A 71,496-nucleotide genomic window follows, 5' to 3' on the forward strand; every position below is an offset into this window, starting at 1 on the left:
AAGTGAACCAATTTGACACAGAATTAGCACATCAGACACTGTTGGAATTGATTAAACTCTACCAGCCGTGTGAAAGTTAACAAAAAATCCTAGTTCCTTTTAATAATGATATAGCAATAGAGCATAATTGAGTTACAAGTAAAATCACAAACTCAGAGTAGTCACACGTAAGTAGGATAAGTTTCAGAGTTTAGTTAGCTTAAGTGATATACTAGATTAACAAGCTTGCCTCAGCCTGTAACTACTATTGTTTTTTGAATGATTGTATGGGAGTTCCAGTCAAAAGACTCGAAACTTAAACCAGACAAATTAACCAACCAGCTAGGTTGGAGAGGTAAAATCTTACAGTCCCAGCGATACACACGCAAAGAAAAAGATTTCCAACTATAGAGCACATAAAGGATACAGGTCAACCATCATATATACGCACAAGGACTTAAAATAATAGAAATTTCATCAACAAATGTTGGGTTTACGCACTCTATAACCTCAAAGAGCTCATTTAAAAAAAAATCACCAAACTGACAATGCACAAATAAGTAGTTGTCCATCTTATCATTTGTGAGCATTACATGTGAGGAGAAACTATGAAGAGCCCTATCTGGTCTCTAATTCTAAAGTTCAATACTATTACTAAAAAAAGTCCATTTATCCCCAATATTTTTTAGTGTTGGTCATTAGTTGCGATGGTAGGAGCTTTTGGACATTAATTTATTCGTTTGAATTTGAAATTGACTCATTTATTCCCTAACCAATTTTATCCCCTAATCTCTAAAATATATATGTCAGGCTCTCTTAAGTTCCATACCTTTTCCTATTCCTGATTTTTCCAAGTAGTAAGCTAGTAACCACAACTGTAATGTGATGTGACCGACTACACATCCATAAATTAGGTGCTAAGTTTCCATAGAAGCTACTTAGTTGTTGATTTTCACATGGAACATTTATAGGAATTTCCTTGTAGTTTTTTTTGGTAAAGAAATATTAATTAGATTTCCATGTGCTTATTATCATGTTATACTAATGTTGTAAACAGTGACTATGTGTTCACTTCATGTGAATCCATTCCTCTTTAGAAACACTATTAATGGTATGTTTCTCACACATGTTGTAATGGAAGATCAATTGTTAAATTGTGTCATCTTAAAACTCCAAGTTCTGGTGTCATTATTTTCAACACGGACTGAATGAACTATGGCATTTAAGTAGCTTTTACAAACGCTATCCAGAGGGCCTGAGAAATCTCTATGTCCAGTCCCCATGGCCAAACGGTATTTCAATTTCATATTAAGCTGGAAAAATTCAAATGTAAAACCAAAAAATACAGAAATAATGAGGAAGTAAAAGCAAAAGCAAGAGGGTTGCGGTAGTAAACTAACCCTAGTTTACAAGAACTAACCCTAAATTCGAAAATCAAATCAACGACAAACCCTAGATTGCGAAAACTAAAATCGATAACGTAAAAAGGACAAAAACAAGTTTTTACCTCGAAGCTGCTTCAATGGAGGTGAGAAAGCTCGAATACGCTTCAGTGGAGAATTAATAGTACGCGTAGTGGAGGAGTGATATGGACAAAGCTCATAATGCGCTTCAATGGAGAACTACGAGCACGCGTAATGGAGGAGAAATATGGAGAAAGGTGGAACTTCAGAGGTGGTCGAAGCTAAGAGAAGGGCGAAAACGAGAGTTAGGGAAAACCGAAAATGAAAAGCAGGGGGAAAGAAAAGAAGAAGAAGAAGAAGAAATACGAGCGGTTCTTTTTTTAATTAAATGGGCACCAGTTTGAACCGAACCGGTGCCAAATCCCTTTCTCCTCTTTTTTTTAAAAAAAAATATCTTTTTTATTTGGCACTAATTTGAACCGGTGCCAAAAAGATAATTTGCCACCGGTTTGGCTGGAACCGGTGTCAAAAGCTTGTTTTCCAATCCCGCCCGTTTTTTTAACCACCGATTTTCAAAAACCGGTGCCAAAGGTGGGGTGCCTTTGTCATTTTTTCTACTAGTGTTTCCATTAAGCAAATTCGGGGCTCGTCATAGCTTGTTTGTATGTCGCTGGCTCATCTCCATCCATGACTAGGATGTCCTGATCTTCGGTTAAGACAATACCAAGGTATCTGTCTAGTTGAGATCTTGGCCGTTGTGACCTACGAAGGGTAATAGGTTGAGCATTTACATTGTCTGTTTGATTCTGACCAATCTTATCAACTACTTCTAAAGCATTTTGACTGTCAGTTTTATCAGGTTGACATTGTTGCTCGTCCTCTCGAACTTCGTCGAGTTCGATTTTCCTCCGACTTGTCATTTTGGAAAGGTAATCCATCTCCAAAAAGACACCATCACGAGCAACAAACACTTTGTTCTCGGATTTATTGTAGAAGTAATACCCCTTGGTTTCTTTTGGGTAGCCCACAAAGAAACACTTGTCCGATTTTGGGTGAAGTTTGTCAGAAATTAATCTCTTGACATATGCTTCGCAACCCCAAATCTTAAGAAAAGACAACCTTGGAGGTTTCTTAGTCCATAATTCATATGGAGTCTTTTCGACAGCTTTTGACGGAGCACGGGTCAGTGTTAGTGCCGCAGTTAGTAGTGCGTGTCCCCAGAAAGAGATAGGAAGTTCACTAAGACTCATCATTGATCGAACCATGTCTAACAAGGTTCTATTTCTCCTTTCGGATACTCCGTTCCATTGAGGAGTTCCAGGAGGTGTCAACTCTTAAAGAATACCATTTTCTTTTAAGTGATTGTCGAATTCATGGCTCAAATATTCGCCTCCTCGATCCAATCGAAGTGCTTTTATCTTCTTGCCAAGCTGATTCTCAACTTCACTCTGAAATTCTTTGAATTTCTCAAAGGATTCAGATTTATTCGACATAAGGTAGACATAACTATGTCTACTATGAATTGTCTTAGTTTTGTCAGCGGTATCAACATTTGTCTAATTATATGTAAAAACATGCAATTTCCATTGAACATATATAAACAAGACACTTCGAAACAGCTATTGTCAAAGTCTTACGATCGAAATACTTGGTGTCCAACACCATTGATCATAGTATTTTCAAAATCATGATGAAACTAAGATTAGTTTAATTAGATGTCATAGACAAAATAAATGTGCCTACAAGCACAACCAAAAGACCATCTTCGTCGTCCGCTCGTAGTTGCACATCCACTTGTGAAGCCCTCTCACTTGTTTCCTGAAAAAGGCAACGTAAAGTGAGTCATATTCTGCATCCAATACCTAAGAATAGCTTTAAACACAAGTGCTAAGGAAGATACTTGAGGCAGATGCCACATTCCTCTCTTCCTCCTCTTGGAAGAGCTTGCATTCCCTCTTGTAGTGGCCTTGCCCACCACAATAGAAGCATCGCATCTTTGCCTTGACCTTCTTGAACTCCCTTCTCCTTGCTCTTAAGGGCCTCTTGGTCACTCCATAGGCGATGACTCGGCTAAGTAGTTGCACCACCTCCATTAAAGAGCGCGTCTCCTTTCCCGCAGCTATATGCACTCTAAGTGCATCATAGCCCGAGTGGAGCGAAGCAAGCAAGATATGCCCCGCCATCTCATCCTCCAATGAGATTCCGAGAAGCTACATGTGTTTGAAGAGCCTAGTCATTCCAAGCACATGAGGTCGGAGGGGCTACCGCGTCTTAATTTGGCATTGTAGACCATTGTCCAAAGCCGGCGCCTTTCCTTAGCAAGACAACCCACATTCGGTGGCTTTATCTTCATTTTTTAGAGTGACCTAGTCAAATCAAACACGAGTCCATCATAATTGCCATTGTCACTCTTGGTGACTTTCACATTGACAACGTCCTCAAGGCTTTGAGGAACATGTCCGGAAGGTAGGAGGAAAGGCTTTCCTTCCAATCTTCCGGGATGGAATTAGCCATAAGTCATGAGACTTTCTTGCAATTGGAAGATCATTCTTCATGAGCCTCATCGGTCATGATCCCCTTAAAGAAGAAGCTTGGATTGGGAGTGTCAAGAGTGTACTCCAAGGAACAATTCCGAAGAGTTTTCCTGAGTTCCTCCTCCCACTCCTTGAAGTTGACCAAGTTAAGGCAAAAAGCCAACTTATCGGGGAGTTCCGGGCACATAGAATTGTTGTTTGAGTTACTTGCAGACATGGTTCTACAATTGAAAGAATTTGAAATGAAAAACCATTCATAAACCAATAAGTTTGAAATTTTTAAAGCGTTCATGCAAATTTTCAATCTTATTGAGCATTTTATCCACGCATTAATAATTTGTCCCTTTTGGAGAGAATAAAATGATTCCGAGATCCCAAAAATCAAAAAGTGATTAAGCATACTTTGGCTTGTCTTAACACTAGATATTTTAGGGTAAGCAATCCAATTGCTAATAGCTCTAAGCTACTCTCGGTTTGATAAAACGTCGCATCTAATGCTTCCTTGCCATTTTATCTCTTTTGCCATGACATCTAATGACTCCTTACTGATATCGTTGAGCTTAACCAAGATCAACTCGTATACCTAGTATACCTTACGTTCCTAGGGAAAAAGTGATACCTTGCTTTGGCGTAGCCCATCACGTACGCGCATTAGTTCGGTAAGTGTTGTTCTTGGAACGGCAAAATTTTAGCTCAATATTTTTAAGGGACCTAGGGTTTCTATGTTGGTTGATTTAAGTGAACTTAACTAATCATCGCAACTTTTGAAATCCTAGACATGCATCTAACATTCAATTATATAAAGCATAAAATTAGATGCATTTAGAAACTAGCATGACCCCTTAAAATCTTCAAATCTTCAAGGGTCTTCATCTTGGCTCGTCTTCATCAAAACATCGTCTTGTGACAACTTCGCCAAAATAAAACTACTAGCTACTACCACTAGTAGAAAAAATGAATTACGCAGCGCACTTTTCGCACCGATTCTTGAAAACCGGTGGGAAAAGAAATGGGCGGGATTGGGGAAAATATTTTTCCCATTGGTTCCTAATAAACCAGTGTGAAATCATATTTTTCGCACCGGTTCAAACCGGTGCGAATTACGAAATATAAAAAAAAAAACCCGGGCTGCTTTTCTTCTTATTTCTTTCTTTCTTTCCATGTTCTATACTTTTAATTTCCCTCTCGTTTTCGCCTTCGTTCTCTATCCAGAATCCCGAATTGCCCTAGCTTTCTCACTCCATTGAAGCAGCACCTCCGCCTTCTCACTCCATTGAAGCAGCACCTCCGCCTCCATTGAATTGTGCTCTATATTCTCCATTGAAGCCGAATCTGAGCTTTCTCACCTCCATTGAAGCTGCTCCTGGTTTGCTTCGATTTTGCTTCCTTTTGGTTTTGATTTTGTTTTTTTTTTAGTTGTTCTTGATTTTAATATTCTTTGCGATTGATGAATTGTTGGTTGATTTTGTTGTTGTTGTTTTAGGGTTGTCGAATCTGGTTGTGTTATTCATGTATTATTGAGGTTAATTGGAAAAAATTAAGGGTTTTCTAATTTCTCGAGGCTGTTAATTGGAAGAAATTAAGGGTTTTCCAATTAAGGGTTAATTGGAAGAATGTCATGCAATTCAATTTCGTTAGGTCTCTTTAAATTTATGTACATACATTATTGTTGTTAATATATAATTCGTGAACTCTTGTTATTGTATATGTTGAAAATTTTGAAATTTATTTTATTCCATTGAGTTAATTTTATCTGTATTAAGTAGAATGTGATGGCATTGAGTTAGATTTAAAATTTATTTTGCGGAACTAAGTTAAATTCTTGCTATAGTGAATAGAATATTGATGTTTTCTGTATTGGTTGATTTTTTTTTCTAGGTCAATTTGATTCTTTAGAAGTGGGAAATTGGTGTACAACTTATGGTATGAAAACGCAAAAAAATTGATTACTAATAGTCATTTCAACTGAAGATACTTATTATAGTGTAAGACTGTCAATTCTAATTCCATGAACAAATATCGCCACACCAAAATCAATTAGGGAAATATTGGCAAAGCGTGTCCCAATCACAAAGACCACTATTGCAGGAACGAATGACATAGGAAGGTTGTGTGTTGGTCAGGGAGTCTAAATCATACAGTCATTTTTATGTTTTCTATTTGTAAATTATAAAACTGAGTGTAATTCTTTTGTTTCATCACACCAGCAGGAACTCTAAGGGTCTTATTGTTCTAATGAAGACTACTGATAAGGGTAAGTCTGATCAATTTATTACTATTTTTTTTTTTGCCTGGTATCTTTACTAGTTTAGATTCTTCGAATTAAGCTAAGTAGTACTCTGTATTATTGTATTACTCATATTTATAAAAGGGCTACATTTAGTGTTAGTTGGATGCTAAGTTAGTGGGATGCTTCTGATTGGTTTGTTTTCCCTTTATGGCGGTCTTGTTACTAATTGAGCTTTTGACAATCTAAATGTTGGCTATAATGGTTGATGCTAAAGAAAACTTTAGCTGGGTTGGTAAATCTTGTTCCTTGAAAAGCATCCAGTGTCAAACATATATACGAAGTTGAATGTTGCCTGTTGAGCTCTTGGGAGCACTAATTGTCTAGGAGTGTTTATTTGTGTGCATTTACAATTTCGTTTCTATAACTCGCTTTGACAGGTAAAACAACATCAACAGCCAGCACCAGGCAGGCACAGCACCACCAAACAACAGCTAACAGCCAGCAGATAGCCAACAGGAGTGGCAGATGCAGATGGTACTCCTGCCACAACTTCAGACCTGGGACTCGATAATACAGCAGCAGAGGCTGTTAGAGAAATGGCACATGATGAATATCCTGAGTGGTTCCTCATTGAGATGGGAATTGTTGCAATCGATGCTGCTCAATTGGCAAGCGAGCATCAATCAGCAAATAGGAGAGGTCAGAGGATGAAAACTACGGAATTATGTTGAGTACATTTGATAATTCGATTCCATGGAAAGTCGAAAAACCTTTAAACTATTGCCATGCTTCGGTGATTGTAAGTTGTAATTGCTCTGTGTAAATGGATCATTTGGTATAAAAAAAATAAAAAATAAAATAAGTTGTTTGGATGAACTATTTTAATGTTAATTTGTTTTATGGAATGAGCGTTTTACTGTCAAGAGCTTTTATGATTTTTATTTGAGTTACAAATAAATGAAAGGAAATCATATTGTTTTCTATAGAATATGTTCACTTCTAAAGTTGGGGTTGGGAATTTAGGAATGCATTTGATAATTTTGGCAGAAAGATATTGTCTTTGTAGCATGCAAACAGCAACAAACATATTGAGCTAATCTGTTTCTCTCTTACTACTTGCAGCTCTATTCAAACACCCTTTCGGATTTTGATTTTAAGCTTGAAAGGTGTGTAGTTCTAACTTTTGTTTTATTTATCATCTTTCATGAGAATTTAGCGGTGATTCCATAAAATGAATTGTTTGTTTTTACTGTTGTTCTCAGCCTTGCTCAAGGTTTTCGCTGCTTGTCAGATTTTGTGGAACACCTTGCTGCTTCAGTTGATATTGTGTTTCCTGTCATCCATGGTCCTTTTGGTGAAGATGGTACTCTTCAGGTATATAAAAAGGATGCTTTTGTCTAGGAGGAGTTTTTCGCAGAAATCTCTCATGCAATTAGGCATCCAGGAGTTGTTAGAGCAACCAAAGGTTCCTTTTGTTGGTACAAAATCAAATGAATCTTGCAAGGCATTTGACAATGTGAGTTTATTGCTCTAGCTGACCCTCTAATACTTTGAGGACCAGTTCATTGTAAGCATTTAATATTACCGATGATGTGCTATGAATCCATGACTAACTCATATAATAGTGCGCATTATGTCATATCATTCTATCATAGCACTGTTTGGTTTAGCTGGTTCATAGGGAGGCTTCTGTCAGGAGTTTCTTGCTTCTGTCATAAGTTGTCTATGCATGTCACATGCGCATTATGCCCTATAAAGATGGAACAAATTAATATTAAACTGGGAAAACAGCATCTCAGATTAGTTATTTCGGATCTTCCCACTAGAGGGACGGGAATTGAGTCTACTAAGCCAGGTGAACTTCTAAGATTTAATCTGTCGTACATCTCAATTATTTTCCAAAAAAAAAAAAAAAAAAAAGGCTTGACCAGCAATTATACAATTAAACCAGATTAAAGCATATCAATTTTTTTTATAAGATGTCAAAATGCCAAGAAGCTAGTTTCAATTGGAAAGACTCATGCTACTTATGAAGTATGCTTTAGAAAAGAGTAATTTGCTGATAGTTTGTATGCTTTACTTTCCTTGGTCTGATGTAGAAAAAGCGAAAAGCTTTAAAGAATTACTAAATATTTATGCTTACCCACACTCACTTTTTACTCGCTCTTTCTTACTTGATCCTTGTTTCTCTAACAAATTCACCTTTTTCTAACACACCCCCACGTTTTTCTAACTTGCCTTAATTATGAACCTACAGAAAGTGGGTAGAACAAAAGAATAATAGCTGAGGGAGTATATAAATATATAAGCTTATCTACGAAAGGAGATTATATGCAGTTCTTCCTAACATAAACTCTATTATATTTTAACTAATAAGGAATGGGATCTATTATGTGCCTAGAAAGTGGGATTGGTTCTAATTTTCCCTGCTTATCACCAATCTGTTTCTATTCTTTCCTTTGTATTTAATGAACAACTAGCCTTTGTAGGACTTATCTCATCATATCACAAATTTACCTCTGTTGTTGGTTTAATGACTTGAGTAAGAAAAAAAGGTTAGCTATCTCTGGTGCTAATTATTGGGGCGCCTCTTAGTGCATTTATGATTACGAACTCTGTGAGAGAAATTGAGAAACAATGTTGTCAGATATAGCTCTTCCATATGATTTTCAAGACTATTTTAAACTCATAAATTCTGGGGGATCTTTTTTTATGCTTATGAAAGGTTATATGTTTTGACTAAGGGAATATTGAAGAGATTCTGAAGCTGAAGTAAATGCTTTTAAAGTTATAGAAAATCTAGAAAATCGTCAGCAGCTGTGTACAAGGTCATTAAAAGAAAATCTTCAATTCAAGGAGAAAACTCTAAGTATTCACCAATAAGGTATACTAGTTGTAAATTGGGCAAATTTTTGCTCAACTAATGAACTATACGAAATTGAATGAAAAATATCTATCCTTAGAGGTCGTTTCTCCACTTTGTTGGGTCCTTATTAGTTATTATACTATAAACAAAATCAAATATTGTGTCTCAACTCTTGCTCGTTGCTCCTTTTTTAAAAAAAAAAAAAATTGTTTTAAAGAATGTAATCTTAGCTATTTTGCTACTGATAATTTTTTTTATTCATGCTATTAGGAAAACGAGTCAAATGAAACCGATCTACAAAAGTGGTTTGAAACAAATCAATTGGATCTCGGAACAGGAAAAGTTGTGGTAAATAAATTACACATTTGAAAACTCTTTTCATGAAAGTTTGAGGTTATTCCATTCTTGTGATTATTTATTTGTTGTTTCAGGTAAAACCAGCAAGAGGAGGATCAAGCATTGGTGTTACTGTTGCATATGGAGTTGCTAATTCCTTTACAAAGGCTTGCCGAATAATAACAGATGTATGTATTGTACAATTGGTGACATGTCACTAGACAATAGACATTAAACTGTGAAGGTAATCCCCCCTGAATAACGGGTAAAAGAAAGATAAAGGAGAGGAGGGAGAAAGAGGGGGTGGGGTGGTGTTAAATTCTTAGTGATATGTGTCATTATTGAATGACTTACTATACTTGTACTTCATTTATGCCCTAGCTGCCTTGCATGAAGCTCAGTAATTCAGTATGGCCTGGAATGATGAGCGAATTAAGCAACTCTGTTGTGCTGTTGGTATGCTGGTTTTGTCTTAGTTTTTATTCTATTTATCAAAGATGTAGTGCTCTTTAATGGATGTATGACACAAATATGAAGATATATGTGTTTTATGTATAATATGATTATATAAAAGTATTTGTACAATTTAAGTGAAAAAAATGCAAAAAAAAAAGCAAAAAAAAAAAAAAAAAAAAAAAATTGGGGCACTTTTGGCACCGGTTTTGGAAAAGAACCGGTGCTAAAAGTTTATTTAAAAAAATATTTTTGGAGACTTTTGGCACCGGTTCTCGGTTTTCGCACCGATTTTGAACCGGTGCGAAATGTATGGGGTTTTAGCACCCCCCAAATCCCCACCGGTTCAAAACCGGTGCTAAATGGGGGGTTTGAACCGGTGGGGGTTACGTATTTTCGCCTAGTGTACGACTAGGATTAATCTAAATATTAAGGTACAAAAATACTCAACGGTACACAGACCGTATTTAGATTTACAAAAATACGTAACGGAACGCAGTCCGTATTTTCTATCTTAATCGGGCCCCACTAGTTGCCATTTTCACGAAACCTGTGAAACAATATATTTTCCATTCATCCATTCACTATATGTGAATGGCCCATGCATTTTGCGACGAAAAACAAGTAATAATGCACAACACGCGAAGACAAGTAACTAACTTAGGTGGTTAATCCAATTAACTCGCCTAATTAAAACTAGTCAAAGTTGTTTAACATATTATGTTTAGTAAGACGCAATTTGTTCACGATACAATTCATAAGCTCTCACTAAATTCCGCATCCAACTTAATTAATTAAGCCGGTAAACCCAAATTTTGTCAAAAATAAAATTTTGCAAGAGCCGGAAAAATCGAGGTCTAACCTCGTTAAAGTTTTATTTTTTTTTAAATAAAATTAAAACGGCAAAATTTTGCAAAAGACGATAGCCCCAAATCAAGCAAAACAGCCCACCAACAAAAGCGAGGGCTGCGCACCATGGCTGCTAGGCAGCCCCTTACGTTGCGTGTGGTGCTAGCTGCTAGCAAGCTCGCCTAGCGCAACATGCCTTGCTAGCTAGCACCAGCAGCACGCTACGCATGCTAGCTGCTCTCTGGCGCTGGCAGCATTGGGCTGGCTGGCTGGGGCTTGCTGCCTCGCTGCCCAGCAGCACGCACAAGCTCTCCAGCGGCCTAAGGCCCACGCACCCAGCCATAGACAACACGTAACAGCAACCCTTCGCCACACTGCACAGCAACACCTCGAGGCTTAAGCACCATTGTACGCATCAAGGCAGCCACATGCGGGCTGATAGGCAGCCCAGCTAGCCTTGGTGACGCTTGGGTGTTTTTGCCTCGATTTGCGTGTCGTTTCTCGGGATTTTAATCCCGATTTACGTGTGACATAAAATCAATTCTAAATTTATTTTAGAATGAATATAGGGCAAAAATGAAAATAAAATAAGTCCAACTTAATTAAATTCAATTTTAATGGTGCACAAGCCTAAATCATCCAAAATTTCCCTTTGAAATAATTTAGGTCTTTCTTTGATGCTTAAAATTGAAGGCTATACCCAAAATTAATTTGACCAATATGCAAATTAATAATGATTTTGACAAAGTAGGGAGTTGGAAAATAAAATCAATCATCCAATGAAAAATTTCCAACTTTTAACTTATGTAAAATAACAAAATTACATCTTCCAATATGAAGATTAATCAAGATTTAATCTCAAGTACTTGAACTTCCAAGACTTTAATCAACACAATAATGATTGAATCCAAAAATTAGTTCAACCATGGAATTTAGAATCAAAGTTCCAACCATTAAATCCAAAAATTAGTTCAACCATGGAATTAGTTCAACAATAATGATACCACAGTTGGGTTTCGTAGCGTCCAACGCTACGCGGAAGAGAAACCCGCCCAAGACCCGCCCCAATAATTAAAGCAATAAAGCATGCATAAACATAATTAAACAATAATTAAGAAAAGGGATAAAGAAGTAATACCCTTGAAGTATGCTTCGCTCGCAAACCGAGCTCTTACTTCGAAGCTATTAAGCCTCACAAGCGTGACGGCCTCCAACGGCTCGTACCCACGACCCGACCCGAACGATCTTCGCCTCGAGGGTTAGTCGACACTTGACCACGTATAAAACTAGAGTTTTACGAACTTAAAGGTTTTCTCAATAATAGAGATGCCTTTTTGAGTTCCACTCAAGTTGTTTCCCAAATGCCCAATCTTGGGGTATTTATAGGGAATGGCAACTTGCATCCCCATATCATGATCAATGTGAGATAGTTGCATTTTTCACTAATTTATTTAATTCCAAAATAAATTATAAAACAATGCAATTGCAAATCAACAAGTGGCATGAGGAGAAGAGAGGTTCGGTGAGGACCATGACCATGGGGGGAAAATTGCCTTACTCCCCAAGGCTTTGCTCCAAGCATTGGTCCCCACCTCTCACAAACCGGCACCAAGAAAAGGGAGTGAGCTGGCTGCCAGCCTTGCTGGCCAACACGTACTGCCAGCACGCACAACTAGCACGCATCAGCCCCCATCCAGCGCATGCGTGCTGCTAGCAAGCCACGCATGCTGCTGTGCTAGGCGAGGCCCCTTGCTGCTGCTGGGCGAGGCTCCTAGCTCGCAGTGCTTGGTGCTACCATGCGAAGGCACGCACGCAAGCACGCAACTATGTGAAGGCATGCACTCACACGCACACACGCGCACAACGCCTAGTGCTAGCGATGTTGTGTTGTGCGCCTAGCTGTGCGAGGCCTTGCGATAGCACCTAGGCACGCAAGCACGCATTGTTGCGGTGGTGTTGTGCCATGCGAAGGCATGCACACACGCAAGCACGCTGCTGTTGCTTAGTGTTGCCATGCGAGGCATGCACACATGCTAACACCTAGTGCTAGCGATGGTGCGCCTAGCACACATGGTGCGCCTAGGCTTGCGCCTCGCCATGCAAGGTGCATGCTAGCTCGAGCTAGCCTAGCGTCCACATGGCTAGGCCATTGTGATGCTACGGCTACGCTCGAACTTGTTGCTTGTTGATTTTGCGACGCTCGGTCTCGACGCCCTAGGCTCGATATCCGACGTCTGTGTTTGTAATACTCTAGTGACTCATCAAATCCTTCGGATTGATTCGTCTGTTAGAAACAGCAGCTAGCAGCAGCTAGCGAGGCCCAGCATTGCTTGCTAACTGCTCGCCTTACTAGCGTTGCTAGCTTGCTGGCACGCTAGCGATGCTAGCTAGCTGTGCTAGTGAGCTGGCGCTGCTAGTATGCCTACTAGCCTTGCTGGCCTCACCTTGCCCACAAGGCATGCTCAGCCAGCATGCTTGGTCATGCGATGCATGCTGGGCTTGTGGCCGTGCCTGGCCATGCGTTGCACGCTGGGCTTGCAGCAAGGGATTTTGCTAGCCATGCTAGCCCACCTAGCCCACGATTGGCTAGGCCATTTTGAGGCTAGGATTTTCACGCGTGTTGACTTGTTGTTTGATTGATTTTTCCGTCTCGTCGATTCCTAAATTTGACTCGACTTACGACGCTCGGCTTCGACACTCTAAGCTCGAAACCCGACGTCTTAGTTCGTAAAATCTCTATTGACTCATTTAATCCTTTGGATTAATTCGTCCCTTCGGTTCAGTTACACGATTGGGTGTGACCCGAAGGGTTCAGTCAAGATTAAGTTGTAATATTAATTATTCATTAATATTATTGATCGGAAGCGGCCTCCAGCTAGGCACTCCGATCACTTAACCTCACTAAACAGTTAGCTTTCTAATTAATTTTGAACCCTCTATCGGAATAATACACTTGTTCGAAGGACACCATTTCTTTCAACTCCCATTTGTGAAAGGTTAAAAATAGTGTAAAAGCCTTGTCTATTCCCTTTCCTATCTCACATTTTTTTCCAACCCCTATTTCTTCCTTTCTCTTCTTCGGCTCCTCTCCCCCGGTCCCTTTTTCTATCACACTCTCTCTCCTAAGTCCCGACTCTTCTCCTTTCCCGGCATGCTCTCTCCTCTTTTGGACTGCCCTCTTTCTCTTTCGACTTGCCCTTTCTCACTCGCCCGACCTCTCTCTCCATTAGCCTCTTTCTATCTCCTAGGCCTTTATTCTTTCTAGTCCCTTCTCTATCCCAACTCCCTCTCTTTCTCGATGCATAAAAGTTAAATATTTCTAGCTATGAGTATTTATGTGTTAACTAGTAAGGTAAATGTAGAAACCTAATTGTGTCTCCATAAAAACCAAAGCCAGTGATAGGTACCTTTCACATCTTTGATTATCGAGTTAGGTGAAGAGTTGAAGACTCTCGTGAAGTTCTCTTTAGCCTTAACCATTTCTAACCTTTCCTAAAATGTTTTAATCCAAAATCATTCATTTCGTGTCTTTAAACCCAAAATCATTCATTTCGTGTCCCTCAAAATCATCCATTTCGTGTCCTCTTTATAAAAACGTCCAAACCACATTATTTTGGTCCATTATCTTGGTTCAATAATTTTAGAAAAGAGCTTTCCAACGATATATTATAAGCCAAAATCTGACTCAAAACGAATAAGTTATGGCCAAAATACTAGACCAAGCCCAAACCGACTCTAGGTCCACCTTACCTACGACCCAATGATCCCATGAGGGTCCAAATACCTTAATCCTAATCCTAAACCATTTAGGAGTCACTAGGAACTTCTAGAAGTCTCTAGAAGGTTCTAATCTATCCTTTCCGAAAGATAAACATCAAAGAGTTTGAAATTGAATAAAACTCCTCTTTTTTAAAATCCTTGTTCTATTCGAATTCAAAGACATTCAGATATGATTTTTGTGACTCATAATTTTTATCTAAATATTGGATTTTTGGATAGCACTTGAAATTATATTCCCAATGATATATCATAACCCCAATTCCGAACTATAACGAAAAAGATATGAACGAAATACCAAACTCTATCCAAAACTGACATTGTCCCACTATTTCGGACATATATTTTATTCTACAAAAGATATCAATCTAATTTTAAGTGGGTTGGAAATTAGACTTCTAGAGCTTTCCAACGATATATTATTTATCTTATTCTGATTTCTGAATCAAAAGTTATAATAAAAACAAATACCATAAAAACTATTGTCTATGGCGCCGCGTTGGAACCTGTTTTATTCTGATTTAGATTCTGACTCTTTTCTAATTTTTCGACCTCTTTTTTCTTATAAATAGAGGTCGTTTTCCTCCGTTTTCAATCATCAACAAGCTTGATCACCAACAATCATCATCTAATCCTCTCTCTAATACTTTCTCTCTCTTGATTCTTTTCTTAGCCTAGCCTAAACACATCCCAAACACACATCCTTATACTTTCCAACGATATGTTAGGAAGAGATACGAGGCATCAAAGTGAGTAGATCTACTATCCTTATTCCTTGATTTTGATACAGAAATCATGTTAGGATGTTGATTTTGATTCCTAGTATCATGTTTAGCATAAAGCTTTGATTTTTATTAGTGACATGGTAGGGGTTGTTATTAATCCGTTTAGTATCATGCCTAGGATCTTACTAATAATAGTATGGTGATGATTGTTGTGTCAATTAATTATACATTGTTTGATTATTCATGATTTATTGTTATTGCTTGATCACGCCCCTTCTTGCAGGTTTAAAGGGAATTTGTACTTGAAATTACATCTAATAAGATAATTAATAATTTGATTTAGGCCTAATATGATTTTAATTCAAGTAATCACCAATAATAGATTTGATTGTGCATTAATAATCAACCAACATAGATTAAACAGGTTTAGGGCTAACTTGATGTATGTATGTTGATCGGAAAGTGCACATGAACATCATAAGAATTAAGTAGAGGCCGATTTAGGGCGGGTTCAATCTCTTTTAGGTTGGATTCGTACCATCATCCCCGAATATCCGGTCATGGTTACGGACCACTATAGAGTTAGCGATCTCTGTGATCGTGAATGGGGTGTAACATTCACAACCGTGAATGGTTTACAAGTTCCTAAAACTTGTTGGCGACTCTTTTATCTCTAGTTTCTTTCCCTTTGGGCGCCACCATGCTTAAAGGCATGATCGCAGTGGGGCTCAAGGTTGAGTTTGAAAAATTCCCTACAGTAGTACATTTTTTCGGATATTTTGTAACTTCACTTTTGGAAAAAGAAAATGAATAAGATAGCAAATATTTTAAAAAGGTTCTAGTGGTAAAAGATCTTGTAAAATTCTTTGAATATCGTATGATTTTACTTTTTGAAAATGAAAATATAATAGATTGTAAAATTATATAGGTTACACTTGTTCCCTCCCCCCCCCCCTCCCCAGGCCCCTCTATTTCTCCCAGCTTCTCTTTATCTCCTACTTTCTTTCTGACTCTCTCTCTCTCCATTTCTCTCTCGAGCCTTCTCTCTCTCTCTCCTAACCTATATCTCTCTTTATCACTCTATCTATTTATCTATCTTTATCTCTAGCTCATCTCCTCTTTCCCTTTATTTCTCTATTTCTTTCTACATTGACCTTTATCTCTCTCTCGTGGCCCTCTTTCTTATTCTCTCTTTATTTTACTCTCTTTTTCTCCCTTCTCTTCTCTCTCTCTTCTTCCAGCTCCTCACTCCCGGGCCCCTTTTTTCACTCTCTATTTCTCTCTCGACCTCTCTTTATTTCTCTCTCTAATGACCACTCTTTCTTTTTCTCTCTCCTAACCCCTCTTTTCTCCTGACATTGGCCCTTTCCTTACCTGCCCTTTATCCGTTGCCCCTTTTCTCTTTCATGGCCCCCTTTTCCTCTTTCAGCCTCTCTCTCCCCGCCCTTCTCTAACTTCGCTCCTTCTCACTCAACGCATCCCTCTCTCCCCAACCCTCTCTTGCTATCTCTCATGTCCTATCCTTTTTTTTTCTCTCTCTCTCTCCCCCTTTCTCTCCTTCTCCCCCTCCCCCTCTATCTTTCCCTCGCTCTCTCTCTCTCTTTATCTTCCGATCTCCTTCTCCTCTCTGTCTCCCACTCTCTTTCCCCTCTACTCACGATTCTACCTTAAGTTTGAATTGTTTTTCTAAATGTGTTATTAATTAATTTGACTTTCTATGCATATCACATTAATATTGAGTTTTAAGCACATAAGATTGGCAATTAAGTGACCATATCTCTCTTTCTCTCTCCTTTCGTTCATCCCTATCTCCCTCCTTCTTTACTTTATAATTTTGCAAAATTTATAAAGTTAAACTTTACTTGCGTTCTCGATCACTTGCTCTCCTCTAATAAGGTTTCGACGATGTACCCTGGTCATCCTGTTTTAGCACACTTCTTTTCCATCTTCCTCTACATGTTTACACTTATATGGTTTAGTTACTTTTCAATAAGTATTATTTATCACTTCTTTGATTACATTCTAAAAAATAGTCTTCTAATTAAAGTGCTCTTTATCTTTTTCTCCATCCTTTGTAGTTGTTGGGTCTTTTCTACAATTAAGCACTAAGAATTGACTCTTAACGTGTTTTGTTCTCACGTATTCCTTTCCTTATTGTCCCAAATCTCTCCTCTCTTTCTCTGCTTCTTAAGTTAATTGTCTTGATTTGTTAAGTAATTTTCTTAAGTGGTCTCTCTCTATAGCATTTTGAAAGCCTTTATTTTCCCAAGCTAATTGTGTTTTCCTAATCTTTTTTTTTTGGTGCTTTGCGTTTTCCTAATCTAATTACCTATTTTTCTTGAATGGTCTCTATCTCTCTTTTCTTTTTCTTTCGCTCTATCCCTTTCTCTAGCATTTAGTAATTCTTTTTCTAAGCTAATCTCTCTGATTTTCTTAAGTGATATTTCTTAAGTGGTCTCTCTCTTTTATTTAAATAATCTTTCTTAAGTGGTCTCTCTTTCTCAAGTGATCTTTCTTAAGAAATTAGCTTAAGAAAGTGTAATTAGATTAATTGGTCTAGCATTTTTCTAAGCTAACTGCTTTGATTTTCTTAAGTGCTCTTTCTCTCCCTCTCTTGAATATTTTAGTTAGTTTTTTCCTAATCTAATTGCCCTGATTTAAAAGTTATCTTTGTTTGTTTCAAAATAAAAAATAAAAAAAAAAAAAGTTATCTTTGTTAAGTGGTCATTCGCTCTCTTTCTCCTAAGCCTTAAGAAATTAGCTTTAGAAAGTGTAATTAGACTACTTGGTCTAGCATTTTCCTATGTTGATTGCTTTGATTTTCTTAAGTGCTCTTTCTTTTTCTCTTGAACATTTTAGTTAGTCTTCTCCTATTCTAATTGCCCTAATTTTCTTAAGCTATCTTTGTTAAGTGGTCTTTCGCCCTCTTTCTCCTAAGCTTAATTGCCCTGACTCTCTCTCTCTCTCTCTCTCTCCCCTCCCCCCCCCCCCCTTTAAAATATTGCAAACACATAACATGAGTATCATCCAATAGAGAAACATAATAACTACTCCCTTTGTATATAATTACTATTTGCTCCATTTTTCCATGTGCAGAATTTTAGGAGAAATGGTAGAAAGTAATACTACCTTTGTTTCATATTATTTGCAACAATTTGACATAAAGTAGAGAGGAAAAATGTTTAATCGTTGTAAATAATATGAAAATGAGATAGTATAAATTATGAAGAAAGTGGGATTGGTGAAAGAGTAAAATAATATAGCTGGAACGATAGAGGATATAAAAAATATTAAAGTATAGTTGTTCAAGGTCCACTATAAGAAAAGAAATTAGTAAAATATTGTGAAAAGTATCCCAAAAGGAAATAGATCAAGTATTAAAATCCAACCGCAAAAGAAAAGTGGAACAAGTAATAAAATACAAAGGGAGTACATCGTTTCTCATATTAACTAAGAAAAATATTCAACATATCCATTTAAGGTGACATTTATAGGATGGTGTAATAATTATTGTTGTTTAATAATAACTGACTTCCAGAAATTGATCTAAGCAATATGAAGAATATAAAAGTTTACATAGACTATTATATACTACGTATTAGAAACCAACCTTCAAAATCTAAACCCTCTATAGGTATGTAAGTATGAATTTTGATTGCCAAAATCTAAATTGTTGTCCTAAAATAATAATTTCACATCAAACAAATCTATCCATTTCAAATCTTGTGTTTACAACATTACCTTAATAAAGGCAATGTACACAAAAATTCAATATAAAAAGCTAAACTATATAAATAATACCTTAACATAGTTTATATGCAGTATCATAAATCATTGATTTGTCCAACTAAAATATGTTAAAAGCAAACCCATCAAACTATTATTTCATCAATCCATCTCCATAACCTGAAAAATTGGCAAATCTAGAGTGTACTACAATAGAGTGTTTTTCATATTAGTAACAATTAGAAATTGATGAACAAAATTTAAAAAGAAGTTACATAATTTTATTTTTTTTTCATGAGCATTTTGACTTAACCACTATTCAAACACATCTCTTTGACCGTGTTGTGTAAACTTACATTAAAATACACATTTTTGAAGTTTAAAAAAAAGCAAACTACCAAGGAGTATGTACAAGGCAGCATATGTCCATATCAATTGTGCCCATCGCGACTCTTTCCAGAAGAAGACATCAACTCATCAAGTAAGAGGCAAACCAGTAGACAGGTGGGCTAGCAAATAAAAACCGAGTTGCAACCTGCAAAGAATTAAAGCGTTAAAATCAAATCAGGACTCCAAAATGAAGTTTCTAAAGTAGTCATCCTACTCATCCATATAATACAAAAGATTCTATAAGTTAATCCTTAAAATACGACTATGAGGTAATGAGAATAACTATCACCTGAACATGCATAACAAACAAGGCTGTGGCAACCATGAAGCTCAAGTGAATGATGAAAGAATTCACTTGCTGAATAGTATCTGGATTTAACCGAGACCTGATTCTTTTTAGGAAACACATATCTTTCAACTGTCGTTGACTTTTTTGGTCGTCGCCTCAAATTTATAGGCTGCCACACAAAAAACGAAGGATTGTGAAGTGGACTCGATAAAAAAAAATACCGCAGCTAATTATGACATAATTTTCTGACGAGAATTAAGTTTGGAAAACAATGTTTGAAAGAAACTGGAAAATGTTTAAGAAAAAGAAAATTTGAATAACCTGCACTACATAATATTGCAGCCATCAGGATGCAAGAAAATGTCACCACTGTCAAAACCATTTACTATACCCAAAATGGCATAAATAACATTGCAAGCTAAAAGTTCAGAAGAAATCATGAAAAGAGCATTACCTTCCATGAGGCATCGTGAAGAGCCTGATATTTTCCCTGACCTTCCCCTGAAAATCAAGAGGCTCGTATCTTTCACTTCTGCAGCTTTCCGCATTTTTAAAAAAGATATTAGGATATGCTTTGACTTGATTTTTTAAGATTTGGTGGAGAACAATTTGCGTTTACATATATAACTATAGATACGCCTTAATTTTTATCAAATATAATAATTAGTTGTAACTTGTATAACCTTCTTTCAATTAAGGATCATGATAAATAAAAATGGGAAGTAATACAGCAATTGGCATACTTGTTCACCACGAGCATTAAAATTGTGCAGTCTGATGCAAGCTATAAAAAAACTAAGATTTGGTTTAACAGCCATGTCTCATATCTTACCAAACAAATTGTAATAAATTCTTATTCGTGAAACTTAAGGCAAAATTTCTATCATGCCTATTCAACAACCAATGTCTTTGCAAATAATATCCAAATTCCAAAGCTTGCTTTTTGAATGAAGGTATACCTCTGGTGATATATCAAGGTATAAGACCATGTCTGGAGCCAGCAATCCCATCTCTGGTGCCTGAACAAAGAGAAATATGGTCATATTGCAACTTAATAGGCAATATGCGTGAATGGACTGGTTGATTACTAAGAGCTGGAATCTTCAAATCAAGTAGTCAACATAATTCACACTCACTCAATGGCTCAACTGAGGATGGGTTTTCAATAATTGTGTAATTGTATTTTTTCCTTATATCAGCCATTGTCTCTTTACAGAGTGCTTCATAGGATGCCATTGTTACCAAACCAAAACAGTTGAACAATACGTTCAGAAACAATATTTAATCCTTACACTTTCACAAGTTATGGGATGATGAAAACTTGAAAAGTTAGTAACCAATTTTATAGAAGATTTAACAATCACTAAAACAGAGATTGTGGGAACAACATTATACCTTACACCAATCAAAATCAAGGCCTTTGGCAGATGAATGAGCTATGGTGTGTGAGCTCTTCTAGCGTTTTGTTTGACATGCTCAACATTCATTTGACATGCTCTTCCCCCTTCTGTTTTGTTCATCATAGCCAAGACGCATGAACCAGGAAAAAGTTAAATAACAATTTTAAAAAACACAAATACAATAAATAGGAATAAAAGAGGAATGAAATGCAAATAACATAAATATGATGAGAATCAACCAAATCTAGAAATTTGATCCAAGAGATTCCATAGAACAAAAGGCTACTAAACACTTATCATTGATATAATCACCAAACAGAACACTGTAGTACATAGCAAATCAACTACAAGCCTAAAAAAATTCAAACTAAGATAAGGGGCAAAAAAGGCAGAATGAATTACTTTCAAAAATAGTAGCAACTTTTGCCTTCATCATAACAAGCAGAGTTTTACCAGGACAAAAGAGATGGTGGTGAATATTATGTAGCAATCATATCTTTAGACTTTTTATAACCTGAAATATACGACTCATATAACTCCTTTAAGCGGTGGATTACATTTGAAACATAAGATCAACTAATAACTATTACTAACAGATTTTCAAACCATAATTTCAATAAAGTCAATCAGTATAGTTTATATACTTGAAATCCGAAATATTGAATCAATAATCAAAAGCATGTAAAACAGTCAACTCAAATGGCTGATATCAAGTGACCGTATTATAATATTGAGACAATTTGCAGGAGTTGCTTTGTGCAAGGTATTGAAAAATTACAATTGAAACCATGAATGAATCTCAGTCCTCTCAGATTCAATTTTTATCAATTTTTATTAATCTGAGTACTTTTCAGAATTTAAAATCTTGAGGTGAATCCTTAGGCAAAACATAACATGTGTAATCATCCAAGAAAGTCAATTAAATAGCTCTATAAGTTTGAAAAGAGACTGTCTATTATGGCAAAGAGAGTTTTAGCCCTATCTTATCCAATCTTAACAAAGGAGTAGCGACTTTAGCGAAACCCCTTTTAATTGATACCAGTCTAGTGTCTCACCCTTTTGACATCTCAAGTTTCACAAATAGTAGTCAGTTTAACCCAGTAGCCTCACGAGTCTCACTCCAATTAATGGTGGTAATGGAAATAGTCTTGTATATAAATATGCAGAGAAAACCCCATAATAATGCAAATTTATTTTCAATTATCTCCCAAGTATGTGTTTAGCTTTGTAAATTTCCATCAGCACTTGTTACCTTATTAGAGGTGGTTTCGAGTGCTAATGAATGGAAGTTTGTGAAGAGAAAAACATAGAAGTTGAGAATTGTTATCATGATCATTGTCACAAGACTTTACTGACAAATTTACTTATAAACTCATTACCATTATTGTCATTAATTATCACCTATAGATAAGGCCCTATAGAAAATAGCTCATTCACATTCAAACAGATTGTATTATACTGCCTCACTCTACCCTTGCACTCCACTCCCCAAGATGAAACAAACATGCGCTAGTATACTACAAGTATGTTGGTTATTAGTACTGAAACAAGTCTTTAAATTAAACTTCATCCAATTGCAGAGAATCAACAATCCAGTTTGAATACCTCACTTCAATCTAGCATTCAAAACCAATAAATCAAAATATTCTTCTCACTGACATTCTCATCCTTATTCATTTCAACTACAATATTCTGCTGACACATATCGTATCCACAACAGATCAATATTTCTATTAAACTGCAGGAATGTTCTCAAATATCCAATATAAAATCCAAATATCCTATTTAAACTGCAGAAATATACTTAAATATCCAAAATACATACAAACCCCTATTAAATTGCAAGAAATTTAGTATACATCCAAATACTCCTATAAAACAGCAGGAATTTTCTTAATTATTCAAAATACATCCAATATATGCATATTCAAGTATCAAATCTCAATCATTCCACCAATATGTTCCAGTAACTAAACATATACAAATATCTCAGTATATAGAGCAGCAAAATCAGAGAAAAAATTCAAAATAACATATACAAATCGAATAAATCTTTTAGGTCAAAACCAATTCAGACAGATCTCCGCAAAATCGAACATCTAAACCCTAAAATAACAGCAAAAAACAAAAAACAAAAAAAAAATAAAGAAAACACACAAACCTAAGCAACTTTGTAAGCATTCATAGTATCTTCTACAACAGTTTCCTTTCATCACCAGATTTAAAGACAGCCATATAACAATGATATAATCTCCCTTCATCTTCAAGTAGAAGACTCTTGATTCACTAACAGAAACAGTAGGAGTGAGATGAGAATTGAGAAGCTTCAGAATATAATCACAGATATCAGAAAGCTCAGATTCAACATGCTTTCCATGTAGTACTCATTTAGGACTACGACACAGTTCTGACATGGGAGTCCCACAACTACCTAAATGGGAGTTAATAATATCTACGGGTGCCCAAGCACTCAAAAACATAAGCTGAATGAGCTTACCCTCAGTTCATCACAAGACCATAATTTCCACCAGGACCACCAAATGCTTCTTGCCATGAATCCAGAAGTGCCAACATTTTCTATCCTACTTACATGCATGTCAGCCTGAAAGATCATTTTATAAAATCCAGATGTTAGGTAAAATTAAGAAAAGCATTTTAACAGCTTTAACAAAGACGTTAAGAAGATAGAAAAAGAGAGCATTGCAATGCTGCAGAATTTAAGGACCAAAATATAAGCATTAATGCATTTCCTAATATGATACTTGTAAAAATTACAGTATTCATGACAAAATCACGTGTTGATTACTGTTATTTAAGTTTATTTAATACTTAAGGCCTTAAAATAAATGGAATTCTTTTAACTAAATATATGATTACAATAAAACCTCTTCGAACCACAGTATCAATTTCTACATTGATAAAATCACAATCCCAGTCACCCAACAGAAACCCAGAAAATTCAGATAAAAATTAAACAACCCACATAATTCAATTCAAATTAACAAGATTTTACAACCAAAAAGTTCAAGAATTTCACCGAATTTTGCTTTCTTGGCTTCGATTTCCAAGTAGAAGGACGCGGAATTTCAATTACATCAGGGTCTTTGAGCGACAAACTATTGTTGCTACTACTCCGAGCAAACATTCTCTTCCTACAAAACCCCAGGAAAAAAATATATAAAATTAATGCAAAAAGGAAAGAAATTTAAGAAAAAAAATTTAAAAGATAATATAAATAATCAAAACCCAGAAATTTAAAAATAAGAGATGATTACTTGGATTTTCGAGGAGGTTGAATTAGATCCTCCATTGCCGGCGAAGTGCAAATAGATCATAACTTAAGTCATTACAACACATAGATCAAAAATCCACCTAAGAACCCTAAACTATAATGACAATTAAATCAAAGATAGTGTGAAATTAAACCAAACCCCAGATCGTCAAATTGATATTCGTGATTGCAAGAAAGCAAAAGATCATACCTCAGCATTAATGGAAAAAGTCGAAATACGCTTCAATGGAGGAGAGAGAGCGCTAGAAATTGAGGAGTTGAAAGGCAACAAATTCAATGGAGGAGAGAGAGTGCAAGAATTTGAGGAGTTGAAAAGGCAGAATGAGTGAGAATTAGAGTCATACGATACATGGCTGTGAGGGAAAGCAGGGGCAAAGCAGTAAACCCACTGTTCATTTGAACAATGCCCAAGTTCTCATATTTATAGAAAGGGTTTTAGATTTAGATTGACTAATATTTGGGTTCGGGCAATTGCCAACAAAGTCATTACGTAAAATCAACAATTATAAATTTAGTTCATGACTCAATCTTCTTCTCATAATTATTTTTTTCACATATATTATCATTTAATAAATTTTGATCTTTTGTTTGCAAAATGAAATTTGATATGACATAGTGTTGAGACATCAATGTTAGAACTTGAAGTTGTATAAGCTTGCGTTATGTATATACCACATTTACAATAGTACTATACTTCTATAACTTGTATGTATTTTATCTTTGTATGATACAGTGAACAATCTTGCGGGTTTAATGTGTAATTTGATTATCTTAGATTCTTAGGTTGAAGATCATACTGCATTGTCAAACAGATATTATGTGACTAGAGATTAAATGATTTTATTGCTTTGTAAACAATTCATATTTAAGTTCATGTGATTTGGTTTTAAGAATTAAATGAATTTATTATTTGTTTGAACTTAGTTTGGTTTATTTAAGCGCCTTAAATGGTTCCAATATATAAGGAATATTATATTTATTTTAATAAAGTTATTTTTGTACTTTATTTAATATTTCCCGCTGCAGTATTCTAAATAAATCTAAATGTTTTCACACGTAACAATAACAAGTAAGTAATTTGCCTAGGATATTTTTGAAATTTTGTCGAAAACCACCTTTTAAAAACTAGAATTTGTGAGTTACCTTATAAAAACATGTTATAAGGAATCACCTTTAAAAAAAAGAATATTTTACAATTTACCACCTACCGCTTTAATAGGTGACATTGACCAAATTCTCTCCCATTAACTAATAAGCATGTGCGAGGAACGTGACTTCATTAAACCCCCCAAACTTAATTAAGAAAATTTGTTAGAAATCACCCTTCACAAACCCAAATTTGTGAGAAACCACCTTATATAAAATAATGTTGTAAGAAATCACCTTTAAGAAAAAAATTAAAATAAAACATAGCACCCCAAATAAAATAAATATACTTACTCTTGTCCTTTTTGTTTGATTGTTCTTTCTTTTTCGTCTTGCCTGTTCTTTGAAAGTGTAGTGTTCGGGTTGTAAATTTTACAAACTTTAAAATTACTACTAGCAAAATCTACATCCACACTTGGTGTTTGCAAGAGAGTGTTGTACCCGAAATTACAACATAAACACGTTTTTCCCAAAACTCAATTCCATAAACAAATCCTAAGTTACGTTGTTAAAGGAATAAATGGAGAATTTGTCAAAGGAAGAAACAAATATTTTTAAAGTGGTATTTTTACAACATTTTATTTTTTATCAATGGTTTCTCACAAATCTATATCAATATTTATACTTCTAAACTCATATATATAATAAAAAAAGTGTTCCCATCATTCATTGTTCTTCATTTCACTTCATCAACTTGTATTAAAACTTTTTAAATATTGTCCATGCTAGATTCGAAAACATAACCTCCAGTTTTAACACTATAAGTCTTGGCATTAAGTAATGCGATATTTCATGTTCTCTCTTGCAAAGCAAAATTCAAATTAGTGAACACCATTGCAAAAAAAAAAAAAAAAAAAAAAAAAAATCCCTACATTTTAAAAAGTTTGAAATAACTCATATAAATAATGTTTGGACAATTACACCATCTGAAATATTTTTTATTTATTTATTTGCACTCTTTAATGTTAATTGTCTTTTTTTAACTCTTAGCGTGGAAACATTTATACCCTTAAAAGAATATAGATGTTTACATATTATCCTATTATAAGTTCTTTGGACATAGCTAGTTATGGTGCGCGCATATTGCGCAATAGCCACCCTAGTCCTAATAAAAAGATTGAGTCATGGAATAAGAGTAGATTTACAAATTTCAAGTAATGACTCGGGGCATTGCCCGAGGAAATACTTGTTTTGGTTTTCTAAAGGTGTTTTCAAAAAGCAAGTGTGGTTTTAAAAAGTGGTAAAGAAAAAATAGTAAATTTAAACTTTATTGAAAATTAACGAATTTGAAAAAACAAAAGTTATAAAAATTAAGGGATTGTTATCTTCACCTTCAAATAATAAAATAAAACTAATTTAAATTCATTAAAATTAGTTTCATTTCGGTAAAAATAATAATTATAAATCAACAACTTTGAACAAATATAATAGAGAATAAATAAAATTAAGTATTAATTTGTAAAAATAAGTTCAATTTAGCAAAAATAAGATGAAGAGATTACAACCTAATTATGTGTATGAGTGAAGAGAAATATACTACCCCGATCCATACAATTGACACGCCCAAAATTGAAATTTTTGTTTGTTTACTAAACTTAAATCTATTTTTACTAAATATTGTTTGTTTTTTTTTGTTTGATTAAGGCAAGGTAATTATAGACTTAGGCCATTTTTTTTGTTGAATTAAAATAATTTTCGCTGAACTAAGATAATTTTTGCTAAATTCATTTATTTTTATCGATTAAAACTTATTTCTACTGATTCTCTATTATATTTGTTCAAAAATACTGATTTTTACTGATTAAAACTTATTTAACATAACTGAAGTTATCTTTGCCAAATCTAACTTATGTATACTGAATTGAAGTTATATTTTACTGAATACTCTGTATAATACCAAATATTAAAATTTGGTTAAGAGAAACAAAGCATTAATTGTTGTCATGCATGATTTATCAAGGTGTAACACAAACAAACAAACAAAGGGAGGAATAACTTTTTAAAACAGAAAAATGTAATACACTCCATAAAAGAGGGAGTAGGGGTAAGTGCGTAATTACACGTAATGTATATTCTGACTTTAGAGTAGTATTATTGAGTGATCAATAGTACCATTGAATATTCAGTGGTAATATGTATGTATGTATGTAGTGGTACTATATATGCATTCAGTGGTACTAACTACGTGCATATATAGTATCACTAAACAATCAATGGTATTATATAAGCTTTTAATGATACAAATAAAAGTGATCTCACTCACCTTTCTCTCTTTTCTATATAATTTTTAATATTTTAATATTATTATGCATTTGCAAATGCATAACAATACGACATTATTACTTCCTCCTCCATAGAACAACATAAAACGTGAGTTAGGAAACCTCATCGGCCAAGTCGCCCAAAAGAAACAAGTTTTTTTTTTTTGGATGGAGGTTAGTTTCATTTTAACAAAAAAGGAAATTAATTAAATGAAAATTAAATACAAAACGACATTATTAAATAAATTAAAGAAAAAGCAAAAACAAATAGAAATAATAATAATTAAAAAAATAATAAAGAGGTGAGTGTCGTTTTCCTCCTCCTTTCAACACAATCCCATCCTTATATTCATCAGCACACTCACTTTTCTTTCTCTCACCTCTTTCCTTGTCATTCTTCCCATCTTTTCCTAATTTTCGATTCTTCCTTCTTCTTCGATTCAATCTTCTACATTATATTTTAAATAATCAAAAATTTTAAAATAGTTTTTGAATTCCTGTTTTTCTCTCTCCTCTTTCGAAATTCATTCAGTGGTCGGTCAATTTGTTCTAGTTTTTTTTTTTTTTTTTTTAATTTTTTTTATTAAAAAAGAATAAAAATCAATTGTTAATCGTTTTGACTTTGAGTTTTTTTTATTTTGATATAATCTAGGGTTTTGATTTGGGTATTTTGTTGGTTTAATTTGGTTGTTAATCCGATCTTTAATCGTTTCGGTTTTGAGCCGATTCGATTCTGGGGTTTGGGTAGATCGGAGGGGGTGATTCGAAAGGTTGAATTTGAGGTTGATTTTGTGGGTTTCAGAAGGATTGATTCTAGGGTTTTGTAGAAGTTTTGATTAGGGTTAGAGTATTGAATTTGGTTTGGGAATTTTGGTGTCCGGATTTTGGGGGGAAAAACGGAGGTTTTAGTTTGAAAAAGCAGCAGAAAAAAACAATGCTAGGTGCGGGGTTACAGTTTAATCGGAGTCGTAACGATGATCGGTTCTACATTCCGGCGAAAGGCCGAAAGAATTTTAATCAAAATCAGAAGAACCCTCATCTTCAAAGAACTCAAAGTGATGTTGTTAATGGTGGATTACCAGGAGGAAGTCAATGCAGAGAGAAGTCTGTGATTACAGGAAGTAGGGAACCCGAGAACCGGGTTGAACAGACCCCGGTGCCAGCCTCCTTGCCGGCTTTTGAATCCGTGGCGTTGCCTTTGAGTAATGTAGAACGTTTTCTTGAGTCCATTACTCCTTCTGTTAATGCTCAGTATCTCTCCAAGGTTGTTCCAGGAAAAAAAAACATTATCATTTTATGTGATTATTTATATTTATTGATTAAATGTGGGTTTTTTGTTGATGAAAATGGTGGGTTTTTGCAGACTACTGTGAGAGGGTGGAGGACTTGTGATGTGGAATACCAGCCTTACTTCATGCTGAGTGACTTGTGGGAGTCATTCAAAGAATGGAGTGCTTATGGTGCTGGAGTTCCTTTGGTTTTGAATGGCAGTGATTCTGTTGTTCAGTACTATGTACCTTCCTTGTCTGCCATCCAAATTTACGTTAACTCGAGGAGGTATAATACTTTGATTACGCTCTGTTCCGTTTGTTTGTCGTCTTTGTTGTTCAATGAAATATCTTATGTTTTGCTCATTGATGTTTGTATATAATTGTTGTTCCGAGGTCATTCATTTGGCTTGTTTTTGATGGCAACTTTGAAATTCATGGATTCTATTATATTAATGTGGTAGTGGAATATTAATGTTAGGTTGTTGGCTGTGATTTGGATTATGGTACATGTGATTTTCTTTTCTTCTTTTGCTTGAGAGTAGTTATACGTGTATTTTATTGATTTTTTTTAATCGCCTTTTCTTGTATGTTTGTCGGGGTGTATGGTTTGTTTGTCGTGTATGTTATGTAATGTTTCATTCTCGGGGTGTATGGTTTGTTTGTCGTGTATGTTATGTAATTTTTCATTGTCGGGGTGTATGGTTTGTTTGTCGTATATGTTATGTATTGTTTCATTGTCGGGGTGTATGGTTTGTTTGTTGTGTTCACAATCATTAAGCACAGGTTACCCCTTTTATTTTGTATGATTTTCTTTGTTTATTTTTTGTTATATAAGTTTTTATCTAAATTTCGTTTGTGATGAATCTTAAAATCCTGGACACAGTAACTAGTTTCTTTATTCCCTAATCTGTACTCTTAAGAAATATTAAAGTATTTCTGTAGTGCATATATGGTATGTTTTTGGTAAACTAGGGCTTAAGTAAAGAATTGACTGGGTTGCTTCATTCTCAACTACTTTATGTGGAGGGTCCATGCTAGTTCCTTTCTTCTGTAGTTCTGTTATGCTCTTTAGTAAAATGTGTTTTAAGCTTTAATGATTGCTTGAGTTTTGTTTCTAGTAGCCTAGATTACACTCTATCTCCTTCGTGTTACATCAAGCTTTTGTTCTTGAAATTCCTGTAATGTACCCTTAGACTTAACCCTGTGATAAGCCTGGTAGTTGAAGAGTGTATTATTAATGCTCCTAGACATTATATTTTCATTGGTGATAGTTGAAAGGTAGGAGCAGTAAACTCTATGCCTCTGTGGTACTATATGTCACTATGCCGTGCATGTTTATGTAGGCATTATTGAGTCACTTGTGTCACGTGAACAGGAACTTTAGGAAAGTGTGAATAGCTGTCAAGAAAATCTGGCAAAGACATTGGGTTTTGTCTTAGTTTCTTTTACTTGCCAATTAGAATGTATTCAGATTAAGCATCTTTGAGGGATACATCATTCTTGATTACTTTTTTTCTTGGACAATTGTCATTTTCCCCTTCATGTTTCTAGTCTCTTAGTCAATGCATGAAAGTTTAGTACACTGTAGTAATAAAAGGCGAAAGAGTCTGATCTGTTTCAGAATTGTGTAATCTAAAAATAAATGTGTAATTTGATTATAGGAAGCAATTTGGTCAAGGCTCTTGTTCTGCTGCTCACAAATGGTACTCTTCTTAATGGGATGGGGATAAATTTGTACATCTGGTGTTGTTATCGTTTTCTTCATGTAGTTTTCCTCTTTTACGCCCAAGTGCATATGTGGGGGCTTCAGGGGGAATCTGCCAGATTTAATGTGTGCTATATTAAATGATGGTTTTCCTCTTTTGCACGCACGTGCATGCCGTTATTTATTTGGTGAACTTTTATGCTTACTTGACCGTTATGGTAAAGACAGAACTTGATTCTTATACAATTAATATCATTTTGGTGACGTAAACTGTAACTGAAACAAATGCTTGTCTTTTAAGTTCTCTGTGAAATATGTGTAGCTGCGTGGGAAATTCTAATTATTAATAACTTTTTGCGCCTTATTAGTGTAAAAAATATTGGAGTAGTTATATCTGAATTTATTTTTTTGGCTTTTATCTATACGTTTATTTATTTATTAAAAAATTGTGTTTATTTATGACATATACTAAGGTGCTGTGCTACTGAAAAGTGAAAACACAAAAAATAGATTTTTTTTTTCACACTTTTTTTGCATGTATCCATTGTTGAATCAAGGCTTGCTTGTTCCTTCCACCAACCAACTCGTTGTGTTGTGCAAACTATGATTCTACTTATTTGATTACGCTGATTTTGTAAGGAAGAGATGTTTAAGTGTATGTTATTATATTGTTATTACTAGTCCCTCCCATCAACCAACTCGTTGTGTTGTGCAAACTCTTTTTATTAACTTTTTACAGTGTTTCTACTCGCATGTGTTTCCACTCTTTTTTTTTTGGATCCCCCTTGGCCCTCTTTAATAAAGTTTTTTCAAATTTTTTATTTTTATTATATCCTCCTTTTGGGTCACACTGTGCACTTTCCTTTTTATTTTTGTTTTATTTTATTGTGTGTGTGTGTGTGTGTGTGTGTGTGTTGCGGTGGGTTTCCTTATGACAATTCATATTAGCTGAACCAAATATGTTGGGACTAAGGCGTTGTTATTATATTGTTGAGTTAGAACTTAGAAGGGTTCATGTTGCTCTACCGTGCTACTATTTTTCCTTATTTATGTTGACTATGCACATGTTAGCTGCGTTTTTTAATGAAAACTTTCCAGTAATGTCATTTTATTGATGGGGTAATACTAGCAGATGTGGAAATCATAACATGTAATCTTGGCTTTATAACATGCTTATCTTGCTGCATTTACCATTGCATAAAGTTATAATTTTCAGCTCACTTCCAATTTATGTAAAGTTTTGATTTGTCTACTTTTGCATAATCTATGATTCAATTTATGGGAAGAATGTACAGTAGTTAGCTCCACTTCCTTGGCCAATGTGCCTTTTAGCATACATTATGCACTCCACTTCTAATTTATACTACAAGGCAGTATATTTATACTCTTTGCTTTTCTTTCTTTCTTTTTTTTTTTTTTTTTTTTTTTTTTTTCCTTTTTCTTTTTGGCTATATATTTCTAATCTTTTAGGATTGCTAAGTGTTACTTTTTGTCTTATTTTTGTGTTATCTACCTGTCAAATATTTTGGTGCTTCTCCCTTTTGACCTTAATGTAAATATTTGTATAACCCATAGGTTGACGTTATAGGTTTAAAAATGATTGGAATTATTTGTGTGACTGTGATGTTTTGATTCTTTGTGGTCAGGCGCACTAGTGAGGACGGTGATGCAGACTGTTTAAGCAGGGACTCAAGTAGTGATGGAAGCAGTGATTCTGAGCGTGACAAGGGCTTAGCTTGCTCAAGGGGCCAACGGAGTCATTATAACCATCCTAGTGATGTTACTCTTAAAATGGACAGATTGTTATTGAGAGATCAGCATACAGCGATGCAAGAGGGCTTTTCAAGTGATGAGGCTGAAACTGGGACTGCTCAAGGAAGGTTGTTGTTCGAGTTTTATGAACATGATCCACCCTTTTGTCGTGAACCTTTGGCTGATAAGGCTAGTGCTGTTTTACTTTTCTATCATTCAGTGGAGGATGCCTTGTATCTGTTCATTTATTATTTATCCCTGTTACTATTTTTTTTTTGAAACTGTGTTATTTGTTTCGATAGATATCTGATCTGGCATTGCGTTTCTCGGAGCTAAAGTCACTTCGTAGTTGTGACGTACTCTCCTCAAGTTGGTTTTCTGTGGCATGGTACTTACCGCTTCAGTGATCTTGTTCTTTCTTTGCTATATAAAATTGTTTTTACTTATGTGGGCTGTTTTTTAAAATTTTATTTTAGGTACCCAATCTATAGGATACCTATGGGACCGACACTGAAAGATTTAGAAGCTTGTTTTTTGACCTATCACTCTTTGTACACACCAATGGGAGGTAATGCATTATGTCACTTTTGGCTGACTGCAAGAGTTATTAGAACTATTTGAATGCTTTTCAAAGTACCCCACCATTAGTTACTCTCTATTTTTTAAAGTTTAGTAATTTGTATGCTTTAATTATATAAGTTAACCCGCATGGCTGCACAAATTGCCATACATGATTGCCCCTACAAAACGTGTTTAATGTAATTGGGTATATATTAGGAAACCAAGTGGAAGTTGGTTCTCTTCAGCTTAATGGCAGTATAAAAATCGAACTATCATTAATATGTGCAAAACTTTGTAAACATGCAAATCAAAATTTAGGGCCCATTTGGTTGGACCTTTGGAATGAGTTTGAGTGGAATTAGAGCTCATTCCATCCATTTTATTGTTTGGTATGGCTTTTTAGCTATGGAACCTCATACCAAGAGGGTTCTAACTCTTCCCCATTCCCAAGAATCCCATACCCACCTCACCCCCTAAGATTCACATTTCATAACATTAGTAAGATGTAGAAACCATTCCAACTATAAACCAAACAACTTCAAACTAGTATGGGACTTTGAATCATTCCTCCCTAATATGAGATTTCATACCAATACATACTAGTTTAACGAACCAACTGACCCCTTAGATTATTCTTTCATTTGGTCGCTGGTAAATTAAACATATAGCACCCTTTTCATGCTGTTTTTGTTGGGGGGTATTCATATCTGCGGGGGTATACATATCTCTGCTCATTTACCCATTATATAATTATATAATTTGCTGGGATTGGTTGTTTTGTATATTGAATCATTGAAATTTAACTCTTACTTATAAAATAGTTTAATAAACATAATTATAAAACAATTTAAACTTGAATAACATAAAACATTTTTGTATGTAATTCAAATTATAAAATATCAAAACATATAATGATTTGTAAGAATCTATTTTCTTAGATTTTTACCTTGTAAAGGATATAATTCCTATTTCCCCCCCCCCCTTTTTTTTTATAAGTTCTTCCCACTTTATTTATTAGTGGCAATTACCCTTTCTTGCACCCAACAACCCTCAATTTTGCCACCTCTGTAACTTTATCCACTTTTTTTTTCTTCTTACACTCATTCTAGAATTTAGAGTTTATATTGTGTAATTCAGTACATTTTTAAAAAATTTAGGAAAAAAAAACCTGAGGAAGATGACTTTTCAAAAAACTTGTGAAGAACTGATTTTTCTTATCAATAAGAGCACGCGACATAACTGTATGCCAAGTAATTAGCTAGATTGCTGCCTTGCTGGAAGCTTGCGATGGCTTTTTCACATTTAGGTACATAATGACAGTGCGCTATGATCTCAAGTTTGATAGATCTGTTAATTTTATGGACTAAGTTAAGAAATAATCTTGGGTTAACGACAAGGATAATAATTTATCAGTAGGGGTAGGAAGTAACAATGTGAGTTGTGATTTTTTAGCTAAACTACCAGCTGCATACATGTAGATGTAAATTCTTCCTTTAAACTAAAGTTTCCATAAATTGTAGGTTATCTAGTGAGGGAGTGAATGTCAATATAACTAATCAGAGTAAGTGTGAAGCTTGTATTTTATTAATTTTATGTTATGGAAATTGCCATGATAGAATGGTCATTAGATAAGGCACAAAGTAACATAGGCAGCAAAGTAGTCAATATTTTCATATAGTGTATGTAATGAATTTTAGACTAGTGTTTAAAAATGCAAAAAAGAAGTTGGAAGTGTAATCTTATCTTCAAAGAGCTGAAACAAATGGGAAGCTCAAGATATGACTATAACTCATGACTTGATGTATAGCTTGGTGTCTAAGTAACCACCAAACCTGGCAAAACTGACCTATACCTGATTACTTTACCTGAGATCCGATCTGGACCCAAAATGACAACCTGAAACTACCCGATTTGAAACCTGGAGAAACTGACCTGAGATCCGATCTGGACCTGAAGCGACAAGCTGAAAGCCTGAAACCACCCGATTCGAAACCCGACCTCGCTTGAAGTGGAGTTGAGAGTTGACCTGCTTTTGACCTGAAGTGACCCTACTAACCAAAAGTTAGCTGATCTCAGAAATGACTCGAAGCGATGCTAACCCAAATAATTGACCCAAACAAAACCCGACCTGATGCCCAAAGTGACCCAAACCAATATTGCTTGATCCCCAAATTTGAACCTCCCAAAATTTACCTGATAAAAATGGTTTCAATGTGAATCAATTGACCCAAACAATGGTCTAAAATTGTATATCATAAGTATTCTATTTCATTGATCATGAATTCATTGATGAGCTAATGAATTTTTAAATTTATGTTACCTGAATGTTCAAGGTGGATTAAAAATGACCCATTTCGAACTTCACCCGAAGTCTCTACCAGAAACTCAACCTCACCCGTAATGAGTTATGACCCAATTTGAACTTAACCTAAATTGATGTCCCCCCCCCCCCCCCAAAAAAAAAAAAAAAAAAAAAAACTATATCATCTATTGACCTGAAAATGCCCCAATCCCGATTGACCTGGCCGGACCTAATACAACCTAAAGGCAATTGACCCTGAAATGACTTGACCCCATACCTTACCAGAACGACCTGATTGCTTGGTCTAGTAACCACCAAGTAAGAAACATGTTATGAATTGGCAAATATCTAGCTAGTTTGAATAAAATTTAAACCAAAAGGGACTTTTTAAGAAATGATCTTAAAGAGTTCCATACTACTTAAAATGAAACCTTTTTGTTGAAGCAAGTCTATCAACTTGATTAATCAGAAGTATATTGCTTCTATTTTCGACATGGGTACATGTCCAAGCATCCGACTTGGCTGTTTTTTTGGAAAAAAATCCTTGAACTAAAAGTGAAGTGTCTGAGCGTCATGGGTCCGACACGGGTACTTGAGGTGAAATGTAGAATCTGAGTAACATAGCCTTGCTATCTTATTTGTAGTTGATCAGGATTTCGATTATACTCATAGATTTCATAGAACATGTGAGCTTTGATGCCATTATGGCCAAATTTGTGAGTTAAAAATAGGACAGTGGCTCAACTTATGTTACCATTGTTATGTTTGTTCTACAACTTATTATCTATCTCCTTCACTGTTTAGCTTGCTATCTTTTATTTTTCAGTGGCTGTGATAATTCTTCCCTTTGCTAATGTTTAATGGATCTCTTTGGGCTAGTAACTGCGAGGATGCAATAAGCCGTTTCTTGTAGCGTCTGAACTGAATCCTGTTTTTCTTTTGTGTCTTTTTGCAGGAGCTTCTGCCGCCCAAGCTCCAAATGTGATTTATCCCAGTGAGATTGATGGAGTTCCAAGGATCTCTCTACCAGTCTTTGGACTTTCTTCTTACAAATTCAGAGGGCCCTTGTGGATCTCAAACAATGGGAGTGATCGTCAATTAGTGAACTCGCTCTCACAAGCAGCTGATAGTTGGTTGAGACAGCTTCAGGTCAATCACCCTGACTACCTGTTCTTCTGCCGTAGTAGATGATGTTGATAAGTAGACTGTTACTGTACAATGCCTACCATTTTGGAGGAATGTCCAACCGTGGGTCTTCTCTGAAGGACATTGCCATCTGATCAAGGTGTCAGGTGGCTGCTGAGTTTAGAGTCTTTCTCTGACTTGTTCTAGTCATCTGTATATCAGTGAGGTATAAAAAATCAAAAACTCAAAAAAAAAAAAAAAAAAAAAGGAGACGGAGGCTGTTTACTGCCAGTACAGATGAAAGGTTTAGGTCCGGCTGGATTGGGATAGAAACAGGATAGGTTTAGTTAAGCTAAAGCATGGCTGAGGCAGACAAGGGTTGCAATCAGGAGGAGCAGGCTTAGAGTTTAATTTCATTGTTAACTTTTTATTTTTTTTTTATTTTTAGATATCTGCATATGGGAAACAGGCTCTGGTTTTTACTATTTAAATCCCTTGCCCTAGTCAGTTACTTAAATTTAGCTGATCTAATGTTTAGTAGGGGATTTTGATATGTTGTAACAGGAGTATATGAGCTTTTGTGTGGACTTATTGTTGTCATATATATATATATAAAGAGTAGTTTTGGTGTAAAATAGATTGGAGTTATGTTTAGCGTCTCTGCTTCTGCTCTTCTAAGATATAATGATGCTAAACTGTTGGTTGTTTTTGGCGTCAGTTGCATATATATGAGCTGTCTGTTTATTTTTATCTTTTGCAAGGAGAAAGACCTTACTAGTTCTGTCATCACGGCTACACAACTCGCTGTTTGAGAGTTGAAGAGATGTCAATGGAATCCCCCGCTCCCAAGCACAATTATTTGTTACTGAACTTTGTGGCCTGGTGAGTTCCCCACTATCTTCCCAAGCTTGCTTGTTTGTATATAGGTGATTGGTATCGGTATAAAGTACTGCAAGTTATGCTCCTTATGTGTTGGGTTTGATCAAATATCGAGGGTTAAATAGGTGAGGCTTGCAATGTAGGTTTTTTTGTCAAAGAAAAGAACCTGCTGATGTGATATATGAAGACATTAACGACACAAAATACAGTGTTGTTGTCAGAACTGATAGTGATACTAAACAGATTGTTAACAATTCAGTAATCCTGAAAAGCTAATGATACAACTAGTCTTGTTGTCGAAACTGATAGTGATACTAAACAGACTGTTTACCAATCCAGTAAACCTGAAAAAACTAATGATACAATCAGCACCGACGAATCACCAGACGAGTTTGTAAAGCTGCAAAATGTCAAGCCCCACCCGATAAGTTGTAGGCTTATAAGTTATAACTTTGTTCATATGGTTCAATTGTCACATATATCACAAAACTTGAAGTTATAGACCGAAGCTCATTTAACATGAAATGTCAAGTTGTTAATATTATTCACTATACGACTTAAATAATATTTGATATAATTAAATCTACAACATTAGGCCGAAGAAGTGTAATACCATTTTATACTACATAAATTTTGATGAGGAAATAAAATTGAAATGGTGAGTTCTACAATTCAAGACAATCATCCTATATGTTTGTAATTGTATATCCATAGGAGTCGCACCTTTCATGTATTTTCCTCATTTTGTGAGAAGTAATTCATCATAAACCTCTTCAATACCTTCTTTATTCTTCTCAAAAATGTTGTAATTCTCCTATGTAATTTTATGTCTACAGGTGGCCGATTGTGCGGGCTGGGTATGTCAGGGTCGGGTTATGTGGGTTGTTGGTTGGGTTGGTTGTTTAGGCAGGTCGTGGGTTATGTTTGGGTAGGTTAGTGTGTGTTAGATGGGTATTGAGGCTATGTCAGGACGGGTTATGCTGAATTGCTGGCGGATCAAGTGTACCGCTGAATTTTTGCTTATCAAGTTATGATGAACATAATTAGACAAGCATGATATCCAATTTGATATTTTAATATAGTTTTAAATTTTTAATTAATCATTCTATGTTCAAATTCATTGAATCAATAGAGTGGGCCAAGGGGGTGGTCGAGATGGTTTAGTTGGGTTGTGTGTTGTTGGCTAGTCCACTTTAATGGGTCGTGTGTGTTGGGTTCATGTGTTGGATGTGCAGTGTCAGATTGGGTTGTGGCAGCTTATGATAGTTAGGTCGAATTTAGGCCAAACTTAGTGGATCCATCAGCTGTGTGGGTTAGGATATGCGTGATCAATCTGACGCACCGACGTCGTGATCAATCCGACGCACCGACCACCTCTATATGTCAACCAAATGATAAAAAAAAACATGTAAAAATTCATCAAAAAAGGTAAGTGACATTTTTTTCTTCATTTGACTTACCACACCCTCAAGCCCAATTTCATGGTCACCATTGGAGTAACCTCAAAGTGAATAAAAGGGCAATACATATGGCATGTGAAGAAGCCACGTAGCCTACATTCGTACTAATTGAAAGCTGTCACATAAACTAATAGTGGCTACAATTCTCACATGTTCGAAGTTGGATCCTATAATACACCCCATTTGCCATCTTTCATCTTTTTCTCGTGGGCCCGGATCACTCCCACTAGCCCATTTCCAAATCTGTCTAATCAAGATTTTTTTTCTTATTGTATTTTAACAATAATTTGAGTTACTTGTAAAATAAACAAAAGATAATGTCACCTTCTTGCATTATTATTCATTAACTTCCTCTTTTAGCTTCTTTAATTTAATACTCCGAAGCTGCCCTCATTACATCACTGTTACATTAAAAATTAACCAATTTGTACTTGATTAATGATTTACTAAATCCCAAATCATTTACTTTATTCGTTCCTTTTGAACTACAATATTTGAATTTTTACACTATTTATTATACACACTGTTTTTATCTTTCTTTTACAAATAACTTTATTTGTCTCAATATTTACTTTAAAATTATAATTTTAATAATTTATAGTAAATTACAGTACATTGATAAGCATGAAATTACAAGCGTTGCGATTAAAAAGAATGGTTGGAATATATATATAAAAATTCAACGGTCCAAGATATTGTGCTCATCCTGAACATCCCCATCTAGACAAATTCAACTACTACTTCACAATACAATGTTAATAACAATGGTGTCAAATACCCCTTTCAAGTCAAACTCAAAGAGCCTCCTTAAACTTTACATTTCTTGGTTCCTACTAAATAATACACACTTTCTCTTACCCCCTTTTCATCAATCTGCTTCTTCTTCTCCATCATATTATTAATGCTGCTGAATTCATAAACATCTATTTTATTAAAAAATATGAAGAAAAAAAGCTGCTGTTTCTGTAAGTCAAACTTATTCAATCTAACTTTGTTACTTCAGTTTCATCTTCTGCTCTCATTATCAGAAAATCATTATGGTGATTGTGAGCCCAGAAAATGTGGGAATCAAACCATAAAGTATCCTTTTCATATACAAAATGATCAGAAACCATATTGTGGGTATCCTGGTTTTGGGGTATCCTGCAATTTTGACAGTTTTCCTGTGTTTAATATATCAGGAGATGCTTATATTATTAAAAATATTTCGTATGAAACTCAGAAGTTTCAAGTCATAAACTCAGCTCTAGTTGAAGATGTTCCGAGTAGCCGGGGTTGTTTCCATTCGCTTCATAACCTGACTATGCCGCACGATTCGATCAACTTTTCAATGAATAATGATTATTTATACGTGTTTCCTGATTGTCCAGAGAAGGTTTTGAAAGAATACAGGGATAAGAGAGTGAACTGTGGGAGGTTGGCAGTGTATAAGAATGACTCAAACTTGCAGGATTTGGAGAAAAAGTGTAATGGAGTTGTTATTGAAGTGCCTTATTATGTCGAGGATCAGACTAAAGGCAAAGTTATGGATATGCTTGAAAGGGGAGTTTTGTTGAACTGGAAAGCTTATAATTGTACTGTCTGCTTAAAATCTGGAGGGCAGTGTGGGTTTGATGAGCCTAATAGTCAATTCAATTGTTTCTGTCCTGATAGAACTCATGCTCTTCAATGTAAGGAGCCTCCGGTTCACAGTAAGTCTCTCCATTTTTTTTCCCTCTTACTGTCCTCACCCTAGTGTGTCTGTGTGCGTGTGCGTGTGTATGTGTATGTGGTGGAAGTGCAATGTGCAATGTGCTATGAAGAGTTTGAGGCAATGAAGTTAGGATTTTGTTGCAAATTTGATTAGAAGGGAATCTAAGGGGGTAATGATGGTGAGGAATGATGTAGTCTGTCTTTGATTTAAGTTGTATGTATATATATGTGGTGGTTATGCTATTTTTGTCAATTTTTGATGTTTTGTTTGCGGTCTTTGTTATTGGAATTAATATTTCCTAGAAAGGCTACAGCTTATTTAAGAATACTTTGGACTTGTTTTGTTGCTTAGTTATCTCCGGATTTCTTGGACAACTCTGAGTTAATTGCTCATTAAATTCAGTTCAAAGGATTCCCGAATCATAAGGTATTATGTTTGGAGGATACTACTTTGTATGGTCAAGCTAATAGTCATCCTTAACATCTCAAAGGTCAGTAAAATGAAAGCATCATGAGCTGCTGCCTGACTTTTCTGAGCTCCTATGTTAGTCCTTGACTTCGACCTTTCAATTGGCATTATTCAAAAAGCCAGCATTTTATGCACTTTTTTGGCAGTCCCATTATAGTGCCCATTTTCGGCCTCCTCTCTGTCCTTTGCAATCTCACTCAAACCCATCTTTCACGTTTGTGTCTATCTGCAAAGGTTAGCCTAATATTCACCTTTAACTCTACTGTTATGAATTATGTATGCTAAGTAAATGCTGAGAAATGGCTACCCTGATTTATAATTCACTGAAGCAGAAATAATAACAAGACCTTTAGAGTAACTTGTGAATGGTGATGCTACATCATTACAGAAATTGTATGATGAGTGTAAGTCTTTAACTGATCTGCCTTCCTAAAACATGTTCCTTCAGTCCTCAACATTACTCTGACAGCAGGAGATATTATCACTTTGCTACGAAATTTTCACAAAATAAGTAACCACACGACTTCATAGAAAAAGTAAGGAGATTTCAATCATTTCTTGCTTCCATGAGCACCAATATAGGGTAAATTTTATTGCTTACGAGCAGTAAAATAGCGTCCAGAGTTGGGTAGTTGACTCTGTAGATCTGTCCTTATGCAACCGTATTCTTATCTGACTGACCAAAGAGGTAGTTCATCATGCAACATGCAAATCAGAATTTTGATAGGGACCAACTGTCTTATTTTATGCCTTATCTTTGTAATGAAAGGGTAAAAATTTCAGAGTTGCTGAAGTCATTTTGCATAAATAAATTTAAAGTCTTAATCAATCATAAATGATCTTAATTAGGACTTTTTAAAATTTCATAACCAGTTGTTGACCAGATTAATCTTATCATAGCTAATAGTCTCAGTCAGAAAAGTGCTTGTTTATAGAAATTTTCATCCCACATTCTCACTTGTTGTCTTAATAGAACTTGTCTAATCAACTATTAAAGGAGGCTCAATACTTAGCTACCCTGGTAAATTTCCCTAATCCACACACAACAACTTACTTGATGCATCGTTCCAATTTTAGACACGGTACCAGCTGTTTTTTTTTTTTCGCTGAAATGAAAAGAATCAGAGTAGTTATTACTAATAAATTAGCAAAATCAGATTAGTAAGTAGCAGGTTTTGAATGGTTATTAAAAGTCAAATTGAAAAAGAATACCAACTTTAAAGACTTGACTATAAACTCCCATATATTTTGAAGCTCATTCTCTCTTTTTACATTGCACCTTGTCCATTCCTTCTATCCAAGCAGCCCACTCGGATTTATTTCCAAAAATGAATCTATTCTACAAGCTGAGTAGCCTATTCATCTCAATCCTCTCCTTTCTAATGTATCGTTCTTTGGCTTTAGATCATTATTTTAAAGACTGTAAGCCTATAGTTTGTGGAAGCATTACCATCTCTTACCCTTTCTACATTTTAGGCCTACAGAAATCCTACTGTGGCCAACAGGGTTTCGAAGTCACTTGTAATAGCAAGAGTCATTTAATCATTAATCTCTCCAATGATACATATGCTATTCAAGAAATTTCTTATGAATATCAATCCATGAATATTCTAAACACTGCCTTTATTGATGCTTCTTTCAATTGCACTCTCGGTATTCATAGCTTCACCTTGGATGAGAATAGATTCAAGTTTGCTTGTATACATAGTGAGGTATTCTTGTTGCAAGATTGCAACAATAAAGTAAAAAGCAGCATAGGAGAATATAAAGAAGAGTCATGCATATCTAATAATAAAAGTAGTGGAAATCTTATTGGCATATATGCACAAGGTAGAAATTTGAGTCAATTTGCTGGCAAGTGCAAAAAAGTAGTGTCAGTGCCATATGAAGGACGGAATTTAACTGATATTGATGGTGCTATAAGAAACGGGGTTCAGCTGAAATGGAATGCTACTAGTTGTGTAGAGTGTGCTAAAAGCGGAGGTAGATGTGGATATCATTATGAAACTAGTTTACAAATGCAGTGTTTCTGTCCTCATGGTGTTTATCCTCATAAATGTCCGAGTAAGTTTCTATCTTAGTGTCTCTTACTATCTCCAAGTTTTTTCTAACAGAAATATATTACTATGGTCTATGGGTTGAATTTCAGCCTCGTAGCAGAAATTTTAAATTAAGGCAAACTTATGGCATTGGTTGTCCTTGCTCTTATAAATTCATTCCTTAAAATTATTTACAGTTCACTCAAGATCTTGGTCACCCATCATTTTAGATTCTTGATGCTTGATTTGTGTCTCCTGCCTAATTTTTATCACAATATATAGTATGACTATTCATTCTGAAATACATCGGCATTAGGATTAGATTGTATCATTTTCTACAACTTTATGGAAATTTCTTGATAAAGCAAAACTAACTATGCAAATTCCTTACATTATACTAACTCTTTGTCGTTACTCTACCTATGATCATTTAATTGTTATATACAACTCACCTAGATTAGTAGAAAAGTAGAACTTGTGAGATATGAAGGCTACCGACATCAATATAACATATCCCAGTACAAAAACAACGGATTTGTCTGAATCATCAGTTAAGGGAGTGCAGTACACTGTTATGCTAAATCTACATGTTTAACACAAAACAGTATAGAGATAGACACTGCAACTTTCGGAATCATCTACACAGTTAACTTCTCATGCTATGAATCAGGCTTTTTTTGGGTTAGCTTATTTTGTCTGGAAGTACTGTATCTGAAATTATAAATGGAAACTAATACTTAGGTTTGTGATTTTGTTTGAAATTTTTGTGTAAAATAAAAAAGTTACTCATTCTAAACTTATTTTGTCTGAACTTATCCGGATTTATTTTAACCTATATGGACTTATTTTGTCCGAAATAAAGCAAAACAAGTTGAATAAGATAAAACAAGTAGACCCTTACTCTTTTGTATCAGTCATTTTTTTTTATTGAGGTGCAAGTTTTGTTTATTTTATCATCTTTTAATGTCTTGCAAAGCTGTCCCACAGCTAGTGGTGGTTCAAACTCTGTTGATTGTTGCGTAGTGGTTTTCATGTAAGTTGATCATAGAGAAATTTCCTTCTTGGGATATTCTTAGTGATTAGATAGAAAATGTTTTTGTTTTTTTCCTGATCTATATTAATGATTGGATGGTAAATGTTTTGGTTATTATGATATGAAATAAGCTATTCAAAGCTTTTATTTTTACTATTTTTTGCGAAATCTAGCAAAATTAGTACCTTTTCTTTTTGGTACCAAATCCACCACTATTATTAATATGGGAAGCTGCGTAGGAAAATCACTAGAAGCTGGACCATACCAAAGAAGACGAGTCTTCATTGACAGATCATAAAAATTTGACCAAGTCTTTGAATTTGCAAATTGCAAGGAATGTATACAAGTTGAACTTTTATATGTTGAATAGTTGAAGTTAGTGTGTGAATTATTGCTTGAGCTCCTTCAAGTATAAGTTGCAATTGTAAGGAAACTTAAGAATATGTTATTGTTGTTCATATATCAACTTGGCAAGTAAGCCACATGGACCTTACAATGATCCTGGACATACATAGATCCTGTACAGTGTATTTGAGAATGGGATAACAATTTGGTGATTAGAGAGTAGAAAGTATTGAATTATTGATTATGAATTCACTAAGCAGTTTTTTGCATTACAGTGTAGGTAGTTGTTGCTCTCGAAAATATTATAATTTCCTTATTTGGTTTGTGATCGGCATTATTTGAGGAAAACCGTCATGTTATCTTAAAATTCATGACTTTCTAGTTCCTGTATGGGGATATACTGCAGTCACACATCAAAAAATTTACAGCTGTTTGCTTTCATATATACCGTAGATGGTTTGACACAAGATTCATAGTTATGTATGAGATCATACCCTTAGTTGCCTAATTCAAAAGACTTGGCATCTTTTCTGTCATTGTTTCAGATTTCAATGTTTATTGAGCTTACATGTATTTCCATGCTACAGTACTGATAGTTCATGTGTTTTTTTACTTTATTTTTGTAGAGAAGGTTCAGTTGCAACTAATTTTGGGATTAGGTAACTATAATATTCTCTTCTGATCAGATTCACCTGGTAGACTTTCATACATTGTGTACCTTTAATTTGGCTTTTGAATCTTGTAACTTAATTGACTCATGAACTCACCAAACATCAGGCATTGGAGGGGTTGTGCTTGTGTTTCTAGCACTTCTAGCTGTCTGGCACCGTAAGAAGCTGAAATTTGGTCACCCAAAATATGTGAGTCGGAGTGTGTCCCTTGATCGGAGTGCATCAGACCTTGAAAGGGGAAGCGTGTACTTTGGCATTCCACTTTTCACCTACACTGAATTAATAGAAGCCACTGACAATTTCAGTGAGTCTAGAGAGCTTGGTGATGGAGGCTTCGGAATAGTTTATTATGGTAAGCTTTAATTTCTTTGTAATCCCAAAAAATGTAGTCTAAACCTCATTAAGTGAGTAGCTAATAAAAATTTCAACCATAGGAAAGCTAAAAGATGGTAGGGAAGTAGCAGTAAAGCGGCTGTATGAAAAGAGCTTCAGAAGGGTGGAACAGTTCATGAATGAAATTCAGATACTCACGCGTCTGAGACACCAAAACCTTGTAACTCTTTATGGATGCACTTCCCAGCACTGCAGGGAGTTACTGCTTGTGTATGAGTATGTGGAAAATGGGACTGTGGCAGATCATCTGTTTGGTGAAAAGGCAAAACCCGGATCACTCACATGGCCCATCCGCCTCAGAATTGCCATTGAAACAGCAAGTGCACTTTCATACCTTCATGCTTCTGATATCATTCATCGTGATGTCAAAACTAGCAACATTCTCCTTGACAGCAGTTTTAAAGTTAGGGTGGCTGATTTCGGACTTTCTAGACTCTTTCCTACTGATGTAACTCATGTCTCAACAGCACCACAGGGGACTCCTGGGTACCTAGACCCGGAGTATCACCAATGTTATCAGCTAACTGATAGAAGTGATGTTTACAGCTTTGGGGTTGTTCTCATTGAGCTTATTTCTTCTTTGCCTGCAATTGACTTAGAGAGGAATAGAAGTGAGATCAACTTGTCTAACTACGCGATGAACAGGATCCAACGATGTGCATTTGATGAGTTGGTAGACCCGAAACTAGGCTTTGCCTCAGATTTCAAGGTTAAGAGGATGACTACTTTAGTGGCAGAGCTCGCATTCCAGTGCTTACAACATGACAAGGAATTCAGACCATCTATGGATGAGATTTTGGAGTCACTGAATAGGATAGAGAGTTCCGATTATGATGCTTTGCAGGAAGAAGAGATGGCTAATGATACTGGGGAAGTGGTAAAAACACAAAGTAGTTGTCCACCATCTTCATCTATAGATGATGATCATGCACAGTTGTTAAATACTCGTCAGCTGCATCCGCCTTCTCCAATTTCTGTAATGGATAAATGGGACAGTAGATCCACTATACAAAGCAAAGACAAGTAAGTTGATGTTTTACGTTTATTATTTTTTTGGAAAAACACATTGTTAAGCAATTAAAATGATAAAGAGGAACCTTTTGGCACCTCAAGCTCTAGGTAGTTTGAAACCATGAAATCGTGTTTTTACTCGAACAATGGTCCATATCTGACTACGTACTATGCACATATTGGAATTTTTGATGTAAGAAATGTATAGAGGAGATTAATCCATATTCTGCAGTACTGTTTTAAATCTCAGTGAACTGTGTTTAGAGCTCACTGTTATTTGGAGAATGCTTCTTGAAAATTGTCTAACACCTTGCAATATCTTAAACTGATGTATCACAAAATTATCATTATGATTTCTCTGTTTTTTATTTTTTTTTTTCTTCTTAAGAAAGTAAGTAGTCTAAGTACTACAGTATGTAACATATTAGAAATTATATCAGTTTAGATTAGGTGCAAGTTCATATCATATGTTGCAGGTGACTCAGACTACGTCTATGTAAATGACTGAAAGCAGTGTTCTCAGACTGCAAGTAAGTGGTTCAGCAGTCAGGACATAATAGCCTAACGCCAGCAGCTTACAGATAAGATCGATTTTTTGTCAGTTTGGGTAGCGTTGGTGCAGATGCTAACTTGCAGTTCACTAGTAGAGCCATGGAAATTGGCCTCACATATATATGATTTAAGTTACCACAGGTAGTTCATAACTGATTGACTGGTGTTGGTTTCGGCGTTCTGAATGACAGAATTCAAAGCTTCAAAGGGAGTTTTTAAAGTGGTGGAATGAGCACTGATCAAAGAGCAGGTATAAAATAATTGTTCACCATGACTCTCTCCGTCCCTAAAGAATAAACAATAATTTTGTTAAGTTGTCAGATAAGAAGTCATTTTTTTTATATTAAACTAACAAACTTTTACTTTTAAATTTGCCTTAATGATGTTATTAGTAACCTATGATTGGTTGATGTTGGGGATTTTCTAGAAAACAAGGGTCACAAAGAAATGGAAATGAAATTGTTGGAAAAATCTTCGAGGCGTGAACGAGATCACTTTTCCAAAAGTACAATTTCGACCCTATACTACGACCGGGTATCACGGAAATTAATTAGGAGATACGACGAAGAATAATTACTATCACTTGTAGGATGATAGCAATTCAATGTATTAAAGTGTTTATATTTTGTGATAATGAACAATTGATAGTAACTTCCTATGCCAAAGTGATAAGATAGAAATTATATTTCATCTCTCAACCTACAGTCATCATATGAGGAGTTTCTCATATATAATATGTTAATGCATTTTTCAAACGTAACAAACGTAACAATACATTAAGTCATGCATTAAACAATGCTTTAAGTCATGCATTAAACAATGCTTTAAGTCACGAATTAAATAATGCATTTAGTCATCACTTAATACATTAAGTTATAATGCATTAAGTAACTGCCATACTAATGCAAGAGATACCGAAACCAAATCTTATGTAGCGGTTGCAACATAATTAATGATGAATCAGCCACTTTTTTCCTTCTCTTGATTAGTTGTATACTACTAATTTAATCATATATTGTCTAAGCCATGACACTTTAACCAAATGACTTAAACTTAACATAACATGAATAATAATCAACTAAATACTCTAAATTCTCTAACGGTTAAGACATATAGTAAAATTATGAATTAAAAAATAATTACAAATTAGGAGTCTTTACCTGAAAATGATCAACATTTGTCCAAATATAATGTTCCCTAGTGTTGGAATAATCTTCTAACAATGGTGAGTATCATTTTCTTAATAAAAATTCAAGTATTAAAATTGAATTCTGCCTTTGTGGACATGAGGAAAGGGCTGCTCCTAGGAAAAGTATGATTAGTTTTGAGATGTCCATGAAGTCCAAATGAGCGCATGATCATAATAGTGCTACCAGTTTTATGAATGTGTAAGTATATAATAGTAGATATTGTGGCTCAAATGCTTTATGCCGCCATCAATTTTGTTACTACTTTGACGGCTCATTTTTGGTAGCTGGTAATAAATTGTGGTAATGGGAATGAATTTTATCTACTACAATAATTCTAACAGAAACTGTTTCATTGACTGAGAATTTGATCAACTCTTATTTATGACCTAATTTGTATGTTCTAAATAAACATGACAATGCATACTTCAATCTAAATCGAGTGAGCTAATAGTGATATGATCCAAACATGATCTAATCAAAGTATGACACAGACTTAACCTAATCCAATCCGAAAGAGAACTGAACCAAATAATATATAAACTTGATTTAACATGATAATTACCTCTCTTAAACTTTACTTGAACCCAAAATAATCCCATAATAGACCGGTTCTTACCTCAAATAGTCGAACCCAAATGAAAAAACCCAAATCTGACCTAGTTATCTAATTTGATATGTCTATGCCTAACAGCCTAACTAACAAAAGTCCCCCATATAAATTTTTCAATTTTTACTTGGGTAGATCCAAGACACCATGGTCCACCAGAGTTGGTATAGCTTCTTTTTATTAGGCCAACCAGGCAGCCATCTTTTAAGAGAGACAAAGAAAAGTGAGCAACAAAACCAAAGTTTGGAAACTTCACCTGATAATCATAACAAAGCTACAAATTATTTTTAAAAATCTGTCTTTGTGAACACATTAAAAATTAATCATTCTAATTTAATAATTGTAGTTATCAGAAAAGTCATCAATATTATACAATTCTAGAGGATGATTAGTCTTGCTAGAGAATAAACTAAACATCACCCTGGGTCCCACATTCCCTAACAATTACCCGTTTTTTCTTTCTAGTCTTTATCATTATCCACCAAGTCAATACTATGATTTTCAAGTCAAATGCGTGTAATACTAACCTTGGAAAATAAGATTTTATTATTACTCGTATTGAATAATACTCCAACTGTCGACAAATAATCTACATAAAATCTATATTAAGATGTTTATAAAATAATATTTTTTTCATGCAATCCATGTGACAGACTTCCCACTCACTCTTTTTCTCTCAAAATCTCACCCTACTATAGTATTAAATTATGCATGTTCAAAGATTCTTAATAAACCAAATAGGAAGTCGAGAAGATTATTTGAGGACGGATGGAGTTATACAGGAATATAAGTATTTAAAATAATCTCACTTATATTAAACAAAAGGAGGATATTTTTTCATATACTTGTACATTGCTTTAAAAATAGTGGCTTCTGTTGTCTGATAACAGCAATAAGGGTCTTCAGATGGCTTCTGCTTCTGCTTCTGTTGCCCTGTTTTTTTTTCTCTTAAAGTTTGTACAAAATCTCTCAGCTGAAGAACAAAAGAGGCATGTCTGCCCAACTACCTTTCAGTGTGGAACATTTGGTACCTTCGGTTACCCCCTCACGACCGCCTTCAACCCGGGCTGTGGGATTTGTGTGATCAACTGTACTGATACGACTCCGACGATTGGTTTGTCACCCACAGGACCTTGGTATGAAATTATGAAAACCTTTTCAAATAACAGGAGTTTCCTTGTCAGTGATGCGCTCCTCAAATATGTCGTGAACTCTGACACTTGTGATGCCTTTGAAGGCAAAACCATTAGCCTTCCGAAATCTACTGCTGTCATCGTTACAAACTTGTTTTTTGAAACATTGTGGAAGTGCAGGAGGAACTTCAATATGAGTAGCAATGGAAATTTTCGTCGTATACTTGGCTGTCAAAATTACAGTATTTATCATAGTAATAACTCAAAAGATGGCAGCAGATTTGCCAACTGCAGCTCTTTTCAGTATCCGATATTTCTGATAGTAGAATTGTCTGATAAATGTTCACACTGTGTTAGTGAAGGAGGCTATTGTCAGGAAACCATACCTGACAAATTTCAGTGCATCAACAAACGAAAAGGTAATAGAGAATGATCATCATATATATGTACCCTTCAATCATAATATATCGCCTTTTTATGTAATTTATACTAAAGCTTTAAGTACTGATTTGATGTCTAATGAACATCTTTGCAGAAAGGAGCAGATTCAGACTACTTTTGGGATTAGGTAAATTATTGTACAATAATCAACTTTCCTTGAAATTGTAGTGTTATTGAGAAAACTAAAGTACAAATCCTTTCTTTTTCAGGCATTTCAGGAGGAATCATTGTCATTATAATATTTGGGCTGCTATTCTGGTGTCGTAAGAAAATAAAACTCAGATCACTGGAATTGACTTCAGGGAACAATTCTAAGCAAACCATGAGAATGAAAACGAACCTTGAGGGGAGCAAGGTGTATTTTACTGTACCAGTCTTCTCTTACAGCGAGCTTGAAGAAGCGACAAAAAATTTTGATCCAAGTAATGAGCTTGGAGATGGAGGCTTTGGAACTGTTTATTACGGTAAGAAAGATTACGAGTTTAATGGCTGCAGGAAGCTTTTTGTTACCCAGGCTATAATTTTGTGTCATCTGCTGTCATTCTAACATGGTATATGGGCACTTGCATGTGTCTTAACACTTGTAGCAACTTATTCATGAAGTTGTATCAATATAGTTTTGTTTTAAACACCTCCTTCATCTAACAAGCAACATAAACATTTCTATATTTGGTCAGGAAAACTTAAAGACAGGAGGGAAGTTGCTGTGAAACGCTTATATGACAGAAACTGCAGACAGCTCGAACTGTATATGAATGAGATTGAAATCCTTGCCTGCCTGCGCCATCAGAATCTAGTAACCCTTTATGGCTGCACTTCACGGAGAAGCAGAGAACTCCTACTTGTATATGAATATGTTCCCAATGGTACAGTGGCTGATCACTTAGTTGGTGACCAAGCAATGTGTGGAACCCTCATTTGGCCTGTCCGAATGAGGATTGCCATAGAAATAGCTACAGCATTGTCGTACCTCCATGCCTCAGATGTCATTCACCGGGATGTTAAAACTCAAAATATTTTGTTGGACAACAACTTTAGTGTAAAGGTAGCAGATTTTGGGTTATCAAGACTTTTTCCAATGGATGTTACTCATATATCAACTGCTCCACAAGGCACTCCTGGGTATCTTGATCCCGAATACCATCAATGTTACCAGCTGACTGATAAGAGTGATGTATATAGCTTTGGTGTTGTTCTTGTCGAGCTCATTTCATCAATGCCAGCGGTTGATTTAACTAGGAAAGAAGATGAAATCAACTTGTCTTATTATGCAATGAAGAGAATTCAATGTTGTGCATTTGATGATTTAGTAGACAAACGGCTAGGATTTGACTCAAATTACAAGGTGAAGAGGATGATTACCTTGGTGGCAGAGCTTGCTTTTCAGTGTCTGCAACACAAGAAAGAATTCAGGCCCTCCATGGATGAAGTTCTAGAAACGTTAAAAAGAATAGACAGTGCAGATTACGGAGTGCATAAGTCAATAGAAATGGAAGACAGTGCAGATTACGAAGTCCATAAGTCAATAGAAAAGGAAGACAGTGATGCTTGGCTATTGAGTAATGCAGAAAACCTACCTTCACCGAATTCTGTAATGTATAAATGGGGCAGTAGCAAGTCCGCAACACCCACAGCCAGCAGATGAGGCAGCACCGAAACAAATGTATACCATAAACCAGAGTAAGTTCATCTACGCTCTCATATACCTGTTTTCACTGCTATGCATACAGTTACAGAGACCAAGTTGTCTTTAAATTTTGTTATGAAATATGAGATGTTTATACAACTGAGAAATACAGTGGATTTCTCACAGAATTTGTAACAATGAGCCTTGAAACCAATACACTTGCAAGTTGACTCGATATTATTTTCTGTGAGTAATGAGGAATTCTACATAACACACAAAATTTACACTCTTTCCACAGGAAAAAAAATCCGCTCAATGTCCTTGAAAGGGTAATATTAAGATACTTTTACAGTAATTCTGTACTTTGTGCAGCAGCAGACATAGTTGATAATGAAATTGTTTAAATGTCACACAGTTCATCCAATGCCAATGCCTATGGCAATGCTGCTTGATTTGTATTATCTCTTTATAGTTTTTTTTCCCTCCTTACAATACAACTCATTATCAATTATTGCGGTTATATATCTTTTTACTTGCAACACTTTGACTATTTCATTACAGTATTTACATATTTATACTTTGAATTGATTTGTAATTAAAGAAAATTATAGTCACATTAGACCTTGTTAGATTCACCTTAATTTATTCTTTCATATTATCAAATTTTACGATTTTTTACTTATTTCTTACAAAAAAAAAAAAAAACGATTTTTTACTTATTGGTAATATTTGTGAGTATAATATAATAGTGCAAAGGTGCCATGGCAAACATGTAAGGAAATATTGTGGTAAAAAGAAACAAGAAACAGAGGAAGTAGATGGCAACTAAATACTACATCCGTTTCATATTATTTGCAACGATTTGACATAAAATATGAAGGGAAATTATCAATAGTACACCCAAGGTTTGGGCCTTTATCAATAGTATACCTGCTAAACTATTGTTTATCAGCGGTACATTCAAGGTTTTATACCATTATTAGCCGTACACCTACCGTTAGACAAACGTTAAAAAAAGTTAGTTTTGGCTTTTTTAACTTAAAAACTGACATGTGGCGGCCTGTGACTGGTCCAAAAAAATAAAAACAAAATAAAATAAAATAAAATTTTAAAAAAAGTTAGATTAATAAAATAAAATAATTTTAATTTTTAATAATTTTTTTTAAACAACATATATATATTTTTTTTCCGGCAGCCCACCCAGACATCCCAACCCCCTTGCCCCCGATGCTGGCTAGCCAAACCCTCCTCGCCGGCTGCCGCCCCTCCCCTTTCTCGTAGCCACCATCCTCGAAACCACCTGACTCCCCCACAAAACCAACAACACCACCACCCTCCACCAATTCACGAACCCAGCAGCCGCCCTTATCACCGCTGCTCCATTTCAACACCCACCATCAGTGGCCGACAACTGTAGAAGTTGTCCACCATCCGACCACTTTCGACCACAAATAACATACCCAATAGCAACACCAAATCCCGTGCACCCAATCTCCACTTCGCGCCACCACAATTCGCCACCCACCATCACCGTTCAATCCACACTTCGCGCCGAATTTGGTTACTTGTAGCAGGAATTTATGGTGGTGGAAGGGAAGAGGAAAGAGAAAGGAGGGAGGAAAGAGAAGGGGAAGGGTGGTCAGAGGGGGGTGGGATGTCTGGTTGGCTGCTGGAAGTAATGGAGGAGGAGGAAGGATGGAGGAAAGAGAAAGGAAGGAGGTAGGAAAAAAAGGAAAAAAAAAATAAAATAATGTTGTTTATAAAAAATTATCAAAATTAAAAATTAAAAAAAATTATCTTATTTTATTAATCTAACTTTTTAAAAAAATTTATTTTATTTTATTTTTATTTTTTTGGACCAATCACAGGCCGGCACGTGTCAGTTTTTAAGTTAAAAAAGCCAAAACTAACGTTTTTTTAACGTTTATCTAACGGTAGGTATACGGCTGATAATGGTATAAAACCTTGAATGTACCGCTGGTAAACAATAGTTTGGCAGGTGTACTATTGATAAAGGCCCAAACCTTGGGTGTACTATTGATAATTTCCCAAATATGAATAAAAAAATGTCTAATCGTTTATGTCTAATCGTTGCAAATAATCTGAAACGGAAGTAATATTATAAATTACGCTTAGAGGTATATAGGCATTACCGTTAGGGGTATTCAGGTAACTTAAGGTCGCTGTAGATTATTTTCAAGTCCTCTCAAATAAACAAGTATGAGTAGTTGCTAAGCTTGCTGCGAGACATGACTATAGATCGAAAAAGTAGAATGATTGAGCGTGCATAAACTTTTAAGTTTCTTTTTAAGAATGAGATAAACTTTGGTACTTGAAATTGAGACATTAATCCCAAGACACAATCACCATCTTCTCCTCACTCCCATAAATCATGATGAATTTTTACAATCATAGTTAATAAATTCAAATTTGAATTACCTTAGAAAACGTTATTCACGCAGAACTCCATTTATATACGTATAAGTGTATAACCAGTCTCAGTACCCGAATAAACAAACCAAAACACAAGACAGTAGGAGAGAGAGAGCAAAGAAATGGAGATGATCAGAAAATGCGGAATCAGCAGTAGCCCAACTCGAACCCCATTGACGCACCATCATGGGCTCCATCGGATGACTCTAGGGATGCTTCTTCTCAGTCCCATCGAAAGCGACAAGAAGCCACATCCCCGGCAAACCTTGTTAAGGCAAGGGATCACTAGTAACAAGGCAGTAATTGGCAGAAACACATTGAAGAATTTAATGTCATCTACAACAAACCTATTTGAAAATACAAGTACAAAGGCAGATGACCACCATCAACAAGTTTTTGTGTTCCAAGAGCAGAAACCGATTGATGGTGATATTTTGCCTCCACCGAAGAGTGGTGGTAGTAGAAATCATGGCAGCCGAAGAGTTAGACAGGGGACGAATAGACCGGCCACTGCCTCGACAGGTCTCCGCATTCGGTTTTTCAAGCGAACTTGGCGTCCTGTGCTGGGTGCAATCCCAGAAGAAAATTCATTTTATGCACTACCTCATCTGTCTCTGCAGTGAATCTCAATCAAATCATACTTTTTACATGATTTTTCACACATAATTATGTAATGGGGCAACGGCAACTAGCTGGTTGCCCAACCCACGCTACTTATTCTTTGTTTCTTCTTCTCCCTACTCTTTTCATACCTGTAGCCTTATATTAACGATATGAATTGAACATTTAATTTAATGATATGAAAAGAGGCTATGTCACTATGATACATTGTAAGGGGCAAAACATAAACATCCATGACCAATTCCAGATCAAAGAAGAAAAAAAAATATACTGTATAAAAGCTTCGTGGTTGAAAATCAATTAACAGACTTTTTTACTTTCTCCCAGTACAAGTGAATAGTCCAAATAGGTAAACTTTGACCATAAGAATCTAAAAGATGCCATAAGAATCTGAAAGTTGTGTTAATGTGCAATTGTATTGATTGATTTAGTTTCAAAAGCAGCTAATTGTAAATATATGCAATACACAAATTAATTAATTGCGTGAAATTTGTCTATTAACTAACTGATGTGGTTGAATAACATCACAAGTTCACTATCATACGGAGAAGGAGGTAACATCTGCATATAAGATATATAAGTAGAAATAACATTCAGAGGGAATGAAGGAAAAATTAGCAACGAGATGTAGAACAGTTGAAATGGATGCTTTCTTCAGAATTTTCTTTTACAGGTCTTCTAAAATCTGCAAGAATCACACCATCTTTTTTGACTGGCTAGTTAAAATGAGAAGATTAATATGTCATTAACAATTTAGATGTTTTCTGCAACTCACAATTGCACCAGATTCAGAAAAGAAACTTAATCATTTACCATAAGCATCATATATAACATTGAATACATCTCAATTTTCTTGCATCAAGCATCACTTCTTTAAGCAACTCAGCACAATCAGCTCTAATGTGTCTGTCACTAAAGTGCTGAGTTTTTACAAGTTTGAGTTTTTCTCCTTTTTCAATCTATACTGACTACATTAGACTGTAACTAAAAATAATGACTACTTTCCTACACCGCTACACGACCAAACCACAATTGTCAAAGGACTTCACGTTACCAAGATCACTACAGCCAGAGTTACAAGTTCTTCTAGGGAGCACAAATAACCAGCAAGACTATTATGCCAAAAAGCTTTAGATTCTCCCTAGATGGATACAGATGTACTGATATATCATATTAGTTCAACAAAGCACGAAAACAACAAAACAAAAGGAACATATAATACATACAGTGCAATGTTTCCACATGGTATCAGGGGAAGGATAAGGTTGAGTAGAAACAATCCTTGGGTGGAGAGAACAATTGCTTGAAGCTAAGTGACTCTTCAACATCTCTCATACTGTGATCTTCCAATTTGAAGACACGAGGGACATAGTATCTGATTTCAGCATCATAATATCGCAGATGACTAGGTTATTGTGCATCACGCCTTCTAAATGAAGGATTGCGTCTACAGATACCAGTAATGATTTCCCTTGCTGTATTATTGTATCGATATCGAATGAAATCATTGAAAGGCACAGAGTCAATATAATATATGCAATTCCCCTCACAACCAGGGAAATCATTAACCGAAACAGAGAAACAAACATCTTTTCCTAGAAAAAAACTCAATCACTCAACGAAGTAACCTGAACCCACATCCCCAAGCTTTCATCAGCCTTATACACTTTCATATCCAACTTGTCAAAGTCACTTTCAATCCGCTCCGATTCCTGGAAATCAATCGATCTACAACTGTAAGCATCAACCACATACAACTGCCCTTCTGATTAAACTAAGTTCTGTATCTGCCCCAAAGATTTGAGTCCGGGCAAATACTTCAAAACAACATTCATAAACTTATCAATCCAAAACACATTCCCATAAAAATCCAACGCATAATATTCACCCTGACATAATGATATATCCCAAAACCGAAACAAAGGACTAGCACACAAATTGGTCCATTTATCATCCCCAAAACCCTTAAACCCTAATTTCACATAATCATATATAGCAAGAATCCCACAATCATGAAACACAACAGCTTTCTTCACATTCAGTTCACCATATTCAATACTGGAATCAAAATGCAAAACTTTCCCCAATTTCAATTAACCGGCAATCCAACAAATTCAGACCCTTACCCAAAATCAAATCCGGTTTAGGAATAGTTAAAGGGTTCAAACCCTCAAACTTACCCTCGGATGTATAGACGAGCTTAACCAAACAACTATGGTGATTGTGTTCAAGACGGCAGATTGTAACAGGAGTGATGAATGCATGAATACCAGTAGAAGAAGGAGGAGAGAGAAAAATGGTAGACCTCCATGAAGAACAAACAGCTCTGTAACGTAAAACATCGAGTCGAGAATTGAGATAATCTCCGATTTTTTCGAGCAATTCTTTGGGAAGATCTGCCCAGTTTCTAGTGTTGAGGTGGTTGTTCATGGTGTTTTCTGGCATTGATGGTTTTTGCAGTTTTGCATGTGTTCTGTTTTTGGCAACGGTGGGCAATAGGCCGGGCCGTTCCTGGCGGGCCAGCTATGGCGGCGGGCCGGCACGCCAGCACGGTCCCGGTGTGCCATGTTGTGCCGCCATTTTCACCAAGCCAGCCCACGGCACGGCACGACCCATGTGTCGGGCCAGTCCACGTGTGTGGCACGTTCTTCAGTTTTATTTTTATTTTTGTAAATATAAAAAAACAATACATTATTTTTTTATAAAAACTAATTAAGTTTACTTCTTGTTATTATAAATTAATTAATTAATTAAGTTTATTATTATTTTATTTGTTATTATTATAATTTATTTATTTAATTATTATACTTGTTATCATAATTTATTATTTTATACTTGTTATTACTTATTAATATTATAATTTATTTATTTAATTATTATACTTGTTATTATAATTTAATATATATTATTATACTTGTTATTACTTCTTATTATTATAATTTATATTTTGAACTGCTATTCGTCGTTCGCAAATTACTGGGTGACGTTCACATTTTTAATTGAAATGACATTTTTGCCCTTATGGGTATTTTATCTATTTAAGGGTCCACCATGGGTAAATTTAGTTACCGACAACATTAAAAACATTACCGACCCACCACTTGTGTTAAAAAAATCCCAAGCATTAAAAAATCCCGGTTCCACCATTGTACGGTAATCCCGAGGAATTTAAAAATCCCGGGCCAGAAAAGAAAAGTGTACGGAGTGATGTTTTACGATGGACGACGACAACGTTCACATGCCGGAGGGTTCGACGGAAGAATCTGTAAGTATTTCGGATTTTTTTTTTTTTTTTTTTTTTTGTAAATAGGACATCCGCTTGATTTTTCCGGAAATCTGGGGGAGATCCGCCCAAAATTTCCGGATGTCCCCAATAACATCCGGAAATTTCAGGCGGATGTACACATCCGGATGAAATTTCCGGATGTAATTAGGGACATCCGGAAATTTTGGGCGGATCTCCCCCAGATTTCCGGAAAAAACAAGCGGATGTCCTTTTTTTTTTGTTTTTTTTTTTACGTAATTGTTATTGTTATTATTATTATTATTATTATTATGGTTATTAATATTAGTTTTGTTAATTTTGTAAATTTCTGTTATGATTATGATTATTATTAATATTATTACTACTATTATTATTACTACTGTTGTTATTATTATTATATTAGTTATTATTTGTTAATGTTACGTAGTTATTGTTGTTATTATTATTAGTATTATTATTGTTATTGTTATTATCATTAGTATTATTATTGTTATTATTATTATTATTATTATTATTATTATTATTATTATTATTATTACTATTAATACTATTAATATTATTATTGTTATTATTGTTATTTTTATTATTATTATGATTATTTGTATTATTATTGTTATTATTATTGTTAAATTTAAAAAAGTAATCCTTGCGTGTTTTATTTGTTTGTATTGTTATTTTGATAGGATTCGGAGGTTGAAGACGACGGTGACGTTGTGAATTACAGTGCACATTTTGTGACAGACACGGTTTTTCTAACGTTTGACGATGCAGTTACATGGGCGGATGCTGTTGCAATAAATCTGGGATTTATTTTGGTGAAATCGTCTTTCAACAAACAGAGGGATGGTCGACCAGTTCGATATTTAAGATGTGACCGGGGACGCAGGAGTAAGCCGAGAGATCTTGAGAACGCACTTCGGAAGGACACCAAAACCAAGGGCATTGGTTGTCCTTTCTACATCAAGATATGTTACGAGTTCGTCACCAATACTTGGTTTATCCGGGCGAAAGATGATGTAACTGGGACCCACAACCATCCAATGATTGCGTATCCAGAGGGTCATCGTAAAATTAGTGGGTTGAGCCCGAATGCGAAGCAGGTTGTGCGTGACATGACGAAGTCTAAGGTTGCACCGCGTAACATCATGGCGACTATTGCGGAGCAATTTCCTGATGATCATCCAAACATCAGACACATCTACAACTGCCGGAATGACTTCAGAGAGGAGATGTCTGATGGGAGAGGAGTTGTTCAGCAATTTCTACATTTGGCGAGACAGAGTGAGTATGTTTACTGGGTCATGTCCGATGATGAAGGCGTTTTACAGCACGCCTTTATGGCGCATCCAGTCATGGTAGACATCCTACGGACGTACCCCTATGTGATCGGTATGGATTCCACTTACAAGACTAACCGATACGGGATGCCGTTCTTTGAGATAGTTAGCGTGACACCGACAAATCAGAATTTTCTCGTCGCTTACGTGTTCATGCGCAACGAGAGCACGGCAAGCTATCGATGGGTTTTGCAGAGGTTGAGAGACGTGATTGGGTATAATAAGGAGCCGTCGATTTTCTTGACAGACCGTGAGCTTGGGCTATGTGCTGCATTGAGGGAAGTGTTTCCAGGAACCTCACACTTATTTTGTCGATGGCACATTAACAAAGATGTGGAGGCTCGGGTCACTGCTTTGTTCAAAAGCAAGAAAATCGGTGCGTCTTTCAAAAACGGAAAATGGAAACGTATCATGGACGCTGCAACCGAGGAAGATTATGAGGCCGCTGTAGAAAACATGAAAGATAAGTGGGCAAGTTTTCCAGCAGTGATACAATATGTAGAGAACACATGGCTTTGTCATAAAACGAAGTTCGTGACATTTTGGACAAACCAAGTTCTACATTATGGCAACACCAGCACTTGCAGAGTTGAGAGCCAACATTCGGCCGTGAAGATGTGGTTTGATTCCTCGACAGGTTTGGTGTAAGATTATTGAACTTCATGTATGTACTTTATTTTAGGAATTTGAGTTACAAATCATAACGGTTTTTCTTTGTAATGTGCAGGTTCTTTAGATACCGTATGGGCTCGAGTTCATAGCCATATTGGTAATCAAATCATCGCAATTCGTAATGGTTTGGAGGCTTCTAGGTCGAAGATAGGTCAAAAGTACCGACAGTTGCCATTGTCACGTATAAACGGGAAGGTGTCTCAGCATTGTTTGAAGGTTCTCGATGAGGAGACAAGGAGGATGAGGGAGCTGAGTTATCAAGTGCACGAACGATGTGGATGTGCAATGCGTGTGACCCACGGGTTTCCCTGTGCATGCCAGATACATGATTCGCTAGCTGCTGGGACAGGATTGTACATAAGGCAAATTCACCCGTTTTGGAGGACCTAGGTTATTGGTTCTGGAGATGGTGGGACGGTGCCTGGCAATGACTCGACCGAGGATGCCGCACATTTTCGTTCTCTGATGGAGGAGGTGTTTGATAGTGATCTTGCTGTTCTTCAGGCCCACCTGATGGACACGTGACCCCCAAAACTCGGAATAACGGTACCATCCTCAGGCCCACCTGGCATCGGCTCCTGCACCACCCATGACTCTGACGAGCTGGTAGAAGCTTGACCTGGTTCACTACTGCTAACATATCTCCCATGGTCACCCCTATACACAGTACGGTAATCCTGAGGGTCGTACTGTGCATCTCCAGCAGATTGACTTCCTCGATCTTCATCCTCATCCTCATATGATGAAGGCACTCCAGTAGACGAATACATGGGGGCGCTCCCCTGTGACTGGTGCTCCCCCAACCAAGCACCAGCAGTCCCATACTGCTGCTCATGCTGAAACGGTGCATGTGAAGGTCCTGCACCACCTAACTCCCTCCTAACAGACGCATTCAAACGTCTTGATCTTGCATGACGAGGACCAGAACCCTCAATCTGCATTAAAAAAATAAGTACAGAATCATATTTCAATAATAATTCATAATCAAAAAAATCAAATCAAAACTATAATAAATCAAATCAAATAAACAATAATAACAACATTACAAATAATAACAATAATATTATTCTTACAATACTAATACACTACTAACAATAACAACACATTAACACACTACAAATAATTTCAACACAATAACAGACCAAATCAAAACTATAATTAACCACAAATCTGCCAAAATTTAAACGCAACAACGACAACCCAATAAAAAAAACAATTACAATAACAATAACAACAATTTAAGTAAACAACCATAATACATAACAACAACAACAACAAAAACCAATACAAACCAAACCAAACCAAATTTACATAACAATAACAATACATAGCAACAACAAACTTACTTTAATGCTAAACTATAATTATTGTAAAACTATAATTATTGTAAAACTAAATCAACAAAAATTACATATCAATAACTATTGCAAAACTAAATCAAGAAAAAAATTATTTTAATGCCACAAATGAAAGACACAAATTACTTCAAAAAAAAAATGGACACAAATATTTTCAAATTAAAACATGCACCAAATCAACAAAATCGAGGACAAAAAAAAAAAGAAAAACATAAATTAAAAAACAAAGGAAAAACAGAAAACAAAAAAAAAGGTGGAAAAACAGAAAAACACAAAAACCAAAAAAAAGGGAAAAACAGAAAAAAAAATAGGGGGAATAACAGAAGAATAAAAAAAAAACCAGGAAACTGGACTTCCGCCCAGAAATTCCGGAAGTCCAGGGGAACTTCTGGAAATTTCAGGCGGAAACCCCACTTCCGCCTGAAATTTCCGAAAGTTCCCCTGGACTTCCGGAATTTTTGGGCGGAAGTCCCCTTGTCCAGAATTTTTTTTTTTCAAAATTCAAAAATTTAAAACAAAAAAAAAAACTCACCGGCTCGCCGTCGCTAACGCCGCCACCACGACCACCAAACGTCAGCCTAATTCTCCGTCGGTCTGCCATTGTCGGATTCAATGTTTGATTGCAAGATTTGCTTGTGTTTGAGTAGCCTTCAACTATTTTGGTTTTTTTTTTTCTTTTCAAAATTTCTGATTTTTTTTTCTTATCAAAATTTCTGATTTTTTGGAAGGTTTTAGAGAGAGAAAGTGTCAAAGAGTGATTTTGTGAGATGGAAAATGTCTCGTAAAGCCCTAACTTACTTTATCGAGTATTTATATACGGAGGGCAATTTAGGAAATTCATGTAAAAAATGTGAAAGTCACCTAGTAAAATGCGAACGACGTTTAACAACACCCTTTATATTTATTATAATTATAATTATTTTTTTAATAGTTATAATTTATATTTATTATAGTTATTAACTTATTTTGTTTATTATTTTCTTAACGACGAAGATGAAAATTTCAAATCTTAACGGCTAAAAAAAAGAGGAAATCGGACTTTGATTCTTTGAATGTGATTAATGCATACTTCATATTATTATTACTTGAAATATTACAAATAAATACATACTTCTTAACGTTAGAAGATATATTTAAAAAAAAAAAACTCAAGTATAAATGTTTGATATTAATTTAAAAAGTAATTATATAATAATAAAAATCGTACAATGATAATTATTTCGTACGAGGATATTATACAAAAATTGTCTATAATTAGAAGTATGTAATCTATTTATAGTTCTTCATCTATTCTTCTTCTTCTTCGTCTTCGCGTTCAAGGTCATCGGCTAGTTGTATAGATTGGGAACTAGCCGAACCCGAATGGTCGGAAGCGGAGGTTCCTTCATTGTTGTCGTTGTCGTCGTAAGTACGGTCTTGTGAGCGATTTTCAGCATCCAACCAATCTTTGTAACACATGCACATTTCAAGTGTTTCGGGTTTTAGACTTGTTCTTCTATCATCTAAAACCCTCACGGATGCGCTGAAAGCTCGTTCGGAGGCAACAGAGGAGACTTGGATACCAAGAATGTCTCGTGCCATTGCCGCCAAAGTTGGATACTTCGAGATTTGTTGTTTCCACCATGCAAGGAGGTTGAGACTGTTTATCTCATCGTCGTCCATGCCCTTGGTGAAGTCGTAACTCAGGTACATTTGCAACTCCGAGACATTTCTTTGCATTCTCCTTATTGATGAATCACCTGAAAACCTTGAAATCAAGTTAGTAGCTTGTGAAAATAAATGCTTGGCCTTTTTACTTACGTTTTTGGATGGTTGGGAAGGGCCAGAGCGAGGAACAGTGCCATATTTGGTTTCATAAACTCTATATAAAGCAAAAAATTGATCCTTCACATTACTCTTATAGGTTTCTACAATATCGTCAATAAGCATGCATTGAAAATAAATGTCAACTAACATAGATGTATTTTCATACTTTTGCCTAAAATCTAATATGGAAGTAAAAAAATATAAATTAAAGGAATTTCAGTATAATATTTACGCCACTTTGTTTCTATTGCTGGAAGATATTGATCATAATCACTTTGGTTGCGATGATCAGAGAAAAACTGGGCGAGTAAACATGCATTTGAAAGAAAGTTTTGAGCACAAGGATTATAAACAGAAGAAAAATAAAATGTCATGTTATATAATAATTGTAAAAATTCATATATCTTTCACAATTATCCCAATCATCCTCATACAAAGCATTATTTGGAAATTTTCAATTGTAAAAAATTGTTAAAGGATTCTTATATTCAATTGCCTTGGTTCACATGTCTTAGGTGAAATTCCACCTAGTTGGACAATCGGTTTTGATTTTTATTGCTCTTGTTTCGGGGTTTTTTGAGGTGTCATGCGGGAGATTTACGATTCCAAGACTAAGCTGTCGATGCCTGTACCTGCAAGATCACGAAGACTCCGATTGATAGGAGCTTCGCCTCCAACGATCAAATTAGTATACGTACAGGAGGAAAGAATACGGAATAGGTAAAGTTCTTCTCGTTGATTGGGAGAATTTCGCAATTAATATTTGGTCGGTTATAGTGTTTGTATTTATGAATGCCCCATAAATGAGGGTTGTCCCACTATTTATAGTGGGACAGATAAATTACTCATGGAAGACTCCAAGGACACGTGTCAACAGGGGATTGGAGCCCTGTTGACCAATGGCGATATGCCACGTGTCACCAGCCCATTGGGCCATGTGTCTAGGGTATTTTTACCCTAAACATTTGCCCCTCACGGGTGCTGACGTGGCTGTGCCACGTGGCACCTGTGAAGAGGTTTTTTTTTTTTTTTTTTTGAATCTCTTGGGTTCCGGCTGCTTGGGTGAAAAGGCGGGAGAAGTAAAAGGTGAAGAGTCTGGACTCTTCGCCTTCTAAGGAGAAGCCTATAAATAGCCAAGTCCCCTCCCCGAGCCCCCATTTACAAACTTTGCGAATTTTCTGATTTTCGAGAGAAGCCGGTATTGAGAGTATTTCTGAGATAGTTTCTGCGTGAGCATCCGGTTTATTACCGTCTTTGGGGTTTGATAACAAGACAAATTTGCATCTGTACTTCAAACAACACAGCCGGCTCAAGAGACGCCTGTGTCTTCGCAAGCAAACCCAAGAAATTCTCAGCGACTGAGCGGTTTTCTCCTTCTTTCTTTTAGGTACCGCCTCTATTCTTTCAAGCTCTTCCATGTATTTACGCTTGAGTCTTTTGTTTATTTTCTCGTTTATTTGTCCCATAGTTAGATGGACCCCTTATACTCCCATCTGGAACATAATAATGAGACCAGCCGGTCTAATAGTACGACTGAGTCTAGAACTAGAAACACCGACAATAGACTCTGGGATTTGCCTTGTTTGTCTCGCAATCCGACCGTCTCCGTGTCTGTGCAGGACACAATGGCCAAAACCAGGAAGACGGTTGTGGACCCCAATTACGGAGGCGGTGGCTCTGACGAGTTGCCGCCTGATGAGAGGGCCCCTAATGAGGCGGTTGTGGGATCTCTCGAAGGTACTCCTAGTACGCCTAGTGATGGCATTCTAGGCTCTGATAAGGGAGGCGGTGAGGAAGCCGCCTCTGTAGAGAGAAAAAACTCATCCCAGGAGGCTTCCTCCTCCACTTCCGGCTCTGCACTCGGACCTGTGGAGAGCAGCTCTAGCTTTCTAACACCGTCCGTTGATAGTGAGGAGGAGGAGAGACCCTCCTGGAAAACTAAGGGTGATCCTTTGATGATCATCGTCTCTACCAAAGATAGGGCCATGATGCGGAGTAACTTGGCAGATTTCATCCTTAAACGACCCCTTGGGGCGGGATATAAATTGGCGATCCCGCCTGAGAAAGGGACAATTTCTTGGGAGGATGACCAGCGCAACGCAGACGGCTGGTTTGGCTGCTACGAGGCGGCATTCCTGGCAGGGCTCCGCTTCCCTTTTCATGACACGATAAAAGGCCTTACTAAGGGGGTATGGCCTAGGCATCTGGCAACTCACCCCCAACTCTTGGGTGAATATTCTTGGGTACATCGCCGCCTGCGAAATGTAGGATCTGAACCTCGGCTGGGATGCGTTTGCCCATATGCATTACTTGAGTAGGAGCCCAGGCGGCTGGAGAGCCTGGTACACCCTGACCACTTACCCCGAGTACCTCATGACGCTCGACAAACCGTCTAAGTGGTCGGACTGGAAGAGCCGTTTCTACCTGGTCAAGGCTCCAACCAACGAGGAAAACAGAGAGTTCCGGACATACAACCGGAAACCTGAACTCTTGGGGCAGAAATGCCGGATGCCCCTAGTGCCGGAGAGGGATAGGGAAGCAATACTGGACTCCCACTTTTTCGAGCTCGTCCCTTCCACCCTCTCAATCGGAGAGGTAATAAGGGTGCCTAAACATGAGTTAAGGGACGAGGCCTTTTTGTCCGCCTGCGGGTTTAGCAGCATGTTCAAAAAACGTAGGTTAAAAGCCTCATCCGGCTTATTTACACCGGATGTCGATTTTCTTTTAATTACAATGCCTGTTTGCTATTGTCCTGACCTTGACCGGACATATTTGATGTGTGTTTTACAGAAGAAGCAAAGAACATGTTGCCAACAGAGAAAACGCCTGCTAGGAAGGCTTCAGACATTCGTAAGGAGAATCTGGAGAAAAAACTTGCTGCTCAGGCGGCTAAGAAGGTTAGACCATCTGACTTATCTTTGATTTGTTTGCTTTACTCCCGTTTTGCTCGTTTTTCTCCGCCTGACCGTTTGTTACTTCGTTTCAGGATGAGAGCAAAGCTCCTCGCTCCCTACAGAAGCAGATTCGGCCGAGGCCGACTGTAGTGGAGCCTGCATCTAAGGTGCAGAAGACCACATTCGCCGCCCGGCCATCTACTGGCGGTAAATCAATAAAGACCCCCGGCGGGTCTACTGCTGAAGTGGCCTCAAAAGAGGTCACACCAATAAGGATCACAACCGGTCCATCAGGTGACGGAGGCCAGAGAGGTTTTGTATTTGAGGCTTGAAACTTAAACCGTAGTGCATATTCAAATTTATCCCCTTCCGGAGAATGGCAAACAACGCCTGCACCACAGCCGTTTGCTGTAGAACTACCGTCCACAAACAGCTTCCAAACTTGATCAGGATTATCCGGTTGCACCGGCCTAGTCATCTCAACAATGAAGTCAGCAAACGCCTGACCTTTCACTGCCCGCATGGGTTCGAAAGTTATCTCCAGGCTTTGTATTTCAACAACCCATTTGATCATTCTACCGGATGACTCTATGGTGGTCATTGGGCGCTTGAGTGGCTGATCAGTGTATACAATTACCGGATGGGCCAGGAAGTAAGACTTAAACCGCTTGACTGCTTTGTAGAGGGCCAACCCAAAATTTTCAATCATAGGGTACCGGAGCTCAGCATTTCTAAGGACATGACTGATGAAATACACCGAGAGTTAATTGCCGTCTCTCTCAGCAAGGAGAACAACACTAAGGGAGTGATCTGAGACGGCTAGGTACATGTAGAGAACCTCGTGGGGCAGAGGACTCACTAGCCTTGGTAAAGAATGCAGATGCTACTTGAGCTTCTGAAATGCCGCCTCAGCCTCTTCTCCTCATTCAAACCTTGACCTCTTCCTAATTGCTTGGGAGAAATAGAGGCATATGTCGCCAGACCGGTTGAGGAACCTTCCTAATGCCGCTAGGCAACCGGTGAGTTTTTGGACTTCTTTTACAGTGCGGGGTGACTGCATGTCAATTACCGCCTGCACCTTCTCTGGATTAGCCTTAATTCCCCTTTGGTCAATCAAAAATCCGAGAAACTTCCCACACTCAACACCAAAGACACACTTCAAAGGGTTAAGCATGACCTTGTGCCGCCTGAGTGTGGTGAACGTTTCTCGGAGGTCAGCTAGGTGATTCGTCTGTAGCTTGGATTTGACTATCATGTCATCGATATACGCCTCTACATTCTTGCCTATCTGATGGTGGAAAGCTGTGTTTATCATTCGCTGAAATGTAGCAGGCGCATTCTTCAACCCAAACGACATCACTTTGTAACAGAATAACCCCTGATCAGTGATGAATGTCGTCTTTTCTTGATCTTTTTTCTAGAGGGGTATCTGATGGAAGCCTGAGTAGGCGTCCATGAAGCTCATCAGAGCATGACCGGCTGTAGAGTCGACCAGGCTGTCGATCTGTGGGAGCGGGTAACTGTCCTTTGGACATGCCCTGTTTAGATCTGTGTAGTCTACACACATCCGCCAAGTTCCATTCGGCTTTTTAACCAGGACAACGTTTGCTACCCAATCCGGGTAGTAACATTGACGAATGAACCCAGCATCTAACAGCTTCTTGACCTCAGCGGCTGCCGCCTGAGATCTCTCCTCGCCATGATTTCTCTTTTTCTGCCTAACCGGCTTCTTTTTTGGATCCACGACGAGTTTGTGGACAGCTAGATCCGGGCTTACGCCTGGCATCTCTTTTACTTCAAAGGAAAAAATGTCTTTTAATTCCTTCAGCAGTTGGAGAAAATCTACCCCCAACACCTTAAAAGCAACCGTCCCAACCTTGACAGTTCTGTCGGGCCGGTTGTCATCCAGGATGACATCAATGTTCTCACCTGCCGGTTGAGGTCAAAAGTCATCCGACCTTTCTCCGGCAAGTGATTGCTATTGCTTTTCTTTTTTGACGGGTGCCAGCTGGTCCGCCTTTCTTTTATTACTGGCTTCCCTTGGAGCCGGGACTGCTGGATCGCAGTTATCAATATCCATGGGCTCACCTTGGCCGGCTATACCCATAGTTGGTTTGACGTCAGAGAGATAGCACTCCCTAACCGTCTTTTGGTCCCCGTTTAAGGAACCGACTGTACCATCATCCTTCTCAAATTTGACCAGCATAAGAGACGGGATGATGACAGCCTTAGATTCGTTGAGGGTCGGACGACCAAATATCATGTTGTAGATAGTCAGTTCTTCCACAACTAAGAACTTGACGACCATGTGGCGTCCTTGCCCCTTTTCACCCAACCGGATAGGAAGGTCAATTCTTCCTACTAGATGAACCACTCCTCCCCCAAAACCGACTAAGGGGTGAGGCGCTTGTTCCATGCTGGTGGGCTTGTACTTGATCTTTGTCAAGCACTGATAGCTGAATAGGTCAGACGAGCTCCCGGTATTTATTAAGATCCGGCCAACCTTCTGGTTAGAAACCTTGCATTCGATGACGATGGGGTCATCGTGAGGCCGTCTGACCTTGCCCCGGTCCCTTTCAGTAATAAGGACCTTAGGAAAGGTGTCTTTCGACGCCTGGCCCTCATCCACTGAGTTGGCCAGCTTTCTGATGTTGTCTTTTGTACCTCGTATGGTTGGGCCTCCACCGGAAAAACCGCCTGCTATTGTGAAGACTGTCCCTTCATCCGTTTCGGAGTTAGCAGGGCCGGGTTTTGCCGCCTGCCCCTTGTTTGTTTTGGGGTTGCCTTTGGGCTTTGACAGGTAGGACTCTAGAGCTCCCTCGTGAGCTAGACGGTCTAACAGTCGCTTAAGGCTGTAGCAGCCATTAGTGTCATGCCCAGCATCCTCATGGTATTGGCAGTACTTGCTCTTATCCCGGCTGCTGGCGGGACTTTTCATGGCGGCCGGTTTCTGGAGGGACAACTGGTCCTTGATTTCCATGAGAATGGAGGAGCAGTCCTAATTGGGGACGTACGGTTCAGATTTTCTTCTTGCCTTCTGGGCCGGCTGACCAGACCGGTCTGCCGCCCAGATTCCTTTTCTCTTGTCTTCCTTTTTTGCCGGCGCGCCGGTTATTTTTTCTGTTAGATTTTTTGAAATCTGGTTGTTGCTTTACAGCACAAAGCTCCGTCGCATGTATATAGGCTTTTGCTTCCATTAATGCCTCTTGGAGGGTGGCTACCCTTTTCCGGACGAGGTCGAACTTGAAGGTCGACCCATCCTTCAGACCCTTGAAGAAGTCTGTGTAAGAAACTTCGTCAGACAACTCTTGAATCTGAATTCTCATCAGATTGAACCGCCTGACATAGTAACAGAGTCCTTCCTTCTCGCCCTGCTATATTGCCCCAAGATCAAGACTGGTCTTTTTGGCAGGGATGTTCATTGAGAAGTTTGACGTAAACAGGTACGCTAAAGTTCTGAAGTTGTTTATGCATCCGGCTGGTAGGTTACCAAACCACTGTTGGGCAATGCCCTTCAGGGTCGCCGGGAAGCATCAACACCAGGCGGTGTCATCCAACCCCTGTAGATACATGAGGTTGGAGTATGCCATCAGATGGTCTTCCGGGTTGGAGGTACCGTCAAATGCACCTACCAACACATTCTTGACCTTGGGCGGTTGTGCCGCCTGAGTTATGTCTGGCGAGAACGTCGTAGGTTGTTCTCCCAAATTAAGCAGACGCAGCTGCCAATCCGTGGGTTTGAACGGCTACTGCCCATGACCCCCGAAGAGGCTTGGTGTAGAAAAAGGGGATCCACCCGGTACATATGGCGGACCATATTGTCCCGGCTGGATCACTTTGGGACCAGATCGCGCGGAAGGTTCTCGAGACTGACCCCCGTGGTCTGTTTCCGAGTGTCTGACAGAGACACTACGGAGGCTGTCAGGGAAGGTCGACGTTGAGGCCGACGCAGAAAGCTGCTGATTTCTCTTCTCCTGGAGAAATGTCCGGGCATCAGAGAAGGTTTTCTTGGATCCATCCGGTTGTAGGTGCCGAATTGCTTTTCTTTGCTCCACATGAGGGAGGCGGAGCCTATTTAAGTCAATCTTGGGTCCCTCCCCCACCTTGGACTTTGGATGAAGAGTGGGCACTCGATCTTTCAGAGCCTTCTTCCGAGAGGGAGAAGGCTTCTTGGTCGGCTGACCCTTCTGGGGGGTGGCTAACCGGATGAGATTCTTTATCTCGTCAATGTTTCGGGGTTTTTTGAGGTGTCCTGCGGGAGAGTTACGATTCCAAGACTGAGTTGTCGATGCCTGTACCTGCTAGATCACGAAGACTCCGATTGATAGGAGCTTCGCCTCCGACGATCAAGTTAGTATACGTACAGGAGGAAAGAATATGGAATAGGTAAAGTTCTTCTCGCTGATTGGGAGAATTTCGCAATTAATATTTGCTCGGTAATAGTGTTTGTATTTATGAATGCCCCATAAATGAGGGTTGTTCAACTATTTATAGTGGGACAGATAAATTACTCATGAAAGACTCCAAGGACACGTGTCAACAGGGGATTAGAGCCCTGTTGACCAATGGCGATATGCCATGTGTCACTAGCCCATCGGGCCACGTGTCTAGGGTATTTTTACCCTAAATAGCTCTTATCTTTGTTGTCTTAGAAAACCTTTCCATTCTTGGTATCTCATGTTTGAGCTATAAATAGACATAATAGCTTCTCTAATTTTTTTATAGTATGGACCAATTGTTATCTTGTACACATAAGTTAAGAACATGACAAACACATCTAGTATTAAGTGCGTCACCATCTAATATTACATCGGTTAAATTTTGTTTCACTAAATTAGCAGTATATGTCATTGAGGTTGCATTGTCAAATGTCATAGACATGATTTTTTCTCTAAGGTTGTATTCATTTATAGCTTTCATTAAATGGTGAGCAATGTTAATACTGGTGTGGGGGTATTCTAGCATTTTGAAATGGATTATTCGTTTTTGTAACAATCATTAATCATCTACCCAATGGCAAGTCACACATAAATAGTGATATTTATAACCACTATCCCAAGAATCGGCAGTCAAAGACACTTTACAATTAAGTTTACTCAATTCGTCTTGTAACCGCATTTTGTACTCTAGGAAGTTTTTTATGGCAGCGGAACGAACGGTTTTCCTAGAGATTCTTTTATGTTGGGGTTGTAATGC

General features: G+C 36.7%; 4 protein-coding genes and 2 long non-coding RNA genes across 11 annotated transcripts in view; 5 read left to right on the plus strand and 1 right to left on the minus strand.

The window, feature by feature from the left end:
- The window catches only part of LOC110715236, a 3,934-nt gene extending 2,155 nt beyond the window's left edge, over positions 1-1,779 (minus strand). Inside the window, exon 1 of the long non-coding RNA XR_002510269.1 lies at positions 1,487-1,779. This is a non-coding gene — a long non-coding RNA (uncharacterized LOC110715236). The remainder of the gene's footprint in view (positions 1-1,486) is intronic.
- Positions 1,780-4,862: 3,083 nt separating this feature from the next.
- Positions 4,863-9,945, plus strand: LOC110715242. 3 transcript variants are annotated; one of them, XR_002510275.1, is made up of 7 exons: positions 4,863-5,282; positions 6,124-6,170; positions 6,584-6,945; positions 7,269-7,312; positions 7,409-9,030; positions 9,283-9,360; positions 9,444-9,945. It is a non-coding gene; the product is annotated as an uncharacterized LOC110715242 (long non-coding RNA). The 3 variants fall into 3 exon arrangements; XR_002510271.1 differs by having other exon boundaries at positions 6,127-6,170; positions 6,584-6,845; XR_002510272.1 differs by having other exon boundaries at positions 5,012-5,282; positions 6,584-6,845; positions 7,409-7,662.
- A 17,918-nt stretch (positions 9,946-27,863) lies between these two features.
- Positions 27,864-36,639, plus strand: LOC110715274. Its single transcript, XM_021893840.1, has 6 exons — positions 27,864-28,920; positions 29,020-29,213; positions 32,279-32,573; positions 32,687-32,772; positions 32,861-32,952; positions 36,203-36,639. Exons 1-6 carry the CDS (start codon positions 28,591-28,593, stop codon positions 36,436-36,438), a joined length of 1,233 nt encoding a protein of 410 aa, XP_021749532.1. The 5' UTR covers positions 27,864-28,590; the 3' UTR covers positions 36,439-36,639.
- Positions 36,640-39,392: 2,753 nt separating this feature from the next.
- LOC110715283 (LEAF RUST 10 DISEASE-RESISTANCE LOCUS RECEPTOR-LIKE PROTEIN KINASE-like 1.2) lies at positions 39,393-47,236 on the plus strand. Of its 3 annotated transcripts, none has more exons than XM_021893851.1 (4): positions 39,393-40,402; positions 44,916-44,948; positions 45,067-45,312; positions 45,395-47,236. In XM_021893851.1, exons 1-4 carry the CDS (start codon positions 39,652-39,654, stop codon positions 46,378-46,380), a joined length of 2,016 nt encoding a protein of 671 aa, XP_021749543.1. In that variant the 5' UTR covers positions 39,393-39,651; the 3' UTR covers positions 46,381-47,236. The 3 variants fall into 3 exon arrangements, with proteins under 3 accessions (XP_021749543.1, XP_021749559.1, XP_021749551.1); XM_021893859.1 differs by lacking the exon at positions 39,393-40,402 and adding an exon at positions 40,457-42,936; XM_021893867.1 differs by lacking the exon at positions 44,916-44,948.
- Positions 47,237-49,367: 2,131 nt separating this feature from the next.
- LOC110715306 (LEAF RUST 10 DISEASE-RESISTANCE LOCUS RECEPTOR-LIKE PROTEIN KINASE-like 1.1) lies at positions 49,368-52,324 on the plus strand. Of its 2 annotated transcripts, XM_021893883.1 has the most exons (5): positions 49,368-50,265; positions 50,382-50,414; positions 50,497-50,751; positions 50,965-51,967; positions 52,213-52,324. In XM_021893883.1, the coding sequence occupies exons 1-4, from the start codon at positions 49,620-49,622 to the stop codon at positions 51,930-51,932; spliced, it is 1,902 nt and encodes a 633-aa protein (XP_021749575.1). In that variant the 5' UTR covers positions 49,368-49,619; the 3' UTR covers positions 51,933-51,967; positions 52,213-52,324. The 2 variants fall into 2 exon arrangements, with proteins under 2 accessions (XP_021749575.1, XP_021749569.1); XM_021893877.1 differs by lacking the exon at positions 52,213-52,324 and having other exon boundaries at positions 50,965-52,154.
- A 5,605-nt stretch (positions 52,325-57,929) lies between these two features.
- On the plus strand, positions 57,930-60,632 carry LOC110715806 (protein FAR1-RELATED SEQUENCE 5-like). Its single transcript, XM_021894424.1, has 3 exons — positions 57,930-58,233; positions 58,917-60,207; positions 60,298-60,632. The coding sequence occupies exons 1-3, from the start codon at positions 58,186-58,188 to the stop codon at positions 60,630-60,632; spliced, it is 1,674 nt and encodes a 557-aa protein (XP_021750116.1). The 5' UTR covers positions 57,930-58,185.
- The last annotated feature ends 10,864 nt before the right edge of the window (positions 60,633-71,496 follow it).

This window comes from Chenopodium quinoa, unplaced genomic scaffold (assembly GCF_001683475.1).
Source record: "Chenopodium quinoa cultivar QQ74 unplaced genomic scaffold, ASM168347v1, whole genome shotgun sequence".
NCBI classification, from domain to species: Eukaryota; Viridiplantae; Streptophyta; class Magnoliopsida; order Caryophyllales; family Amaranthaceae; genus Chenopodium; species Chenopodium quinoa.

Bases quoted from the DNA above. Each gene is read 5' to 3' on its own strand.
- LOC110715274 (XM_021893840.1), top strand. From the start codon at position 28,591: ATGCTAGGTGCGGGGTTACAGTTTAATCGGAGTCGTAACGATGATCGG. The intron at 32,574-32,686 runs GCTAGTGCTGTT...TTGTTTCGATAG, and splicing joins GTGAACCTTTGGCTGATAAG to ATATCTGATCTGGCATTGCG. The intron at 32,953-36,202 runs GTAATGCATTAT...GTCTTTTTGCAG, and splicing joins TTTGTACACACCAATGGGAG to GAGCTTCTGCCGCCCAAGCT.
- LOC110715283 (XM_021893851.1), top strand. From the start codon at position 39,652: ATGAAGAAAAAAAGCTGCTGTTTCTGTAAGTCAAACTTATTCAATCTA. The intron at 40,403-44,915 runs GTAAGTCTCTCC...TTATTTTTGTAG, and splicing joins TAAGGAGCCTCCGGTTCACA to AGAAGGTTCAGTTGCAACTA. The intron at 44,949-45,066 runs GTAACTATAATA...ACCAAACATCAG, and splicing joins GCAACTAATTTTGGGATTAG to GCATTGGAGGGGTTGTGCTT.
- LOC110715306 (XM_021893883.1), top strand. From the start codon at position 49,620: ATGGCTTCTGCTTCTGCTTCTGTTGCCCTGTTTTTTTTTCTCTTAAAG. The intron at 50,415-50,496 runs GTAAATTATTGT...TTTCTTTTTCAG, and splicing joins CAGACTACTTTTGGGATTAG to GCATTTCAGGAGGAATCATT. The intron at 50,752-50,964 runs GTAAGAAAGATT...ATATTTGGTCAG, and splicing joins CTTTGGAACTGTTTATTACG to GAAAACTTAAAGACAGGAGG.
- LOC110715806 (XM_021894424.1), top strand. From the start codon at position 58,186: ATGGACGACGACAACGTTCACATGCCGGAGGGTTCGACGGAAGAATCT. The intron at 58,234-58,916 runs GTAAGTATTTCG...TTATTTTGATAG, and splicing joins AGGGTTCGACGGAAGAATCT to GATTCGGAGGTTGAAGACGA. The intron at 60,208-60,297 runs GTTTGGTGTAAG...TGTAATGTGCAG, and splicing joins GTGGTTTGATTCCTCGACAG to GTTCTTTAGATACCGTATGG.